This window comes from Rutidosis leptorrhynchoides, chromosome 3, assembly GCF_046630445.1.
Source record: "Rutidosis leptorrhynchoides isolate AG116_Rl617_1_P2 chromosome 3, CSIRO_AGI_Rlap_v1, whole genome shotgun sequence".
NCBI classification, from domain to species: domain Eukaryota; kingdom Viridiplantae; phylum Streptophyta; class Magnoliopsida; order Asterales; family Asteraceae; genus Rutidosis; species Rutidosis leptorrhynchoides.
Window position 1 is genome coordinate 66,467,374 of NC_092335.1, and position 72,089 is coordinate 66,539,462.

General features: G+C 34.5%; 4 protein-coding genes across 11 annotated transcripts; 1 reads left to right on the forward strand and 3 right to left on the reverse strand.

Annotated features, from left to right (window-relative positions):
* Window positions 1–9,184: 9,184 nt before the first annotated feature.
* LOC139896250 (sulfite oxidase-like) lies at window positions 9,185–13,344 on the forward strand. Of its 6 annotated transcripts, none has more exons than XM_071878840.1 (11): window positions 9,185–9,302; window positions 9,412–9,472; window positions 9,576–9,612; window positions 9,736–9,816; window positions 10,266–10,385; window positions 10,467–10,562; window positions 10,677–10,787; window positions 10,873–10,974; window positions 11,173–11,220; window positions 11,993–12,208; window positions 12,866–13,344. In XM_071878840.1, the coding sequence occupies exons 2-11, from the start codon at window positions 9,429–9,431 to the stop codon at window positions 12,980–12,982; spliced, it is 972 nt and encodes a 323-aa protein (XP_071734941.1). In that variant the 5' UTR covers window positions 9,185–9,302; window positions 9,412–9,428; the 3' UTR covers window positions 12,983–13,344. The 6 variants fall into 6 exon arrangements, with proteins under 6 accessions (XP_071734941.1, XP_071734942.1, XP_071734946.1 ...); XM_071878845.1 differs by lacking the exon at window positions 9,185–9,302 and adding an exon at window positions 9,960–10,049 and having other exon boundaries at window positions 9,419–9,472; window positions 9,576–9,639; window positions 9,736–9,844; window positions 10,267–10,385; XM_071878842.1 differs by lacking the exon at window positions 9,185–9,302 and adding an exon at window positions 9,960–10,164 and having other exon boundaries at window positions 9,420–9,472; window positions 9,576–9,639; window positions 9,736–9,844; window positions 10,267–10,385.
* Window positions 13,345–14,253: 909 nt separating this feature from the next.
* Window positions 14,254–15,789, reverse strand: LOC139900054 (pentatricopeptide repeat-containing protein At5g56310-like). The gene has a single exon (XM_071882863.1). The coding sequence runs from the start codon at window positions 15,787–15,789 to the stop codon at window positions 14,308–14,310; it is 1,482 nt and encodes a 493-aa protein (XP_071738964.1). The 3' UTR covers window positions 14,254–14,307.
* A 2,030-nt stretch (window positions 15,790–17,819) lies between these two features.
* Window positions 17,820–20,441, reverse strand: LOC139896252 (SWI/SNF complex component SNF12 homolog). The gene is made up of 3 exons (XM_071878847.1): window positions 20,402–20,441; window positions 18,646–20,174; window positions 17,820–18,069 (listed from the first exon to the last, which is right to left on the reverse strand). Exons 2-3 carry the CDS (start codon window positions 20,112–20,114, stop codon window positions 18,003–18,005), a joined length of 1,536 nt encoding a protein of 511 aa, XP_071734948.1. The 5' UTR covers window positions 20,115–20,174; window positions 20,402–20,441; the 3' UTR covers window positions 17,820–18,002.
* Window positions 20,442–21,387: 946 nt separating this feature from the next.
* LOC139896253 (F-box/kelch-repeat protein At3g27150-like) lies at window positions 21,388–23,616 on the reverse strand. 3 transcript variants are annotated; one of them, XM_071878850.1, is made up of 2 exons: window positions 23,539–23,616; window positions 21,388–22,766 (listed from the first exon to the last, which is right to left on the reverse strand). In XM_071878850.1, the coding sequence occupies exon 2, from the start codon at window positions 22,745–22,747 to the stop codon at window positions 21,533–21,535; it is 1,215 nt and encodes a 404-aa protein (XP_071734951.1). In that variant the 5' UTR covers window positions 22,748–22,766; window positions 23,539–23,616; the 3' UTR covers window positions 21,388–21,532. The 3 variants fall into 3 exon arrangements, with proteins under 3 accessions (XP_071734951.1, XP_071734950.1, XP_071734949.1); XM_071878849.1 differs by lacking the exon at window positions 23,539–23,616 and adding an exon at window positions 23,378–23,424; XM_071878848.1 differs by lacking the exon at window positions 23,539–23,616 and adding an exon at window positions 23,126–23,273.
* Window positions 23,617–72,089: the final 48,473 nt, after the last annotated feature.

Consider the following 72,089-nt stretch of genomic DNA (forward strand, 5'->3'; position numbering starts at 1 on the left):
TCAAAGACTGCATTCATTTTTAAAACAAACCATAACCTTTATTTCATAAATAAAGGTTTAAAAAGCTTTACGTAGATTATCAAATAATGATAATCTAAAATATCCTGTTTACACACGACCATTACATAATGGTTTACAATACAAATATGTTACATCGAAATCAGTTTCTTGAATGCAGTTTTTACACAATATCATACAAACATGGACTCCAAATCTTGTCCTTATTTTAGTATGCAACAGCGGAAGCTCTTAGTATTCACCTGAGAATAAACATGCTTTAAACGTCAACAAAAATGTTGGTGAGTTATAGGTTTAACCTATATATATCAAATCGTAACAATAGACCACAAGATTTCATATTTCATTACACATCCCATACATAGAGATAAAAATCATTCATATGGTGAACACCTGGTAACCGACATTAACAAGATGCATATATAAGAATATCCCCATCATTCCGGGACACCCTTCGAATATGATATAAATTTCGAAGTACTAAAGCATCCGGTACTTTGGATGGGGTTTGTTAGGCCCAATAGATCTATCTTTAGGATTCGCGTCAATTAGGGTGTCTGTTCCCTAATTCTTAGATTACCATACTTAATAAAAAGGGGCATATTCGATTTCGATAATTCAACCATAGAATGTAGTTTCACGTACTTGTGTCTATTTTGTAAATCATTTATCAAACCTGCATGTATTCTCATCCCAAAAATATTAGATTTTAAAAGTGGGACTATAACTCACTTTCACATATTTTTACTTCGTCGGGAAGTAAGACTTGGCCACTGGTTGATTCACGAACCTATAACAATATATACATATATATCAAAGTATGTTCAAAATATATTTACAACACTTTTAATATATTTTGATGTTTTAAGTTTATTAAGTCAGCTGTCCTCGTTAGTAACCTACAACTAGTTGTCCACAGTTAGATGTACAGAAATAAATCGATAAATATTATCTTGAATCAATCCACGACCCAGTGTATACGTATCTCAGTATTGATCACAACTCAAACTATATATATTTTGGAATCAACCTCAACCCTGTATAGCTAACTCCAACATTCACATATAGAGTGTCTATGGTTGTTCCGAAATATATATAGATGTGTCGACATGATAGGTCGAAATATTGTATACGTGTCTATGGTATCTCAAGATTACATAATATACAATACAAGTTGATTAAGTTATGGTTGGAATAGATTTGTTACCAATTTTCACGTAGCTAAAATGAGAAAAATTATCCAATCTTGTTTTACCCATAACTTCTTCATTTTAAATCCGTTTTGAGTGAATCAAATTGCTATGGTTTCATATAGAACTCTATTTTATGAATCTAAACAGAAAAAGTATAGGTTTATAGTCGGAAAAATAAGTTACAAGTCGTTTTTGTAAAGGTAGTTATTTCAGTCGAAAGAACGACGTCTAGATGACCATTTTAGAAAACATACTTCCACTTTGAGTTTAACCATAGTTTTTGGATATAGTTTCATGTTCATAATAAAAATCATTTTCCCAGAATAAGAACTTTTAAATCAAAGTTTATCATAGTTTTTAATTAACTAACCCAAAACAGCCCGCGGTGTTACTACGACGGCGTAAATCCGATTTTACGGTGTTTTTCGTGTTTCCAGGTTTTAAATCATTAAGTTAGCATATCATATAGATATAGAACATGTGTTTAGTTGATTTTAAAAGTCAAGTTAGAAGGATTAACTTTTATTTGCGAACAAGTTTAGAATTAACTAAACTATGTTCTAGTGATTACAAGTTTAAACCTTCGAATAAGATAGCTTTATATGTATGAATCGAATGATGTTATGAACATCATTACTACCTCAAGTTCCTTGGATAAACCTACTGGAAATGAGAAAAATAGATCTAGCTTCAAAGGATCCTTGGATGGCTTGAAAGTTCTTGAAGCAGAATCATGACACGAAAACAATTTCAAGTAAGATTTCCACTCGAAATAAGATTGTTATAGTTATAGAAATTGAATTAAAGCTTGAATATGATTATTACCTTGTATTAGAAAGATAACCTACTGTAAGTAACAAAGGTTTCTTGATCTTGGATGATTACTTGGAATGGATTTAGAAAACTTGAAAGTAAACTTGCAATCTTGGAAGTATTCTTGATTTTATTAAACTATAACTTTTGGAATTTATGAAGAACACTTAGAACTTGAAGATAGAATTTGAGAGAGATCAATTAGATGAAGAAAATTGAAGAATGAAAGTGTTTGTAGGTGTTTTTGGTCGTTGGTGTATGGATTAGATATAAAGGATATGTAATTTTGTTTTCATGTAAATAAGTCATGAATGATTACTCATATTTTTGTAATTTTATGAGATATTTCATGCTAGTTGCCAAATGATAGCTCCCACATGTGTTAGGTGACTCACATGGGCTGCTAAGAGCTGATCATTGGAGTGTATATACCAATAGTACATACATCTAAAAGCTGTGTATTGTACGAGTACGAATACGGGTGCATACGAGTAGAATTGTTGATGAAACTGAACGAGGATGTAATTGTAAGCCTTTTTGTTAAGTAGAAGTATTTTGATAAGTGTCTTGAAGTCTTTCAAAAGTGTATGAATACATATTAAAACACTACATGTATATACATTTTAACTGAGTCGTTAAGTCATCGTTAGTCGTTACATGTAAATGTTGTTTTAAAACCTTTAGGTTAACGATCTTGTTGAATGTTGTTAACCCATTATTTATTATAACAAATGAGATGTTAAATTGTTATATTATCATGATATTATGATATATAATATATCTTAGTATGATATATATACAGTTAAATGTCGTTACAACGATAATCGTTACATATATGTCTCGTTTGAAAATCATTAAGTTAGTAGTCTTATTTTTACATATGTATTTCATTGTTAATACACTTAATAATATATTTACTTATCATTTAACATAATTAACCAAGTGTATCAATATCTTAATATGATTCATATGTACCTAGTAAGACGTTGTTATAACGATAATCGTTATATATATCGTTTTCGAGTTTCTTAAATTAATAGTCTCATTTTTATGTATATAACTCATTGTTAAAATACCTAATGAGATACATACTTATAATCAAATCATGTTAACTATATATATAACCATATATATGTCATCGTATAGTTTTTACAAGTTTTAACGTTCGTGAATCACCGGTCAACTTGGGTGGTCAATTGTCTAAATGAAACCTATTTCAATTAATCAAGTCTTAACAAGTTTGATTGCTTAACATGTTGGAAATACTTAATCATGTAAATAACAATTTCATTTAATATATATATAAACATGGAAAAGTTCGGGTCACTACAGACGGAAGGATGACAAGTGTTATTTTTTGAAAGTTTAGTGACGATGCAAACAAAAAAAAAGTTCAAGGACGACGTCAGTGATTTGGATACAAGTTCAAGGACAATCGGAGTAATTTTGTCCTAAGTTAATCAATTTCTCCATTGCTAGTGAGATATGTCTTTCATTTCTTACATATTTTGGATTAGTGTCACCCATGTAATACGTGTGTTCTACATAGGTGTACAACTAAAGTAACATATTTATTCGTTATTATTGTTAGAGTCTGTTATGACAACTTGCCTAGCACACCCATACCAGCGGAAGCTAGGATATAATTTGTTTGAGACAAGCTTGCGAGAAATAATAGAAAGCAAATAAAGTAACTGATAACACGACGATTTAGCGTGGTTCGGCAAAACTCTGCCTACGTCCACCCCAAGAGTCTCCTTTATTCTTATAATATAAAAGAACTCGGTACAAGAAAAAGTACACTATGAGTTAAACCCAAACCCAAGCCCCTTAGATTTTAGTATAAAATCTAAGTTTATCGTACACTCTTTTACACTCCTTACAAGAATAAAACTCTCAACCTCACAAATACACACTCTCCATTGATATTATCGATCAACTGTGTTTTTCTTTTGTGATACTTTGATCCTCCCTTGGATCACTTGATCCCTTTCTCTGGATGATTTTCCTTCTTTGCATGGCCTTCATATTTATACATAAAACCTCACATGCAAAAGCCTTCCAACTACATGTGAAAACAGAAAGCCACAAGAGCACCTTTTATGACTTCACACTTGCATTAATAAATTCTCACCCATCATGTGAAATGCCTTTCCTATCTTTGACTTGAATTTACGTGTATACACAACCATTTGTTCAACAAAGTTAGGCAACCACTATTTATGCACTAGTGTATTAAAATAGGCCATGCAAAAAACATTTCAATTTAATATTTGTCACTTTTTTGGACATCACCGTCCAACAATCTCCACCTTGACAAACATTAAACTTCTCCGTTACCGAAAATACTAACACCTAGTACTTTCACCATTGGCCTCCTTATCCCCGCTACACACACCTTGAATCACCTCGGTCCTGAACCCGATTCAAATTAACTGGCCAATAAGCATGTGCAGCTAACCCTGTCAACTTACCTAGTCGATGCCGGAGAGGAGTCTCGAATCACCTCTTCCACCACAGTAGGATTTTCCTTCTCACCATCGTCTACCTTGGTCAAACATGTCCCCACATGTTCCCGACCTATTTCCCGCGTGCACGCTTTCAAAACCTTCGAGACACGAGTACATTTTGTACTCGCCACCAGACGATATAAACCCTCATACTTCTCTCGCTTCATCAGAACCTTCACGCCACGTGTGATTTTCATAACTCCACCTACGGCCTTAATAACCGTATCCTTGATAATCCAACACGCATAAGGAAATTAGATTCTTGCACATCCTTGGTGTGTACGCCACACCACCAAGAGCGTAAACAGCTCCGTGAAACAATTTTATTTTCACCATGCAAACACCCTCAACATCACATGTTGAACCATCACCTAAAGTCAGCACCCCGCTTTCTTTAACATTAGCTTATCAAAATAAGCTTCCTTGGAACACACATGCATCGTACAATCAGAATCTAAAATCCATTCATCTTGAGCAGAAATAGAACTTTTGGAGATTGTTAGAACATCTCCCACCGGTACATTAACTGCTACCGCAGCCGATGAACCCCCAGATTTATCTCCATCATTCTTCCAGAGTGGACAACCTTTCCTTAGTGACCCCACTCATGACATTTGAAGCACTGGATACCCTTCACGTCGTCTCCTGATCTAGACCTACTGTTATCACTAGATCTCTTCTCGGCAAACCTTCCCCTTTCATGACCAACCATAGCAAACCCATGCTCAAAACGGTCACTGGATCTTCATCTCTTATCTTCTAATAAGATTGCCAATACTACATCCTCCATCTTTACAGTAGCCTTACTATAAAGAACAGTAGTAACCACAATATCATACGAACTGGGAAGAGAGGCAAGAAGAATAAGGGTCTTATCTTCTTCCTCAACATAAACCTCAACTTTTGCAAGTTGATTAACCAGACCATTAAACACATTTAAGTGTTCAAAAAATATTCCAATCGTCATCCGCCATCTGAAAAGGCTCCACCTTAAATTGCATACCGCCGTTTCCAGCCATCTCCAAACAAAAACTATCTGATAAACCTGGATACGCTCTGATACCACTTGTTATGACAATTTGCCTAGCACACCCATACCAGCGGAAGCTAGGATATAACTTGTTTGAGACAAACTTGCGAGAAATAATAGAAAGCAAATAAATTAACTGATAACACGACGATTTAACGTGGTTCGGCAAAACCCTGCATACGTCCACCCCAAGAGTCTCCTTTATTCTTATAATATAAAAGAACCCGGTACAAGAAAAAGTACACTATGAGTTAAACCCAAACCCCTTAGATTTTAGTATAAAATATAAGTTTCTCGTACACTCTTTTACACTCTTTACAATAATAAAACTCTCAACCTCACAAATACACACTCTCCGTTGATATTATCGATCAAATGTGTTTTTTCTTTTGTGATACTTTGATCCTCCATTGGATCACTTGATCCCTTTCTCTGGATGATTTTCCTTCTTTGCATGGCCTTCATATTTATACATAAAACCTCACATGCAAAAGCCTTCCAAGTACATGTGAAAACAGAAAACCACAAGAGCACCTTTTATGACTTCACACTTGCATTAATAAATTCTCACCCATCATGTGAAATGCCTTTCCTATCTTTGACTTGAATTTACGTGTATACACAACCATTTGTTCAACAAAGTTAGGCAACCACTATTTATGCACTAGTGTATTAAAATAGGCCATGCAAAAAACATTTCAATTTAATATTTGTTACTTTTTGGACATCACCGTCCAACAGAGTCGGAGTTTATGAATCCTTAGCAACATATGGATTATCGATAGTTCATTATATACACAACTAGCAAACACTTAGTTATTGAACAACCTTGTTTTCACTATAGTGTATCCCTCTGTGACATTGGCGTCTCAGGCAAATTAGCTATGTTCGTTAGCATTGAAGGCAAATTAGTATATCCGGCCCTTTATGGTTGCTAATTTCCTTTTCAGTTTTGTTGTACATTTGATTTTGTTGTTGTTTTAGGTTTGTTTTAGCCGGGTTTTTTTTCTCTTTTTTTTGGCTTTCTTATGTATGTTTGTAATTGTTTGGTCTTTTTAATCTATGATGAAAGAATGTTTGTTAATATATTCGGTTTTTGCCAAAATCATTTTTAAGTGTTTTTATTTTACTTTAATAAAAAAAAACGGAAACAGTTGACCACTTGCGTCCAAACGCGTCCCATACACGAGCATACAGAATGCACAAGCTGCCATACTTTTTTCTCCGTGGCTACCAAAGTGCAAGAACCTCATCCCAGATCTAAACTAACATGACTGTCACCACAGCTATCTGAAAGTAACTTATCTGACTGTCCAATATTTTAAACATATCTGGACCGTCAAATCACCTATTCGAATCTCGCGAGATTCCATATTCAATTGGTGACTGTAAGATCGATTGTAACGGGGGGTTGCTCACGCCGTGGGGGCATACGTGGCAACCGGCCACGCCATCGTCGGAGCCGTAACAGTGCGTGGGTGAGGGGCGGGACCAGGGGCGTGAGGCTGAACCGTGGGCTGGCGACGGGGAAGCTCACGGGTGTGAGTGATTCTGGTTGGGCCACGTGAAGGAAGAAGAAGAAGATAGAAGAAGAAGATATAGATATATGGAAGTAGTGTATATATTTATATTATTTATATAAATAATATATATAATAAATATGGAAGAAGAAGATACACATATATAGAAGAAAAGATGGAAGTAGAGAGAGACAGAAATTAGGAAGTAGGTATTATATTTATATTTTATATTTATAAATTTATAGTTTACTCCGTATATATTTATATTTTATATTTATAATATATTACTCCGTATATATTTATATTTTATATTTATAACTTACAATATTTATGTATATTATATGAAAAAATATCACAAAAAATAAATATAAAATGCCACATCACCATTCCACTAACCCACACCACAAACCCACATCACCACTACTTCACTCAAACCACCCACACGTCCTAGCCATCAAAAAGTAACCCACTCCCCCTACCGTTACGAATGGTCTAACACACTTCGTCTGCCCATTGTCTTTTTTTTTTTTTGGTAAGCGAGAAACAACGAACACATTGGCTCTCCATAGAAGGTAAAATCTCGGGTAATCAAGCTTTCGAGCGCGAGACCTGGTACCGGGTGAATTGCGCAGCGCACCCTCTAGTCACACTCCCTTCTGAACAATTTGACATAGCCATGAATTGAACACGGATGGTGTGCTTCATTGGGCAACTCAGTGGCCACCGACGCAAGCCTTAATGGTTGTCTGCCCATTGTCTTTTAACTAGTTTTCGAACCCTCGCTTCGCGGCGGGGGTTCGATTTTTAATGTATTTTATTATGTTTAGTTACGGAGCCTGCGAGTGAAAAATCAACATATATGAAAAGTACCTTAAATATTTAGCGTTTTTTTAAAAGTGTCCGTTTTGCGTATAATTAGTGACATTGTGTTCATAAAATTATTTCGAGTTTAAGGATGGTGTCGGAAAAATTTAACTCGTTGCGAGCGAGAAGATATGACCTGTTGAATATTTGAGTGGAGTTTATTTAAGATATTTTATAAAAATTTTGATTTGACGCTTTAACCCCCTGTGTTGGGGGCCGATTTTAATTTTTAAACAAAGTGTGTGGGGCTTTTGTGGTGTTACTTGAAAGAAAAAAGGGGAAAAAAAGTAAAAAGACGAAAATAACCATGATACTATTCCTAAGTTGTTTTGTCTTGTTAATTAGTCATAACCATATTTCATATCCTCACATGTTCAGTCCTCACACAATTGAACGAAAACTTAAAAAATGCCCGGAATCAGAGCACCATCTAACTACACTGAAGAACCGCCACGTCATCCTGCTCTCAAAATCAACGCTAAGGCAAGCTCTGCTATCTATATGATTTGTCAATTGCTTTAATTCTTATTCATAATCATAAGCACAAAATTACAATTCAAAACTCTATGATTATAGTCTATTATTACTGTACTTCTATAGTTCTAAGGTATCAATTATGTAATACCATACTCGTTCTGTATAATTCGTTATGCTTTTGCTGTATATCAGTATATATGATATATGATCATTATCATAATTGGACAGAAAACGAATAACAGATCATAATGTATGTCCTCTTATACACTCGCGTCTGATATAATTCATTTATTTGATTGTAGTTATAAGGAAAATAACAGACTTTCAAATTTAGGTAAGTTATAGTAGTACTGAGAGAACTTTGATAGCTACACTAGAATTTGCCATACATGCTAGTAGAATTCAAAATTATGCCGTAGTAACTCCTTACGATCCGAATAAGTTTGAGTTTGAAAATTAACTTCAGACGATACCTAATTTATCCTGGAACAGAAAGAGTGTCCGACTTTGTTGTTTCGTATAGGTATATGGTTGCACATGTGAGTTTATTTGCAATTGTGACCTAACTTTATTAATTTCAAAATCATAGTAGTATTAGGACAGTGGGATATGGTTTTTGAAATGCATAGTTATATCAATCTGATAGTCTACTTTTGAATTTATCTTGAGCTGCATTAACCGATACTGCGTTGGATTTTAATGTTATTCATCTGCACTTTTAATCTGATAAGTACTTGTTGGATTGGTCGTATTTGATATAGCAACCCTTCAATGCTGAGCCGCCACGTCAAGCCTTGGTTTCATCTTATGTGACTCCTACTGATTTTTTCTACAAGAGAAGCCACGGGCCAATACCTGTTGTTGATGACATAGAGAGGTCCTGAAGCATGTTACGATTAATCTTGAGACGTTTAATTGTTCATTACAAGATAAGTTAATATACTTAACTGACTGACTGACTGCTGTCATCTATTTTCCATAAACAGATATAGTGTGTCTTTTAATGGGCTCATTGAGAATCGAAAGAGCTATCTTGAAAGATATTATGTGAGTAACGATCTCTTTTTATGTTTGGTTTATATTTATGATATGGTTTAATGTTTGTCACAGATTGTACTTTCGAAAACTCATTTTGTTCTTTGAACTGCAGGAGTCTTCCAAAGTATACTGTAACTGCTAGTTTACAGGTGTGACCTTCATTTCTGCTTAAAAAGGTCTTGTATGATTGACCTGAAAATCCTTAAGTAACTGAGTTTTTGTATCACGAACCATCTTTAATTATATTTAACAGACTACATTGCCTTATGCAGTGTGCTGGTAATAGAAGAACTGCAATGAGCAAAACCAGGACTGTAAGAGGAGTTGGGTGGGATTGTGCCGCCTTAGGAAATGTTCTGTCTTTAGTCCCACAAATTTAAGGTTAATTTTTTGTTTGTTCAGAGTTGTTCACACTATCAACATCCACTAGTCTATAATATTTCCCGAACATTCTGTTGTTAGAACCAACTTAATTTTTAGCATTGTTTGTTTGTAGGATGAGTTTATTTGGGAAGAAGTACATAGTAAAACAACTTGTAAGGACAAGTCGATGCCATCGTACACCTTTTCAGTGGTTAAAACTTAGGTCTCGTGCCTTGGATTATTACGACTTAAAATACTCTGCAAACTTCTTATTCAGCTGCCAACATATACAATGTTTTATACATATGTAAAGTAATATCAAATATCTACCAGAATCAGTGAGTAACAGAAATTCGATCTTGCAATTGTTGTTTGTAATTGCATATTCATGCTTAGGAGTTAGGACATACTGATTGTGCCATCTGCTGTGATCATGCCAGCAATTTGGGGTGGAGCGAAACTTGCAGATGTTCTTGAACTAGTTGGTATACCCAAATTAACAAGTGCCACGCCAATGGGTGGAAAACATGTTGAATTTGTGAGCGTTGACAGGTGTAAGGTTTGTATTCGTTTGTCCAATCTAATGTTATTATTGGTTGATTACATCTTACATTAATCACTATTTCCTGGTTGACTGTAGGAGGAGAATGGTGGTCCCTACAAGGCATCGATTCCATTAAGTCAGGCAACAAATCCCGATGCTGATGTTTTGCTTGCTTATGAAATGAATGGAGAGGTATGTATTCAACTTTTTACATGAGAAATTTATGGAATTTTTAATGCAAATCTATGTTTATTTCTAACCTAATAGATGTGTTTTTTTACTTATTGGTTTGTGAAACTGTTAAAGACTCTCAACAGGGATCACGGGTATCCATTGAGAGTAGTTGTCCCAGGGGTTATTGGAGCTCGTTCTGTGAAATGGTTGGATAGCATAAATATCAACTCCCAAGTTTGCCAGGTTATTTTAAGAATTCTTGTTAACTGTAGAAGTTATAGGTTCAAATTCTTTATTTATAAAACTGTAGTGTATTGGTACTTGTTAGGGTTTTTTCATGCAAAAAGACTACAAAATGTTTCCACCTTCAGTAAATTGGGACAACACCGATTGGTCTACCAGAAGACAACAAATGGATTTCCCCGTCCAGGTAGTACTAACTTCCCTGATTACAGCAATTTTGATAGTATGTCGTCTTGGTTCCAGTGTTTGAACTTTTCTTTCTGATTTAGAGGATATCAAAAATCTTGAATATTATTACTATTACTACTAATTATATAAGTGATAGCAATCAGGAGTTCAAAGTCGAATTAATATTATCAAACTATTATGGTGTGCTTATTGGCAGAGTGCAATATGCTCCTTGGAGGACGTGAATGTTGGAATGAATGGAAAGGTCGGTAAATCTTCTACGATTTCAGTTTTTACATTTTACTCTTTTATGATACAGAGTGAAGAGAAGAGTTACGCGAGGCACTAGTTTATCTGGCATCCTGTACTTAGCATGGAAAGAAACATTGTCACCTGCTTCTGCGAATTTCAGTATATTTCATAATATATTTTTATCTGTTAACTATCCTTTTTAACTCGTATAAACAAATAATATAACACTTTTTGTAACCTTTTAATCTGATGTGATAAAACAGTTTGATTTCTTAAATCTATTTGTCATCCTCCCTAACATTATCAATTGGGTTGTTTGGTAGAACTTGATATCTGAACAAATAGGCTGTAGTAACTGCATGCAAAAGATAATATATATGGGTCAATGTGGCAGCGCTGACCCATATGGGTCATTCAGGCAATGTTTCATATCTAATGGGTCACTTCCTTAAATTAGATGGAAATGGGTCAAAGAGGTCTAAAGTTGTAGTGTCTTTTTCATGCATACTACCTCCTTAAGGCTAAATCACATTAACGGCTAAATCACTTTAATGTCAAAATCATAGAAATAAAATACCTTATCATTGGTTTTGAAATGATATTTGAGGCATTAATTATGTGTACCAAATTTAATAAATGGATGGGTTTAGGGCCAACCCAACTCGACCCGTTTAATCCCATACTGCAAACTTACCTACTTCGACGCATACATAATTTGACATGTTAACCAACCCACCATTGTTCCACCTTTATATCGAGCTTAAATTTTAAAACATTTTCTGCAGATAACTATAAAAGGATATGCAGTTTCAGGAGGTGGGCGTGGAATTGAGCGAGTTGATATATCAACTAACGGGGGTAAAACCTGGAAAGAGGCATCTAGATACCAAAAGCCAGGCAGTCCATACATAGCCGATGAAGAAACAAGCGATAAATGGGCTTGGGTACTTTTTAAAGCTGAGGCTGATATACATTCAAATGCAGAGATAGTTGCCAAAGCAGTAAGCCATCTTTGTCTATTTGTTTGATCAACTCTTTTCGAGTCAGATTGATTTGGTGAGTTATATACTCTAATTTATTTCCTTTTCAAATTGTAGAAGAGCAAGCATCAAACTGGTCTTTCTAGGACCATTATATGGTATACTGGTCTTTTATTTTCTATATAGCGAGTTGATATGAGCATGTTAGAAGATCAACATGTCACATGGGTCAAATTAGAAACTTAACAAAAAATAAAAACGCCGGAAGTAACAAGTTGCAAGTCATCCAAAGTTTTACGAGTATTTAATTTCTGTGAACCTCTTATATCGATTTACTTAACCAAGTTTCATAATTTTGTATCAATAAATATTTAATAAGATTTGTTAGATAAAAAGATGGTCAAAAGCCTGTTGGTCACAAGCTGACCGCACCTTTTCACCCATGTCAAGAATTCCCCTTGCCCAACCTGTTTGACCCGCCTATTTTTCCACCTTCGATGAGTACAAATAGAAGCAGGAATATAGTTAGTTATTCACTCCAGTCCAACATCAATTTCTCACTTTTCTGAAGAGCACTGTACTATATTTTCTAATAGTTCACCATGTAGAAATGCATGTTCTGGACATTTATTTTGTAACTTGTTTCAAATAACTTTTTGTTTTGATATTGACGAGCAGATAGACACAGCTGCGAATGTCCAACCTGAAAAGGTTGAAGACATCTGGAACTTGAGAGGAATTCTAAACACATCATGGCATCGTGTTCATGTGCAAGCTAGGCATTCCAACATGTAACAAAATATCACATGATGACGCAGAAGCATACAATAATATGTTCAGGGGGGTAAAATACCCGATAAACCCTGCACCATTTATGCAATCATGTGTTACAAACTATACGAGTGGTCCCCATTTTACATTTTTCTGCTTCTTGGTGGTTTTCGTAACATAATTTTATTAGTATGCGTGTATAAGCTTAGACATTCCACCATTTAAGGTTTCTTTGCTAATATATCACTGATCTGGCTGTGATTGTAAATTAAATTTATGTTAAAATTATTAAGAACCATGATGTCATTTGTTGTTTTATGGTGACATAGACTTGGGCTGAGAATCTGAGATATGAAGTGATATTCGTTCTGATGCAAAGCGATTTCTCTGCCTTGTTCTCTTAACATTCCTTTTGTCCCTCCACAGATGGCATAGGACATATAATCTGTTTAAAACATACAAGAAACACAACTTATAATTCTCATATTTTATCTATTTACTACCGGAATTCAGACAGAGGGGCTTTGATACGACAACATGAACTGAGTATACGCAAACATTAAAAATCAAGAACGTGATACATACTTGTGCATTCAGCCACCATCTTTTCCAATACTGCTTACAGACTCTTAGTTGCCACATTCACCTTTTGTTTCTCCCATAAAGTATCACCCACTCTTAGTTGTCATAGTCAAAACACACATTCAAACGTTGTCACAAGATAGCTCTTTAGCCACATACATTCAAAAAGTGATTTAGTCAATTTATTATTTATGTGCTCCTAAACATTTGATTTATAAACAGCCATAACATACATGATAGCGCGGAATGATCATATGCAAGCTCACCCATACGCTAAACTAAAAACATCTGTTAATAGTAACATCAAATATCAAGCTTTCTGATTTAGTATCTAACATATCATTTAGTTGAAACTTTACAAACATTAGAAAGCAATATACCTTTGCAGCCACTTTAAATGATTTGTGATGAAGTTCATCCATTGGATCCTGCAAAACATACAAATGACCCCTCAAAATGCTAAAAATGATTAGAAAGGGAAACATAAACATAACTCTTAAATTAACAATAGAAGTAAAAACTTGCCTTATCAACTGCTTGCTAAAAGTAAGTATAAGCATAATCAAACTAGCTTTACCTTCATCTTAACTTGGATTAAAAAATGTATAAGTACAAGCATTAACCATGCACCACAATGCTTCATCCAAAATAGATATAAAACATGTATAAAAAATGAATCAAGGCATTTTGTTTTATCCTACATCTATCTACCAAATCTTTAAATTGTAAGTTATACGCATATACTTAGAGCAGTAGCTCTTTATAATTTAACTCTTTAAGGTTACATATTCATCATCATTTGAAATCCAATGAATCTTATTATTATCACTATCAGCAAGACTCCACCCAGGAGTTTTCTTCAAACTCCCATCTTTCATTATCTTTCTTAACCTCGAAACATCCTCCCATCGCCCAGCATCTGCATACATATTTGACAAAACAACATAAACTCCATGATTATCCGGCTCCAATAAAACCATCTCCTTCACAACTCTTTCTGCAACCTCAATATTACAATGACTACCACAAGCACTCAACAATGCTCCCAAAATTTTAAAATCAGCTTTCCATGGCATCCCATTTAACAATTCTTCAGCTTCCAATACTCTCCCACCTCGACCCAAAAGGTCAACCATACATCCGTAATGCTGTATTTTCGGCTCAATTTTATAAACAGTCTTCATTGAGTTGAATATCTTACGACCAAAATCAAGCATTCCAGCGTGGCAGCAAGCCGATAAAACTCCAACAAACGTACTATCGTTTGGAATCACATCATGTTTATTTAGCTCTCGAAATAATTCAATTGCTTCTTTCGCATGACCATGAACTGCTAATCCTGATATCATTGCATTCCATGTTATAATATTCTTCTGCGCCATGTTATCGAAGCAACTTCTAGCCAATAAAAGTGCTCCATTTTTCGCGTACATATTCACCAAAGCAGTTCCAAGAATAACACCAATATCAAATCCTTTATCTTTTATGTATCTATGTATCTTCTCTCCCATATCCAAACGCCCTGTTTGTGCACAAGCTGACAACACAGACGAAAGACACGGTCCACTTGGTTCAAACCCTTCATCAACCATTCGGTTAAACAGCACCAACGCATCTTCTGCACGATCATTTTGCTCGTAACCACAGACCATCGTGGTCCAAACATTAACATTTCGTTCAGGAAATTCATCAAACACTTGGCGTGCATGCTCCAAACCCGAACAAACAGAGTACGCTCTCATCAGATTATTCACAACATGCAAATCAATATCCAACCCTACTTTAACAACTTGTGTATGTACTTGTTTGCATAACCTAACTGAATGTAAGTTCGTGCACGCCTTCAAAATAAACGGAAACGTATGTTTCCCCGGTGTAACGCCTAAATTACGCATCTTTATATACAACAAAACTGCTTTATGTGGTTTCAGGCTAATCGCTAGGCCTCTAATGAGTGTGTTCCACATAAACATGTTTGGTTGATGTATACTGTGTAGCAATTTGGAAGCATAAATGAGGTCGCCGTGTACGGAAAGAGCTGAGAAAGATAGTAAACGGCTAGCAGCAAAGTTGTCGTGGATGGTGGCAGATACGAGCATTTGAGCGTGAATTTGTTGGAGTTCACGCATGGAGGTGCATTTGTCAGCGAGTAGAGATAAGTGTGGTCGTCCTGGTTGTGTGTGGTTACGTCTAACGGTGGATTGTGCCGACGGTGGTAGGCATTTTCCGATGAACGATCGCCGGAACATATTGGATGATTTGAAATTGCACTCCGTACTTAGTGCAAAGATCTGTAGAACTACATAGATCAAAGTTGCACCTGGGAAAGGAAGTTGAATATAAAGTAGTAAATGCCGTTACACCAATCTAGAGGTTGAGTATTGTTGTTGTATGTTTAGTGTGTATAGAGTACAAAATTCATGAAGAATACTCTGGGAAATATTTAATCATCTGCAGATTCCTATCAATCATTATCATATTTTATTTTATTTTTATATAGAAAACAACATTTTAACCCATTTATATTTCAACGGGTCACATTATTTTAGTTTTTCGAGTTCTAAATGAATACCACGACTTGGAAGTGAACATTAGGAGTAAACGGATAAAAATTTTAATGTTGAGAAAAGGATATTTTTACTCATATGTATCCGACATGACTAGAATATTTCATGACCGGTTCTGACCATTTTCTCCGACCTAATCGTGATATGCGCTAGTGACCTTAACATCCGAGAGTTCTTGTGAGAATACCAAGACCGCACCACTAAATTATCTTGGGATGGTTGAACGTTCAAGAGTGCATTGTGTAAAATATATAAATAAATTATAGCATGAAAAAGGAAGTACAAAAGTCACAAAAATGTACTTTGGGTTTTTATAACCCTTCATATTGCTTTACTACAAAGGTTAGATCAGAACTTTGGTAGTAGTTATTGTAACTGTTGGATACGAAACAGCAAATGCCTTCGCATCAACCTAATCCAAAATACTACTACAACAACAACAACACTCGATCTAACGAAAGTGATGTATGGGATAGGTAAGATGTAGTCGGTTCTTTCTCTACCAAAACTTATTACCCAAATTTCCAACTTACTCATTTAGCCACTTGGACTCCCATGTTAATTTAACCTTCCAAACACTTTATATGTAAGAATATAATGGGGAAGTTGTACCTAATCCTAAGGATTATAATATGATCAAAGCATAAATGAATATCCTTAGAGCACGAGGTGCCCGTAGTCGTGTTCAGTGTCCATTTTCAGTGTCGATTTTAGACACTGAAATTGACCGGCTGAATGTTGGGTGAGGGTGTCCACAGTGTCCATTTTCAGTGTCCATTTTTTTTAATTAAAATTAAACAAAATTAAATTAAATAAAATTAAACAAAATAAAACACAAGATTTTTATTAAAACATTACGATTACACATAGATAAAACGGAAACACACGATTACATTAAGATTAGACGGATACGAACCGATTACATTTATATAAAAACGTCCTAATAAATCGAATCCTGACTCACGTAACCAGATTCAGCGCTACTAGATTCAGCGCTACTCGAATCAGAGTACTCCGGATTAATCCGAGAAACGCCCCATGTTTACAAGATACAACACAATTCGAGTAGGTCGTGTTCGGGCTGTGTCCTTTAGCGCATCCCATTGCTCATCCGTAAACAGAAACTTCAACTCTTGCGATTCTTCGGAGTAAAACACAATTTGCGTAAACACGTACGGGGTTTCTTTTTGAAGAAACTTGCTCAACTTTGTCCAATCTTCAACCTACGAAAGTTCGATATCTTCAAACGATTTTTTTTTACCGTTAACGTACGTCTTCCAGTCGTACGCCGCTTCGCCTCCGTATGTACGCCGCTTCGCCCCCGTAGTGTACGTCGAGAGAAACTTTGGTGGAAGACATTTTTTTTGTGGTTTGAGAATGTATAGTTTTAGAATATTTAAGATTTGTTTGTAGAATATTGTGTGAGAAAATGAATGAGAAATGTGTGGTTTATATAGGGAAAAAATAAATAAATAAATAAATAAACGTTCAAATTTCAAACGGTTATATATATCGAAAATCAATGCCAAACGGTCCAATTTTACACCGTCTATGGCCCGAAACTGTAATTCGACGCCGAGATTCGACGGCGACGACGGTGACGCGGTGTCCGCGACGGTGGCTGGTCGGCGTCGATTTGTGGGTGACGGCGAAATCGACCCCGGGCACCCTGTGCTCTTAGCACCAAGGATACTTAGCTTCAGAAACTTACATATGGTGAAACAAAAGATACAATTCATTTCTAAGCTAGAAAGCCAGATAAAAGTGAATTACAGATGTCTGAACTAGGAACTGCACTTCTGCTTTTTCTTCTTGCAGATACCAAAAAGAAAAAAAAAAAAAAAAATCGAAAACATGTTTAATACCCTTGTTCCATCAACATATCTCCAAACTAATTATGTGCTTGCATTCGCGTTTCTAGCTGGTCTGTGGTTTATATAACGGATAACTGCATCTTCAACCCTACATATTACCAAAACATAATTACATAAGAATTGAAGCAGTTAAAAACGAATATGGTAACATGCATGATAAATGAGAGGAAAAAAATGTGGGTTCTTGTTCAAACAAAAAATTAGCATCAACTGTATAACACATTAATATAATTGTATAAACATAGAAATATTGTTTAGCCCACACATGTTTCCATCAATTGCACTATTTCATTAGTTTTGAACTACTGATATTCAAAATTGACAAATAGGCACTGGCAGACATAGCTACCATTCGATAACAGACTATTTTTCTATTTAGTTAGTATTTCTCATTTTTAACTCCAATATCAGTTGGGTGTTAATGTACCACTACAAGGACCCTGAATGAAATATAAGATTCTACGATGAGTAAACTTAGTTCCCCTTTCATTGATTGATTTACAATTAAACCTAATATTAACGGACGAATCATGCAGAGGCAAATAAAAGGGAACTCAAGATTAGCATCTATCTAACATTCATATAAGGCGTCAAATAAAGCATGGGTAATGTATTAAATACACATATAACTGTGAAACATTATGACCAAAAAAGGCGAGATTACCAGGGTTGGTTATAGAATTCAGCCTGGCTCTCTTTTTCAGCGTTACGAACTGCATCTCCTGTCAGCAGCTTCAGATCTCTGCCTTGAGATTCAATCAAAGCATCGATAAACTCAACAGGTGACTCACTAAATCCAAGAAAAAACGCCCGTCTTTTACGATGCTCGTTTATTTTTCTTATTGTTGCACATATTGCTTCATCACATGCTTCAATCTCTTTATTTTTCTCAGTTTTTGCCAATAAAACATTCAATTCCTTTTGTACTAAAAGTGGCACATCCACAAGCACATCATAACAAGCACTGCCAGCTGGATTATTTCCCGAAAGCTTGATCTTATGCTCCAAATGTATAGGTTGTGGTGGAGATAAATGGTTCGAAATCTTCTGAGACACCATTGAAAATTTCACTTTTTCTTCACCAAATAGTTTTTTTAAAGGTGGATCACAATTGAAATAAGAAGGATCATCTGCATTCTGCAATTTCCTAGCTTTTATGTATTGCCAGATGCTTGAAATAATTCTAGCACGAGTATCAACTTCAACTCCAAGAACTTCCATTAATGGAGTCGAAAGCTTAAATTTTTCAGGCGAATAATTCATTTCCAACCGTATATTCACATTAAATTCCTTATCACCTTTCCTTTTCACCTCAAACCCTTCATGAGCTGTTGGTGTTCTAGAACTATCCCACACAATCATATGGTTATCGGGATACAATCTTTGATCCAACGATATAGTAACTCTATTGAAAAAGGACGAAAACTTCGGGTACATAGGGTTTGGTTTCGACATCAATGCAGCCTGGTCAACGTCCATTCCATCTTCCAATATTCTCCCTATTATTTTCATTGTCCAAGTAGGCACCTCAGCATTAGGCTTTTTTGGAATTGTTTGAACTTGATTCACAAACGTATTAAAAACATATATTCTTAGAGTTTTCTGCACGAAAGGCGGTTTTTTAATAGCTTCTTGGATATCTATCTTTTTTCTCATTATTGCAGTATCAACACGCGACTCAAACTCTAGAAGTTGTGTGTATAAAGCAGACGATGGCAGAATTGCAGCCACTCGTTCTTGTAACAACTTTTCCGGAAGCTTCTGCTTCTTTTTATGGGACATGGTATTAGAATTCAGCACTCCAGGTGGCCGTCCAACCGGTTTTGGAGCTGCACGTTTGGCACTCGCATTGCCCGAAAAAGAGGATGAATTAGCAGTAACTAACGGTCCATGTGATTGGTTAATAACAAGTCCTTGAGCCTGAAGCTGTGCTTGAAATTGTGCATGGTTAGCTTGAGCATGAGCTGCAGCTTTCGCTTGCACTTTCGATTGGGCTTGCGCGATCGCTTGAGCATGCGCGTGAGATGCTGCAAACTGTGAGAGCTGAAACTGGCCTGATATCGATTGTTGAGGGTGGGACTGTGACTGGGGATGGTCACTAGGGTTTGACATTTTATTGTTGTTTACAGACATTAATCACATTATTCTATGCAAATTGTAACCCTAATGCTGGTTCAAATTCCATATAAAACCCTAAATCAAATGACAACAACAAACTTTCAGAATGCAATTAAGTCACTAGATCATACAAATGCCCTAATATAACAGAAATTATGGAAATCAAATTATGCGCTGTGTACGGATTGTAGATTACAAAACTAATAAAATTGAGCAAATGTGTATGGTATCACGTAAAAATGGAAGTAAATTTGTGAAATCGAAAGCGCGAATAAGAAATAAAAGATCCGTAATTCGCTTACGTAATGTGAGTGCAGATCCCTTTGAAAGCTCCTGTAGTAGTCCGTACTTTGATTTCAAGTTAGAAACTGATATACAGCATCCGGGTCAATATACAGTAATACAGGGCCGGTCCATTTTCTAGGTGGATCCTATTATTATATTAATAAAACCATTTGTAACGTGGTGGCGTGGCCTTTTTGCAATTTTTTTTCTTTTTGCACTTTTTGATGATCAGTACATATTTATTTTTTTGGTGGAGTAGTGGTGGTGTTTTTTTTGGTGTTTTTTTTTTAGTATTGTTATGATATGTTAAAATATAATTGGGTTAATTATTAAAAGGAGGTAAAAATAATATTTTTAAAATAATATAAAAACAAGAAACGGTGTTACTTGCTGTGTTGCTTTCTCCGGGACACCTAAGACCCGCCACCAAGTGCCGCACTGTTACCGCTTGTTTTGGCGTCTCTTGCTAGCCACATAGGCAAGTAACGGGGTCTCTTCGACCCCTTACAAATAGTCTAACATTTGTAACATTTTTTATTGGATGATAATTTTTTTGGAACACACGAGTAATAAATAATAAGGAATAAAGAAGTAAAGGTGGCGTCGAGTTGGAATGATTAAATTATTCTGAGACTTAAATAATAAAAAAAGGAATTATCACTTAAATGTTCATTTTTTCTAAAAAAAAAAATTCTCGAAATACATAAAAAAAAATTGACAATTGACAATTTACTAACATAAGAAGCCTAACCGTTGACCGCATTTTGATACGAGGCTACAAACTCCGACCAATGGGCCTACTACAACGGAAAATGACCCGTAAAAACAGATTTGGATCTTGGAAACCGTATTAATCGTATTGCTCATAAAACTCGTAACTTACATATCTATATGTGTTAAATAGGAAGTAAGAACACAATTGTTGAGAGTATGACAAAAAGTATTAAGAACAAAAATAAGGACTACCAGAGCCTTAACACATAGGGTAAAAAGAACACGTATGTACACTAAAACGTTAATCCCTATAAAAGGGAAACAACAAAGTATACCAAAGTACAATCACGTTTGACTATAAAAAGTCAACTATTACTTCTTATTTCTTTACTGTAAAAGGTTAACTGTCAACAAATAAATAACACACTTCTTTGTCAAGCTACCATAACAGAGCAATTCATTATAAAATGACTCAAACAAATCTTGCCATTGTCAACTAACTCCCATTCCGGCAAGTTATCAGATCCCGGATTCGGGCTACACGTATAAATAGCCATCGAGCTTCTAGAAGACAAGCTTGTCGACGCCCCTATAACTAGCAACTTATCACCAAACGACTTAAATGCAACCCCCCAACCTCTATTGTAATCCGCCCTCACAGGAACCGAACCCATCTGCTTCCAACTATTGCTGTTTTTTAAGTAAACTTTTAACGTATTCGAAGTCGCTTCAATTGAATAAAGCTCGTTATTAACCACAGCGATTAATGGTGGCGAGTAACAATTAAGTACAGGATTATCTTTCAACATCTCCGGAATCAAACTCCATTGCCTTTTTTCTTCATCGAAAAACTCTCCACACGTCAACTCGCCGTCATTATTTCTTCCACCAATTACATAAAACCTATTGTCAATGTAACACCCGGAACACAGCTTACGTGGCTTAATCATTCTCGGAAGTGGGGTCCACGTCCGCGAATCTGGGTCATATTTCTCAACACTACTAAGCACGGGTTGCGTCCCACTTACAGGGCCACCAACCACGTGAACCCCACCCGCCACATAAGCGAAGCTCCCACAAGTTGCGGAAGCAAACAAGCATCTAGGGTAAAGCATTTCAGGGCCTTTGTACCATTTATTCATTGCTAATTCAAATCTCCAAATAGTATGACCAAAGATTTCTCGACCCGATACGAGTAAATGGGTCCCAGCACAAAATGATTCTTTATCTCCTGAGGCGAAACAAATATCAGAAGGAAGAACCGGAAGTCGTCTAAGTGACCCGAACCCTTTATCGAAAGCCCACCAACAATTTTCACCGCTCGCGAGCATTAAAACCGAAGGCTCATTGAACCCGATATCACGTCTTATTTTAAAAATCTCACTAGATTTCACTAAGCCCGCGAACCGTCTATTAACAAATGATATTTTCCAATATTCTGATCTAGGAAATCTAGCTAAGATTAAATTCTCCAACTCATAATCGAGTGAAGGAATGTAAGTACTAGTAGAGCGCTCTGCATCTTCAAGTTTGACTTTTGTTGACTTTGGCCTATCTAAATCGACCAAATATCCATTTGCAGTCACATTTTTACCATCATCATCCTGTTTGTCTGATTCTTCGGTCAGCCTCTCCTTACCTTTCGACATGATTCGATTTATTTATTTCCTGAAAAACAAATGTTCCATGATTAAATGGCAATATAATAGATGAATCGATTGATAATAGAAACAATATAGTTCTTATCTTATTTTTATTTTTATATATAGCAACAAATTATTTATTCCAGAAAAGGGATGATTAATTATGTTGATCAAGGTACATAGAACTCAGTTTTGTATGATAAATAAAACACATAGCTAAAAATCAACCGGATTTTGTAACAGATGATAAACAAATATCAAAAGCTGTAGCCTTTAAAAAAAAAAAATAATAATTTTTTTTTTTTTTTTTTTTTTTTTTTTTATCAAAAGCTGTATAATCAGATGCAAAAAATTGATTATATATAAAAACAGAATAAGTACAACCTGTTGATTTTCATAGAATCAGCGTTCCCAGTTATCAAAGTTTGTGAATTTACACACAACTGTATGCTAAAAAATATATTTGGGGCCAAAAAAAAATATTATCATGAAGCTGGATGCAAAATACTAAACTACAGGAAGACAAATTTATAGAAAAAAATATATAAACCAATAGAAACAATGAATGATTAATATGTATAGAAATTTACGTAAATCAAGACAAATTAAGAATAAGAAAAAATTTGACCCAAATACCTATCGTTGAAACTTGTTGAGTAAAAGAAAGAGAAACCTTAATTTTCCATGATTGAAAAATAAAAATGTTGGATAAAAAACCTTAAATAAAATTGAAAACGCAAGTCAACATATGCCAACATGAAAAAGACAGACTCTACAAAAAGAGAGAGAAATCGTACCTTAAAGTCAATAAAGAAGGTTAAGATTGAACGCGCTAACTATTGGGCAGCAGTGACTATATCACCGATAGAAAATAGATTAAGATCGATCACTTGGTATGTGATTGATTGAAATTTGGGAATATTATAGTTTGGGGTTTATCAATGGAGTTTAGAGAGATTAGAAGAAAGAGTGTATTAATGGGGTTTAATTGGTGGATAAAGTAATAAGGAATTAAGAAGTAAGAGGTGTTTGTCTTGACTCTTGAGGTGTCCAATTGGAATGCTTAAATTAGTCACTATGCATATTAAATTATTAAAAAAACTATTCTAACAAATTAACAATATCTTCAACTAGTTTTTCTATTTTGTTTTAGTAAGAAACAACATCCTATTATACTAATGCTTACATCAGCTGCTTACATCCAAAATGAATAGATTGTTTTCCTTAAAGAAACATTGTTTTTCAAAACAATATGAACGTTCTCAACGGTTTGTACGTGCTCGCGGCCGGCATCGCCCAAGTGGGCGTCAATAGATCCTTCGACGTTAAGCTCACCATCGCCACCACCGCCGGCTTCATTTCTTTTTAGACATTATTGAGCACGGGACGTTTGTGTATAAAAACTAGGAGTTAGAACTGAATGTTAAACATCGTATAATGATATTATTGATTGATATATTATGTGAGTTGTCCCTTACAGCCAAGACCCCATTGGGTATATAAACAATAGGATAATAAACCTAATGGGCTAGAAGCAACTAATGGGCCCTTATAGTATCGGGCTTACAATGCATATATGAAGTACATTAGTATAAATCTATCTAACATTCCCCCGCAGTTGAAGCGGGAGTAGTGCGGACGCTCAAACTGGATCTAAACTCATCAAACAATGCATACGGAAGACCTTTAGTGAAGATGTCTGCAAACTGATATCTGGATGGCACGTGAAGAACCCGTACCTGACCCTGAGCAACGAGATCGCGAACAAAGTGAATGTCGATCTCAATGTGTTTGGTCCGCTGATGATAAACCGGGTTATTAGACAAGTAGACCGAGCTGACGTTATCACAGTATACCAAAGTAGCGGAGGTGAGGGGACAATGCAGCTCGCGAAGAAGGTTACGGATCCTGCAAGTCTCTGCAACGGCATTGGCAACCCCAAGGTACTCCGCTTCAGCAATGGAGCGAGAGGGCCTGAGTTGCCGCTTTGACGACCATGAGAGAAGGTTGTTACCGAGAAAAACACAGTTGCCAGAGGTAGAGCGTCTAGTAGTTGGGCAACCTGCCTAATCAGCGTCAGAGTATGCAACCAAAGTAGTGGGAGATGATGCATATAGATGTAAACCGAGATCAGTAGTACCCTGTATATAGCGAATGACCCGTTTGAGAGCATGCATATGTTGTTCCCGAGGATCGTGCATGAAAAGGCAGATCTGCTGAACAATGTATGAGATGTCTGGGCAAGTGAATGTAAGGTATTGTAATGCACCCGCAAGGATCCAATAGAGAGTCGGGTCCTTAATAGGAGGTCCGTGACTAGTAAGCTTGGCACCGGGTTCAACCGGGGTCCTGCAAGGATGACAAGTGGGCATGCTGGCCCGCTCATTGATTTCGGTAGCATATTGCCTCTGAGAGAGGAACATGCCAGATGTGGTACGGGTGGCGTGAATCCCAAGAAAGTAGTTCAAGGGACCCAAATCAGTCATAGCAAATTCCTTATGTAAGGAATAAATAATCTGCTGAAGTAAACCTGTATAAGAAGCAGTCAACACAATATCATCAACATACAAAAGCAGGTAGGCTGTGTCGGATCCCTGGCGCAAAATAAAAAGTGATGTATCACATCGGCTTTGGTGAAAACCAATCTGTTGTGCATATCCCGAAAAGCGCTGAAACCAGGCACGGGGGGACTGTTTAAGACGATATAGAGATTTATGCAATGAGCAGACATGATCCGGGTATCTGGGATTCCGAAACCCTGGTGGCCGGTGCATATAAACTGTCTCTGAAAGCTGTCTATGAAGAAAGGCGTTCTTGACATCCAGCTGATGAACCGGCCAGTGTCGAGAAACAGCAAAATTGAGGACAGTACGTATCGATGCCGGTTTGACAACCAGGCTAAAGGTCTCATCACAATCAATGCCAACCTGCTGGCTTCGACCGTTAGCAACAAGTCGAGCCTTATACCTGCTCAAATTACCATCTGCATTATACTTGTGCTTGAATAGCCACATGGAGCGAACAATGTCCGTGTCCGATGGGTGAGGCACAAGTTTCCAAGTACTGTTGTTAATTAAAGCATTATATTCATCAGTCATAACTTGTTTCTAGTTAGGGCCGTGAAGAGCTTCAGGATAAGAGTAGGGAATAGGAGATATGCTGGTTGTGTGAAGGTTGAGATGTTGAACCGGCTTGGTGGTACCAAGGCGGGCGCGGGTGTGACGCCCCGTACAAAACCATCGTGTACGATTCGTCAATAACAGGATCTTTACACGGTTGAATACTACATGCTGTTTGAAAACCAGTTTGCATTTATAAAAACATAGCATTTTACAAAAGATAACGTGACACAGAGGTCATTACAAAGCCAAAATAACATAAGTTGCGAATGCAAATTAAAAGTTTCATGATTGAGACATCTCTAAGTTATGCAGCGGTTATCTAACATATGAGGTCCTTAACAACAAGTCTAAACAGTATGACAGCAAGTCTAACAGCGGAAGCAACAAACCTCTAAGCACCTGAGAAAACATGCTTAAAAACGTCAACAATAATGTTGGTGAGCTATAGTATAAATTGTAACAGTAATATAAGAATGACCACGAGATTTCAATATTTCAAAACAGTATGAAAAGTATATGTATAACCGTGGGCACATGGTAACTAGACTTAACGTAAATATAAATATCACCCCCTAAAAGTACACCTGGCGAGTGCGTATATCCTCGAAGTATTAAACACCCGTTAAATGCTAGCGCGACTAGCCCGAGTGGGGATGTCAAACCCTATGGATCCATATCTAATATTCGAGTCTACCGGTTCAAAAACCAATAGTTAAACGTTACCGTGCTAAGAGGAATCTTTATGCCGTTGTATAACCCGCACATATGTAAAGTTTAAGTACTCGTGTCAAGTAGGTAAAACATAAAAAGCGCATATATTCTCAGTCCCAAAAATAGTATAAGTAAAAAGGGATGCTATAACTCACAGTGATGAAAGCGGTAAAGACGGTAATGAAAGTATGCAAGTAGTAAGTTGGTCCGAAAGGTCGTCAACCTAAATCAAAGGTTACTAGGTCAGTGTGTTGTCCTTATAAGTTCTAATAGAACATAAAATAAGTTTAAGTGTCATCATCATCATCATCAATCATTGTAAAAGCTAAGTAAGTTTAACAAGTATAGAGATCGAAACAATAGGCTGACTTGGATCAGCTGCTACGACCTCTACGTAAATCGAAAAGATGTGTAGTCAGTGGATATGGCTCCGTATGTGAGTACTCTAACCGCTGACCAATTTTCAGAACCTAACTCGTCTTCGTTTGACCGTGGCGACGGTTTAAGTGCGAGTAGGTCAGAAATTTTAGCACAACGTTACAAGGGCGTAGTGACTTTCGGAGGGCCATAAATCCTAAACCGTAACTCGGATTAAGACGAGGCCTAAACGGAAAATCATCTACTCGAACCGAACTAACTGAAAATCAGCTTTAAAGTAGCCCAGGTTACTGATTAGATCCCGAAAAACAGTAAACAAGTGCTCCGGTGGGGTTCTTGGTGCTTGATGCTCATCACGGTTCTCATCGTTGATGCTTGTAGCTTCAAGTGTACAACTCGTTGATGGGTTAGCATCACCTTGAACAAGATTCCACCATCAATACACAATATGTTTAGACCAAGTAAGAACACAACTCATTCAAGAGTCTTAGATGGATGATGAACCAAGGTTACATCATATCCTTAGTCTTAACACAATTACAAGTTCCATTTACAAACAAAGTTACAAACTTTACTTCAATCAAACAAGTATTAACACAATCTAAATCAAATGAAGTGATGGAACCCTAAACTAGAGAGCTTGGATCCTTTTTACACAAGTTATAAGGTCACAAAGCTAGAAAGCTTGAACCTTTAGTGTTCTTGAAGACCTTGAAGCATAAAGTTTAGATCTTTAAGTTACATGAAGACCATAAACATAAGTTTTGATCTTTATAACAAAATAATGAGATCATAAGTTAGAAAACTTAGATCCAACAAAAGATATGAAGATTCAAGCTAGAAAGCTTGCATCTTGGTTGTTCTTGAAGATCTTGAAGCGTAAAGCTTGGATCTTTAAGATACATGAAGATTGCAAACACAAGTTTGAATCTTTATAAAAAAATAACAAGATTAAAGTAAAAAGATTTAGATCTACAAAGTAGGTGAAGATTCAAAGCTAGAAAGCTTGAATCTTCCATGTTCTTGAAGGATTCAAATCAAAGTTTGAATCTACAAGATGTAATCAAGATCAAAGCTAAAAAGCTAGATCTTTAAATGATGATGATGAATTCGTGTAAGGTAAGGGAAGAAGAAGAAGAAAAATCAATTACTTACATTTTTTAGAGAGAGAAAGACTAGAGAAAGAATTAGAGAGTAAGTGTGTGTGAAATACAAATGAGAGCAAGTGTAAAATGGATGGAATAAAGCTTGTATTTATAGATGGTGAGGAGGTGGTGGTGGTGTTAAAAACGTGGGAACATGGTGGGAACAAGGGGGACAACTTTTTGCTTTATGGTTAATGGTTGTCTAAAGTTGGTGCTTATGTTAGGATCCCATGCAACATTAAGGATAATACTTGACAAAAATGCTAGCATGTTCCCTCTAATAAATGGGCATTTGTCATACTTATTAATGGGTCACTAGCTATTAATAATTGGGCTAATTAAATAGTCCACTAACTAGTGTAGGGTGGGCTAAGGCCCAACAAGGTAGAAAGTCCAACAAGACTAACTAGTAAGCATAAGTAAATTACTACGCGTAATTAAGCATTCAAAAACCCAAGTAATTATTATTATAAAATAATGATTAAGATTTCGTAGTCATAATATTCCGATTATGACAAAAGTTAAACGTGTACGCAGTACGCAGTTTGTTCGAAACGTCAAGTGACACTAACGGTCATAAAGGCTTCCGGTGATCAAGTTAAGTATCCTACGTACTTAAAGGCATGTTCTAACATATAAATGAAAGTAAACCACGTGTATTAAGATTTCAGAGTATAATATAGCACAGTACGCACAAATACGCAGTTTCGCGAAAGCACAAAGCACAAAAGCAAGTCGAAAAAGCCGGATCGTTACATTACCCACCGGTTAAAGAAAATTTCGTCCCGAAATTTTGAGGAGTGACCAACAACGGTACCGTTTTTGAATAAGAAGAAGCGTATCGAAGTTCCGAGAGACTCGAGGACTCAGAAGTGAGTTAATTGCCTTGAAAGGTACTTCGGTGTATAACAGTAAGAATAGGTATATGCCATTAATTAAGTCTCTTGTCCTAAGAGATCAACAAGTTGATTTCGTTTTTGGTTAACATGAATATGTCATCTGAATATATACCCACAAAAGGAAATATGCTGTTTTTAGCCTTACAGGCATCTTCAGTAAGCTGGATGCATGAAATGCATCTTGAATGTTACCAAACTCATCTAAAACATTAAGCTCTTATGTCGCAATACAAAGCTGATAGGTAGGATGGAAAACATGGTGATCATAACCATGCGATTTGATGTCTGGATAATGTTAGCCACGGATTTTACTAACCCCTTGATTTCGGAAGGAGACCATAGGCATAAAGAACTCGATATTTAAGAACGTTTCATTTGACTATATGAATTGAAACTTTTTGCTGAAAGTGACTAATCAGACTTATATGCAATGCAAGCCATAATTATTTATAGTGCCTTCAGGACGGTCTGAACGAACAACGAAGGATATCACCCAGTTTACCATACTACAGGTGAACTTATCCTTAGATGGAATGAAAGCACAGTTCCATAATGTAACTTTATCCTTTCAGTTACATGCTGAATTTAGGGTTAACATTAACTAGAACAACATATAGTTGCAACCAGCGAAGGAAGGAATGTGTAGAGTAACCATATCCGTGTTACAGAAGTTTTAAGCAGTCCCTTCCAAGAGGATAACAAGATTCATAGATTCCTAAAGTATATTACTTTACATTTCCGAAAGAGAATTGCACGAAAGGTGTGATCTTTGAACCAGGGTGAACTCTTTGAGCGATTTGTTCTGAATTTGTCCTTATACTTAAGGGGAGGCGCGGATGAGAAGATATGTGAACCCTAGGTCATAAAGAATGGTTTTCTCCGAGTGAAAAGAATTTCAAAAATGATTCTTGTACCTCAACATACTGATTCATAGAGATGATGTTTACGAGAGTGTTGCGATTAGCCGTGAAATATTGAGAGTAGAAACCCGCCTAATGCCTTTCCTACGATAGGGTGACCACTGAGTGTACCTCGGAAAACTGATTTATCGGCCCGCATTTTTGCCATGTTTAACCTTAAAGGGAACATTTCATGAGCGCAAAGACTTCTTAACAAATTTTATAAAACTGCCATCCAAAGTGGCTCAAGAGTTTTTAACAAAGATCTTAATCGTAAGCTTTATCCCTAACAGAGGGCGAGAAGAAGTGTGGTCCACACTTGGTGTAGTCTAATACGAAAACCTTTAATAAAATCAACCAAGAAAGTTTTGAAAAACCTTTAAACGTTTGATGTGACAACATAAACGGAACGAAGTTCTTAGTAAATTTAGAAGTATGTACAACGTGTGCCATTTTGCACAAAACTATTTGACTTAAGTTAAACAGCTCAATAAAGGAGCGATTTTTAAATAAATTTGAAGGTATAACTTAGTATGTACTAACCGAAATAAGTAAGGGTAAATTGTTAACTTAATTATATACATACATATATGATTTTATAAATCGCATAAGTGACCGAAAAGTTTTTAGTACTTTCATTTGTCCATAAATCTTGTGAGGACCGCACAAATAAGCAACGTGTAAAATCAATGTGTAAAAATTTTGATAACGTAGTTTTTCGTATTTCAGAGGTTAGGAGTTGAAAAAGGTCGAGTGAAAAATCTTTGAATCATCGGTTGACATGTTACTAGGTAATGAAAACTAATGAATTAAATGTAGTTTTGATGATTATCAGGGACTTAAGTCTTTGGCCCAAAAATGTTCACGTGCGAAGCCGTTGCTAAAAAGTGAGGTATGAAGGATAGAGCATGAGGATGAGAAGTTAATCTCTTATTGACTTTGCAAGATGCCAAACAGGTTATGACTAACATTAAAGTCGGAATACTGATGGTGTTAATATCGCTAGATGAGAATCTCTTGGAATAAGTCAGGACTTCGAGTTATGTAAGAAAGAGCATCGTTCCAACAGACGTGGCAAATAAGATCCTTAGGTTAACGCAGTAATTTTGAATGGTTTAAGTGTTAGTGTATGCCCGGAGGCTCTGCATGGATTGGTAGTAAGTGCCTTCATCACATACACACACACATGAATTTCTCAATTTCGACTGTTGTCAGTCTTCATGATGACTTGGATACGAATAAGCAACGAAAAAAAAAATTATATAATAAGCAGCGAAAATTTTATAGAAATCGTTTAATGTGACAATGTAAGAAAAGAAACGAATTTCTTAGTAAACTGAGGTTATGTACAACGCGTAGCATTCAAAGTAAGATATCTTTTGAATAAAAGATTTGATTTGTGAAAGTGAAAGTAAAATTTCATATGTCTTAGTCAAAAATAAGTAATTATTTACTTTATTTTATATAACATATACGATTTCAAAAATTTGCACGAATGGTAAATAAAATAAATTTATTTTTATAAAACTTTGAGAGGATCGCACAGTGAAATAGTGTGTGAAAATTTTTGGCAGACAAAAATTTTCACATTCCGAAGGTTACAAGTTGGAAAAAGATTGATGAGGATTGAGTAAAAGATTTTTAAAAATTTCAAGTGATATTTGAGGTAACTAAAACTATTGGATTTAAATGTGGTTGATGGTTATTAGTAGGGCATAAGTCCTTTGACCAAAAATGCTTAAGTGTAAAGTCGTTGCTTATAAGTGAGATACGAATGAGAGAGTATGAGGATGAGAATTAACTACCCGTTGATTTTGGAAATTTCGAACTGGTATGACTAATATTGATGTAAGAAGAGTGATGGTGTGATTATCATCGATTACGAATTCTCTCGGAATAAGTTAGGATTCAGAGTTGCGTAAGAATGAGCATCGAATAAGATTCTTGTGTAGTATAGAATTTGAATTGCTGAAGTGCCGGGATACAATTTCCTTTATGTATCGTTGTCCATTGTATCGGTTTCTTTCATGGTTAGAAAGTGAGCAGATTTGGTGAGGCGGTCAACGATAATCCAGATAGTGTCATAACTGCCTATTGTTTTCAGTAGCTTCGGGATGAAATCCATCGTCATCCCTTCCCATTTCCATTGTGGGATCTCGGGTTGTTGAAGTAACCCAGATGGCTTTTGGTTCACCATTCTCGCGAGATATGCGAATAATCTTCTTACTATAAATAACTTACGCTTTCATCCTTGAAAGCCAGTCCGTTCCAACTATTTCATCAAAGCTTCCTAACTTGATGAGTATTAGGTTAATCTTAAAGTCCATTCCAACTAAATCTTATTATACTATCGCAAAAAATTCTATCAACCTTCTCAAATAACATCTGCTTGTGCGTAGATAACTAATCCTTTCCAACTACTACTTTAAAACTTCCAAGTTTTGTTGGCATGAGATCATCTTCAATAACCCACCTGTTAATTTTAAGGTACTACCTTAAATTATTCCTCTATCTCTGCCAGCTTACCATTAGTTTGTCCTATAGAATACTTAACTCTCATGGTTGTTAATGGCTTACTAGTCATAACACTAAGGTTCTTAGATGTAAGGTTTCTATCACTCTAGTATTAAACAACTTCGAGACAATAAACATTGTGAAGAAATGTACCCTGACTAAAATCAGGATCCATGCGAGTCTCTATAACGGAGATAATGATTGCTCTACCGCAAGTAAGTCCAAAGTTTTTCCTGTTTGAGAACTTTTTCCTTAAGTATCCAGGGTGTCTATATCCATAACAAATTTTCGGTTTATCAATTCTGCAATCAAGGCCCTTCTAGTACCGTATCTGGGCTAAGTGGTTATTCTTTCCCTACCTCTAACAGACCATAATGCGTATACTCAAGTGGTTCCTATCAAAAGTTTCCTTTGAATCGCTTCATATTCCTTATATAGTAACATTGGGACTTCTACATGATTTACTTCAATATAACCACGCTGGCCTGACGTCATTATATTGTACTAAATCGTACGTTCATTCCAATATCACTCTATATGGTCAATGTAACGTGTTCACTTCAAGTCATACTCAATTTCACCTAACGGTGCTTTATCTATGCTATCTCAAAACAAAATCTACATAATTAATCTCACGGTTTCTCGGAGCGGGTGCGTAGGTTTCGCAGGTCATGCATCAATGCCTAAATGTCCCGAAATTTCTTCAAAATGTTCGGGTTCAGGTAATGTCGTTAGATTCCTTTCTAGAAATTTAATCTGGGTCTCGCGTCGCGTTATACGTGTAGCAAGTAGTAATACGACACGTCTAGCGGCAATTCCCAAGTCTCTGGGTATGGCTGAGCATCAGTGGAAAACACTATGACCTTGTGAAAGGAGATGTCCTCCCGACTTCTCCAATGTCTAAGAGTGTTAGGGACCTAAGTTCAGAAGTGTCGTTGATTCGTCGAGTAGTGGTGATGAATGAAAGAGATAAGTGACGGTCATGAAAGTGTAGGGGATACGAGTCATCTTGCAGAAACTGAACAACCTTCTAATGTTCATACGTCGTACGTGGCTAATTAGGGTGAGCTCGGGGTGCGGTTACTCCGACAAGTCCTCGCATATCTCCTCCTCCGAGGATCAACCTTAGTGGGCGTGTAATCCGATGGGTGCTCTTCGTAGATTGCGTGAAGTAATGTTTCGATCTCTGGATTGGTGGAACGGTAGTAACAGGTGGATTATAATACTAATCCTTAGGGTTAGACGAGTGGGAAAAGGGTTCAGAAAAACATCTGAACTATGAAGGATAAATTCTCCAATTCGGTACAGCGAAAAGCAGACGGGTAGCAAGCACGTAATCTGGCACTACAGCAACCTAGGTCGTCTATAGCAGTGCATAGCATGGCAACGAAAGCAGTTCTAAATAGAAGTAACATGCAAAAGTAGGTAGTAGTATGCGGTAACGAGAATAAGTATCAGAATGCAGTAAGTTCACATAGCAGTAAGAGTAAGCATGCAGCAAGATTATATGGCAGTATAAGTAAGCAGTAGCATGCAGCAGTAGTAACAGTGACATGTAGTAATACAACATAGTAGCATGCAGTAGTAAACAGTAACAGGTAAATGAGCAAGTTGTAGATTAGTCCTATCAGTGAATCCTACTCGGCCTAGTCTAGACTCACTAATGCAACCTAATTCCCTACAACCAATGCTCTGATACCAAATGTGATGCCCCGTACAAAACCATCGTGTACGATTCGTCAATAACAGGATCTTTACACGGTTGAATACTACATGCTGTTTGAAAACCAGTTTGCATTCATAAAAACATAGCGTTTTACAAAAGATAACGTGACACAGAGGTCATTACAAAGCCAAAATAACATAAGTTGCGAATGCAAATTAAAAGTTTCATGATTGAGACATCTCTAAGTTATGCAGCGGTTATCTAACACAGCAGGTCCTTAACAGCAAGTCTAAACAACATGACAGCAAGTCTAACAGCGGAAGCAACAAACCTCTAAGCACCTGAGAAAACATGCTTAAAAACGTCAACAATAATGTTGGTGAGCTATAGTTTAAATTGTAACAGTAATATAAGATTGATCACGAGATTTCAATGTTTCAAAATAGTATGAAAAGTATATGTATAACCGTGGGCACATGGTAACTAGACTTAACGTAAATATAAATATCACCCCCTAAAAGTACACCTGGCGAGTGCGTATGTCCTCGAAGTATTAAACACCCGTTAAATGCTAGCACGACTAGCCCGAGTGGGGATGTCAAACCCTATGGATCCATATCTAATATTCGCGTCTACCGGTTCAAAAACCAATAGTTAAACGTTACCGTGCTAAGGGGAATCTTTATGCCGTTGTATAACCCACACATATGTAAATTTTAAGTACTCGTGTCAAGTAGGTAAAACATAAAAAGCGCATATATTCTCAGTCCCAAAAATAGTATAAGTAAAAAGGGATGCTATAACTCACAGTGATGAAAGCGGTAAAGTCGGTAATGAAAGTATGCAAGTAGTAAGTTGGTCCGAAAGGTCGTCAACCTAAATCAAAGGTTACTAGGTCAGTGTGTTGTCCTTATAAGTTCTAATAGTGCATAAAATAATTTTAAGTGTCATCATCATCATCATCATCATCAATCATTGTAAAAGCTAAGTAAGTTTAACAAGTATAGAGATCGAAACAATAGTCTGACTTGTATCAGATGCTACGATCTCTACGTAAATCGAAAAGATACGTAGTCAGTGGCTATGGCCCCGTATGTGAGTACTCTAACCGCTGACCAATTTTCAGAACCTAACTCGTCTTCGTTTGACCGTGGCGACGGTTTAAGTGCGAGTAGGTCAGAAATTTCAGCACAACGTTACAAGGGCGTAGTGACTTTCGAAGGGCCATAAATCCTAAACCGTAACTCGGATTAAGACGAGGCCTAAATGGAAAATCATCTACTCGAACCGAAATAACTGAAAATCAACTTTACAGCAGCCCAGGTTACTGATCATATCCTGAAATTCAGTAAACAAGTGCTCCGGTGGGGTTCTTGGTGCTTGATGCTCATCACGGTTCTCATCCTTGATGCTTGTAGCTTCAAGTGTACTACTCGTTGATGGGTTAGCATCACCTTGAACAAGATTCCACCATCAATACACAATATGTTTACACCAAGTAAGAACACAACTCATTCAAGAGTCTTAGATGGATGATGAACCAAGGTTACATCATATCCTTAGTCTTAACACAATTACAAGTTCCATTTACAAACAAAGTTAGAAACTTTACTTCAATCAAACAAGTATTAACACAATCTAAATCAAATGAAGTGATGGAACCCTAAGCTAGAGAGCTTGGATCCTTTTCACACAAGTTATAAGGTCACAAAGCTAGAAAGCTTGAACCTTTAGTGTTCTTGAAGACCTTGAAGCATAAAGCTTAGATCTTTAAGTTACATGAAGACCATAAACACAAGTTTTGATCTTTATAACAAAATAATGAGATCATAAGTTAGAAAACTTAGATCCAACAAAAGATATGAAGATTCAAGCTAGAAAGTTTGCATATTGGTTGTTCTTGAAGATCTTGAAGCATAAAGCTTGGATCTTTAAGATACATGAAGATTGCAAACACAAGTTTGAATCTTTATAACAAAATAACAAGATTAAAGTAAAAAGATTTAGATCTACAAAGTAGGTGAAGATTCAAAGCTAGAAAGCTTGAATCTTCCATGTTCTTGAAGGATTCAAATCCAAGTTTGAATCTATAAGATGTAATCAAGATCAAAGCTAAAAAGATAGATCTTTAAATGTTGATGATGAATTCGTGTAAGGTAAGGGAAGAAGAATAAAAAAAATCAATTACTTACATTTTTTAGAGAGAGAAAGACTAGAGAAAGAATTAGAGAGTAAGCGTGTGTGAAATACAAATGAGAGCAAATGTAAAATGGATGGAATAAGGCTTGTATTTATAGATGGTGAGGAGGTGGTGGTGGTGTTAAAAATGTGGGAACATGGGGGGAACAAAGGGGACAGCTTTTTGCTTTATGGTTAATGGTTGTCTAAAGTTGGTGCTTATATTAGGATCTCATGCAATATTAAGGATAATATTTGACAAAAATACTAGCATGTTCCCTCTAATAAATGGGCATTTGTCTTACTTATTAATGGGTCACTAGCTATTAATAATTGGGCTAATTAAATAGTCCACTAACTAGTGTAGGGTGGGCTAAGGCCCGACAAGGTAGAAAGTCCAACAAGACTAACTAGTAAGCATAAGTAAATTACTACGCGTAATTAAGCATCCAAAAACCCAAGTAATTATTATTATAAAATAATAATTAAGATTTCGTAGTCATAATATTCCGATTACGACAAAAGTTAAACGTGTACGCAGTACGCAGTTTGTTCGAAACGTCAAGTGACACTAACGGTCATAAAGGCTTCCGGTGATCAAGTTAAGTATCCTACGTACTTAAAGGCACGTTCTAACATATAAATGAAAGTAAACCACGTGTATTAAGATTTCAGAGTATAATATAGCACAGTACGCACAAATACGCAGTTTCGCAAAAGCACAAAGCACAAAAGCAAGTCAAAAAAGCCGGGTCGTTACAGCGGGTGATCATGGGGTGAGTGGAGAGAGAAGTGGAGGAAAAACAAAAATGAAGATTTGATTTTCTGTATTGGGTTTTCTGGCTCGATTCCATGTTGAATATCGTATAATGAAATTATTGATTGATATATTATGTGAGTTGTCCCTTACATCCAAGATCCCAACGGGTATATAAACAATAGGATGATAAACCTAATGGGCTGGAAGCAACTAATGGGCCCTTATAGTATCGGGCTTACAATAAAAATATGAAGTACATGAGTATAAATATAAATCCTTCTAACACTAAAATGGTTAGTTATGATTTTCTCTCTCTTTAAAATCCTAATATTTATTAATCTATAAATTTATTCGCATTTCAATCATCTTTACACACACAATCTACATTTCTCCATATCTTTCTCTCTAATTTCATTTTTTTTGGAACAATGTGAGTTGCAATCGCAATCTTAACGTCGAAGCGGAATAAATTAACGCATTAACGAATAGTTATAATTATATGGGTGCACATTACATGATTGATGATTTGGATCAATGAAGTGATGATGAAGTCAAAAATTCCATACAAATACCAAGAGCACCAAAAATGTACATTCCGATAGATTGACAAGGTATAGCGAAAAGGTTGTAGGATCATTTTCTAACACACCAGTTTTTTTTTCAGGGATGTCTTTCGTAGAAGATTTAAAATGAGCAAGTCACTAGTTATCCGCATTTGTAAAGGTCTAATTAATTACTCTCACAGTCTCACGTACCCGTTCCTTATTATTTTACTTATTTTCATCGAAAACATAATGCTATCGTTTTACTTGGATTCAATGTTTTTTAAAAATGTACGTCGACTCTACGACAATTAACGTAAGGTACTGCACCCGATTCATTTGACGAGTATTTACATATGGGTGAACAAACTTCATATGATGGTTTGTAAATTTTTGCAAATGTGTGTTTGTATTTTATGTGCCGGTTTATTCGCGAAAACCAAATGCACAAGATGTACAATGCTTGCTATCTAAACTCAAGAACTACATGATTTTCCCAGAATGCTAGGAAACCTTTATTGTATGCATTGTGGTTGAAAAAATTGTCCTAGTGCTTGGCAAGTACATTATACACGAGGTGATAAATGTTACCCTAGTATTATGCTAGAAGCGGTGGCCTCATACGATTTGTGGATTTTGCATACTTTTTTTGGCCCCATATGTTCAAACAACGACGTCAATGTACTTAATATATTCGATTTATTTGACGGTTAGAAACAAGATAGAGCTTCACCTTGTAGTTAGTGGTTAATTCTTCAGCAAAGGTTACTATTTGGGCGAGAGAATTTACCAGAGTGAACAACTATTAAATCGTTTAAAAGTGTGATCGACCCAAAGAGCGTGAAATTCAAATAATATCTGTAAGTAACTAGGGGGTGAATAGTTACTTGATACGTTTTTAACACCTTTTCAATTGATCACTAATTTGATTAACTTTGATCAACCAATTCAACTCAAACTTGATGTGTGTAGTGTATATGTTCAAAATGATAAGTGAAATAATGTAAATAACATAGACACAAGGATTTATAGTGGTTCGGGTGGATGTTAACTAATCCACCTTAATCCACTCCCCGATTACACTAATCGAGATTTGTTGCTTCACTAAGCACTTTTCTCCAAACCCGGTGGAGATCCGATTTACAAGTCTTCAACTTCTTTGGCAGACAACAAACCTAATTTTTCTATCCCTTTGAAAGATCAACTCTAACCTAGATCAACTTGTCTTTACCTTGGACAAGTATTAATCTCCAAATAAGATTAATCAACTTCCTAAGTCCCTTTAAGGAAGTAGATCACTAAGCTAGCCTATGCTTCTACTAATTGAAGTTACAAGACTTATACACTTTTCAATGATGATCCTAACACAATACTAGGACATACATCACAATAAGTAAACTCACAAGATTAATGATTTTGATTAGTAAGTTTACAACAACCAAATTATATATCTCTAAGATTATAGAATCTTCTCTTGCTTGATCACATTTGAGTAGTAATTAGAGCCCTTGTGATCTCTGGAAATAAGCCTTTGAAATATGCAAGAGGGTCAGCTTCAAATGCTCTTAAATGTTTGCCTTTTATAGTGGGATTCAAAAAATAGCCGTTGACACACGGTTGCCTGCGCGGTCAATCGTGGTGCGACCATGCGTGCTCCAGTCCAAATTTGGTATCCATTATATAGCCGTTTGACTCAAATTTGAACACCACATTTTGGCACCTTTACTCCTTCTAGCACCTGCAAAAGAAACTAAACATCCTATACAAGTACTATATGCATTAAGTGTGTGAGATTTGGTCTTATTGCATGAAAGTGACTAATCATTCCAAAAGTGGCAAACCAAACATTCTTGAAGAAGTGTCTTGATTGATATTTTGGGAAATCTCAGTTTGGTCAAGACTTAGTTAGTCACTTTAATGCCCTTGGTTCAATTCTAAAGACTAGTCACTATGTCATTAACTTCCTAGTTTCAATTAATCACAAGTCATGTTCTTTTTAAGTTTAGTTAGAGATTAATTGAACAATGTCTCTATAAGATAATCATGAAGTATGTGGAGACATTAAAGTTAATTCATTCTTGAATAAGCAATCACACTTAGTTACTTAGACTAGATCAAATAGACATTTGACTATGATTTCATTATGAACCAGTTTGTACTTAATCTATTGGAGTAGGTTAGTTACTTGAATCCTAACTAGTGAGCACATAGCAAACGTATTAATCAAGTTGACAAGTTTATGAGTATTAAGCATATTGACAAGTAGCAAGTAATACTCACATAGCAAGAGATTATTATTCTAGGATCAATCATATAAATACTTGCACAACTTATAATTCAAGCTCTTAACAAGTTTAATTGCAATATAACATATTGCTTGATTAATGTGTAAGCACACATTAATGTCTAACACATGCACAAGGGAAGAGCAATCTCTAGTTGGGACTTGGTGACCATCCTAAATATATCTAAGTGTGTTTTAAGATTACAAGTCATTTCTAGATTAACCTTGAGAGCATTGTTCCTCATTTAGCCTTAATTAATCACTAAGTCATTTCTAATAACAATTATTATTCTAGTGACATTGGATTAAGTATGTTGATACTTGATGATCATACTAAGGATATCTAGATAAGAATTAAGATCACAAGTTGTGGATTAACATTTATGTGTTATGCCTAATCTTGGTTAATTTGTCATTAAGATGTCATTAGGCGTAATTAATCACAATTAGTGTTTTTATGACCAAAACTCAATTGAGTATGGAGAAGGCATCTATTCTAAGCATGTTGAGAAAGGTTTCATGAATTATAGATGTCGGGAACTAGTTAAACTTTATTTGGTCAAAAACGGTAACAGATAAAACTGCGGTAGCATTGCGATTGACCGTGGTGGCGACCGTGCAACTTGTTTTCATAAAACTGCGTTGCAATTCAGTTTGGGGTTTCACGGTTGACTATGCGGTCGACCGTACCTCAACCGTGTGTTTATCTGAACTTTTTAATTTCATTCTTTAACCTATGTTTGACTTGGTCATTTGCAAGATAAAGTATGGATTAGTGACCTTGCGTGTTATATGTTAAGATGTCAGTCATCACTTATGCATATGTATGTGTCATCATCAAAACATATTCTTTGGTTAATTATTATTTTTAAGTTTGTCGTTTAGTTTATTAACCAACATTCAACCAACAATATCAATAATCGAAAAGAAATGATATAGAACGAGCATTTAGTGTCTTAGAGCCTAAAGTAAATTTCAGGCAGGATTTAAAACCCATGAAAATTTGATTTACCATTTTCACGGCGTCTCAATTTTATTTTTAATTTAATTTAATTTTTTTTTAAATTCCTACTTATTGGCCGAAGGTCCACTTAGAAGCAATTTCTCTATCCGTCAAATAGAGAGAGGGATGACTTTCTCTACTTTTGAGAGTGTTTTACTTTGGGTGGAGACATGACTTTTCTTTATTCTCGGATAAGGGAAAGATTTTCTACATCTCACCTCCCCTATACACCACTTATGTGGTATTTTGTTATATTTGGTGTTCTACAATGTCGTTTTGCAATCACTAAAAACCCGATGAGACCGTCTTACATCAACAAAATTTGCCATATTATATACACTTTTGTCGTTCTACACTGTAAGACCTTAATCTCAAAAGTGTATAATGATTAAAGTTGGAGGATTCGGGTTTTAAAGTCTTTATAGCGCAAATTGTGTTATTTTCCTATATTTTGAAGCTCGTATGTTATCGTGGGTTATAAAGGTTGTGGGTATAAGTTCGATCGGTTAAAAGTGCAAGAAAATGTCCATAAATTGAAGTTTGAAAGTTGTGAGGCGCGCTAGTTTGGTGTGAGGCTTGCACGTATGAAGAAAATGCAACCAGTCAAAATTTGCACTTTGTGTGAGGGGCGCGCTTTTATGTGCGCGGCTCACAAACGCATTTGTGAGGGGCGCTCTTTTATGTGCGCGGCTCACACAAATTACACTTGGTGCGCGGGGCGCGTATTAAGTGTGTGCGGCGCGCACACCCCCTGATTCAGAATACTTATGATTTTTGTAATTTAAAAGAAGGGTAGTTTGGTCTTTTCACTTCAAGGCCGAGTTTTTGGCTACAAAACTGGTTCTAAGCTTATCTTATCCTCATTTCTTTCTCTCTTCACCCTCAAACCCTAGTGAGAGAGAGTAAAGAGTTTAGAGTGAGAATTGGTGATTTGAAGAGGAAGAAGCTTGATTCGGTCTTTAGTGCAAGAACAAACGTTGTCCTCCTCGTTAACGGCTACGTTGTGGTAGTGTTGGTAAGTCCTAACTCCCAATTTCGTTGTTTATGATTCTTGTTCATGTTTGGGATTTGAGCTAGTTAGGGTTATAAACCCCATTTCTCATGAAATTGGGGGGTTTTGTTGTATTGTTAGTGTAAGTGAACCCAATTATTGTGGGTTTAGGGTTTGATGACGAATTTGGGGATATTTGTCATGGTTATGGGTGTTAGTCACTAGATTGGAAGTGTATTGGTGATTTTGGATGCTCATAAGAACTTGTGTACTAGTCAAATGTGACGATCGCTCCAAATCCATATGGACGAACACGTCATTCATCGATTTCATTGCGAGGTATTTGACCTCTATATGATACGTTTTGTAAATATTGCATTCTTTTGAAAAGGCACACCATAAATGAATATTTCAATCAAAGGTTTTCGATATCTGATGATTTCTACATATAGACAATCACCGTAATATAATAGTTTACAATAGTACTTCCGTTGACAATGCAGTCAAAATAAGATACATGGTGATGATTTGGTGAATGCAACGTTTCCTTGAAAAATATGCCATGTAAGACTCCATGCACATAGCTTGTCTAACATATAAGCAAACAGTGGAAGACTTCTAGGGAACCTGAGAATAAACATGCTAACAAGTGTCAACACAAAGGTTGGTGAGTTCATAGTTTTAATGTTTTGCATAATCTGTACATAAAGGTGGATCACAAGATTTCAGTTGTTTCATCCAGAAACGTTTATCAAAATATTCTACGAAATTGAGCATCCTGGTAACTAAACTTAACGTATATATAATTTATACCCTTTGTATAATCATCTTAATAATACACGCAAACCAACGTGTACGCTTCTCAAATATCATACGTCCGTTAAAAGGCTAGTGCTCTAGCTCGAACGGGGATATCAAGCCCTATGGATCCATATACTACTACTCGCGCCCACCCGTTCTTATAACTGTCAGTTACTAGTTACCAAAGCTAAGGGATTTTCAGTTCAAACTCAGTGTAGAATTAAGTATGTACTTGTATCCCTTGCGTTTAAAATAAATTGCATGTATTCTCAGCCCAAAATATTTAAAGCATTTAAAAAGGGATCTATAAACTCACCTTAGCAGCACATAAAGTCGTTCACCGAAATGTGACCGAAACTTGGAATACCAAATAACCGTAGATCTCAACCTAGAGAACATATGTTGGTCAATAATTGTCTATCAAGCTAGGTCAGGTCATAGTGTATCACAATCCTAATGCTTGAGATCAACATACAAAAGTTATCAAAAGTCATTTCAAAAAGTCAATCTGACTCAATACAATAGTTGAATGATCATGGCAATTGAAACATTTTAACATCTCACATAGTTTCCTAATTTTTGTAAAATTAAACTATAGTTTTTATAAGGCTTTAAAATATGATAAAACAATCAATTTTGACAATTGTTCAACAAAACGAGACGTGCCTTATATAAGAATTCATTAACTCCGCTGGTAATATTTAAAAATTCAATTTATGAATCTTATAAACAAGTTGTTTAAATATTAATTGCAGATTCAAAAGCAATTTTAATTAACGTTAATCATAATTCAGTTGATCATATCTTTTAATTAGTTCATTGAAATCATACGATATCTAAAAGAAAAGTTATTGATTTTTCGCCAGCTTTCCAAAAATATGCATATCATATACCATTTATTAGTAATATATGTATTTAATTCATGATTTATCATAAACTGTTTAACGACGAAATTTAGCATACTAGCATGCATAAACATATATACTCGAGCACTAGACATGTATACACTATTAATATATAAAAGATAAGATATGAATGCTCACGTATCAATATTGTGATTCAATATTGCAGGAAAGTACGTAGACGCAACGGAGATGATAAACACTAGGTTAGACTTGCGAATAATACCCATGAACATTACTCATAATCTCCATAGCTATAACCCATAGTTTCCTTAGCTTAAACCCGTTTGAAAACTTGTTTTGAAAGTGACATGCTCATGACCTCGTCGTAGTATTTTATGTATAATACTAATTAATAATACTTCGGACTATAAGATTAATAATAATATTAATCTTAATAATAATAATAATAATAATAATAATAATAATAATAATAATAATAATAATAATAATAATAATAATAATAATAATAATAATAATAATAATAATAATAATAATAATAATTATATAACATAGGGAGTAAGAAATAGAATATGGGTGTGTGTGTACGTTGAGCAAACTGGCCAATTTATAGAATGTTTCTGAATCCTGACTGCCATGCGATCGTATGGGTTTTATGCCTATTTCTCATGTGATCGCATGACCCCAAAATCCAGCTCACAATTTTTTGTTGTTTTGTTTGTCGACATATTTTTATAATATATATAATTTATATTAATTAATTATATATTTTATTATATTCACGTGCATAGTTGACTTTTAATTTTTGGTCCGATGACTCGTACGTTTACGCTCGACTAATGTCTCAGTTCCGGTTTCTCGAATGCATTTTCGCATGCTTAGAAAACTTGTACTTTACATTTCGTGATTCGTACCTTTTTCAAAATATAATCTTAAATTATCAATAATCTATATTACTCAAAGTATAACTTATACATTTTAGTAATTTGGTCATTTGCTTCTATAAATCAACTCCTCGTTGTTTATTAAAATATATTTAATAATATCGAAACGTTTTATATCTAATTCAATTCTATGTATTATCACATTGTAAAATATATATTTTCGTTTAGAAAAATTTAAATTTATACATAATATTTATTTATCAAACGGAACAATAAATGGGTGTTACTATTGTTTACAAAAATAATTTCGAACCTTAATATATATATATATATATATATATATATATATATATATATATATATATATATATATATATATATATATATATATATATATACTTTTTCTATACATGTTGCAAGTTATTTATATATCAAATACAGTTAAAAAGGAAAGATTTCTTAAATCAAGGTGGACCTCTCAACAAAGACTTATCACAATAATTACGGGATTTATAATTGTTGAAATATCTGCTAATCCAATCATTGGTATTATCTTCTAATTCCGTAGATGAATATATTAAGCATATATTGAGACAAATACGTTTAATCTAAAATATTATACATTTAATACTTTGTTAACATTTTCAAGTTATAATATATATATACATATATATATTCATATCCATTTACATATTCGTTCGTGAATCGTCGAGCATAGTCAAAAGGGTAATTGAATGTATGAACATAGTTCCAAAATTTTCGAGACTCAACATTACAAACTTTGCTTATCGTGTCAGAATCATATAAAGATTAAAGTTTAAATTTGGTCGAAAATTTTCGGGTTGTCACAGTACCTACCCGTTAAAGAAATTTCGTCCCGAAATTTGAGTGGGGTTGTCATGGTTGACAGTTAGAACATTTTTCATGCCGAATACGAGTTGATAAGTATAATTTTATTACCATTAGGTAATATGGATAAACAATTCGATTACTCGAGGCGTATGAAAGAAGTTATCGTAAAAGAGTGAAATGATGAAATTAAGGTTCGTCTTAACTCTTGACGTAGTCACGGTTGATTTCCGGAATTCAAGGAAACTTTCATAATCTATATAAGATTTGATTCTCTGGAAATTAAGGAGATTAAGATTTTCTTTGATTAAATGCGTAATCTGCCTCGATTGCTATGTGTGATATTTCGTTATAAATTGTCCTCTTCCATTCCATTATTTTCACCATTCCTATAATCTCTTCCTTAATTCTTATTTCCAAAAGGTTGTGAAAATGCTAAATCCAGTTCTAATTCTTGATATTTTCTTGGCTATCGTATCCTTCATTCTTCTGTTTCATCTGCCACCGGAGGAATTTATTTTCTTCTACTATTACCTTGGTGTTATAGTGTTTTTCATTATCCCGTGTCTTTATATTGCTATACGCATTGATATACATGGTTTGTAATTTCAGTATTGCTATCGAGCTTTATATTCTCCATTATATTTCGAAGCTTCATGCTTTCATTTTCTCTTCCCGACCTTAAGTCAAGCGGATAATGGTCCAGAATTAGTAGATATGAATTTCGGAATGAACATAGTTAATGTTCTAAGAAGGAAATTGTAATGGCACGGTCTTGATTTGTCAAATTACCAGAATATCTGAAAAGGACTGAATCATCAAGAAAATATTTTCTTGATATGTTTAGAGGTTAAATATAATGAAAGAGTTATGTAACATGGTTCATGATGAGGGTATGATCTATGAAACTTTATCATGTTCCATTAGAAACTCAGCATGACTTACTGTAATATAATCACGTTGATCAAGTGTCATTATATTATACTAACTCATGCTTCAGTTCCCAACACTACTTCAAACACATTCATATTTTAAACTCGAAGGTTTCAGAATTTAGAAACTAAAATAGTGATGTCGAACGAGGTGTATATAAAATAGCTTATATTTTACTAGGAAAAACTATTAAATACGATACAATTTTACACAAGATATTTATTTATTTATAGAATGGATATACTTAAACCTTGCTACAACACTTATAGGCAGTGTACCTAATCGTACAGTAGTGTAGTTTTTAGTAAGTCCGGTTCGTTCCACAGGGAAATCTTTAAACAAAGCTCAACGCTATATTAGTTTACTTTTATAAAAATACAAATATATATATAAGTAATATTATTATTATAAAGGGGGGTTTTTACCGTTTAATGACCGGTTTGTCGATTTTAAAACTTTAGTCGCAGTTAAAACCTAATGTAAAATATAAAATAAATACAAGACTTTAAATTAAAGCGTAAATTAATTAACGATAATGAAATTGCGAATAATAAAAGTGCGATAAAATTAAATTGCGATAATTAAAAGTACGATAATTAAAAGTGCGATTAAATAACAATAAAAGTGCGATAATTAGAAGTGCAATTAAATATAAAATAAAGGAAATAAAATATGAAATAAAAGAATTATGCTTATTTAAACTTCCGTAATCATGATGTTTGACGTGTTGATTTTAGTTTTATGCCCATGGGTTAATTGTCCTTTGTCCTGGATTATTCAATATGTCCGTCTGGTTTTTGTCCATAACAGTCCATCAGTCATAAATATAAATTGCAAGTGTCCTTGTCAAATTATTATTATACCCGAAGTTAAATATTCCAACTAATTGGGGATTCGAATTGTAACAAGGTTTTAATACTTTGTTTAATGAATACACCAGGTTATCGACTGCGTGTAAACCAAGGTTTTACTACTTTGTTAACAATTACACCAATTACCCTTGAATGTAATTTCACCCCTGTTTTAATTATTCTAGTGGCTATTAATCCATTCCCGTGTCCGGTTAAATGAACGATTATTCGTACATATAAATACCCCGCCCATCGTGTCCGATCGAGTGTATATGGTAATTTATAGGGACGCCCAATTGTAAATCTTTATATTAACATTAACAAACTTTCATTTAGTTAAACAAATATAAAGCCCATTAATAGCCCATAGTCTAGTTTCCACAAGTGTCGTTCTTTTGTCCAAACCCCAATTATGGTACAAAGCCCAATTACCCAATTTTAGTAATTAGCCCAACATCATGATTACTTCGTTTTAAATAAGCATAATAATAACTTAGCTACGAGACATTAATATAAAAAGGTTGAACATAACTTACAATGATTAAAAATAGCGTAGCGTTACACGGACAGAATTTCGACTTACACCCTTACAACATTCGCTAACATACCCTTATTATTAGAATTATAATTAAAATTAAAATATAAATTATAAATATAAATATATTTACGTATGAAGAGGAAGAGAAAAAAGATGATGAAATTTGATCAGAATTCGGTTGGCTTTATAGCCAGACTTTATTTTTGGGGCTCCGCGACTCGCGGCAAAATGCCCTTAAAACTCCGCGAGTCGCGGAGAGGTATTTACAGCTCACACCCTTGGAGTTTCTTGCTGCCGACGGTTTTTAATATATATATATAATATATATATAATTAATATAATTAATTATATATTATATTATATTTATATACATAGTTAACTTGTAATTTTTAGTCCGTTGCGTCGAGCGTTAAGAGTTGACTCTGGTCCCGGTTCCGGATTTTCGAACGTCCTCGCGTACAATTTAATATCTTGTACTTTGCGTTTTGAATCTTGTACTCTTGTGATTTCGAGACGTTTCTTATCAATAATTGGAACCTTTTTGATTGTCTTTTGTTCTTTTGAGCTTTTTGGTCGTTTGCGTCTTCAATTCGTCGAATCTGTCTTTTGTCTTCACCTTTTATTATTTAAACGAATATCTCTTGTAAATAGAACAATTGCAACTAAAAGCTTGTCTTTCTTGAGGAATAATGCTATGAAATATATGTTCGTTTTTAGCATTATCAAATATTCCCACACTTGAGCGTTGCTTGTCCTCAAGCAATATCGTCTTGAAATACTAGAATCACTTCTTTATTCTTCACACTTTGTACATCAGTGATTTCTATACGGCGGTATAAACAATGGTAGTAACGATATGGTTTACAGTCCCACATGACTATAAAAATTTAGATCCATTAAGGAAATTGGATCTTTATGAAAACATTTGATCTTTTGAAAATTAAATCTAGTTTTTACCCTAGATAAGTTTTCCGGAATAACCCTTTACCGGTGTTTGCAAAATATTTGTGGGTTTGGTGGGTTTCAGATTTGAAAATTTTAGCTCAAAACTTGCGGTTTTGTGTCACCCACTTGCTAACCTTGTATTTGGAAAGCAATACGTCCAGTTTACTTGTTCCGTATATTACCTTTCGGTAAACTACCGTCCGGTTGTAAAGGAAAGCGTTGAACAAGCAACTGTTAAGGCAATGTCCCGTGACATGCTTTTGATTATGGTCTATAACGTGTCGGACGCAATTACTATCCTTGGTAGGAGCAATAGTAAAGCTCACCCTTATAATTTTTCGGTCTGGCACAAGGTCCTGTCTTTGACCATGCTATGCAACCACCGTTCTTACGGTTGACACCCGATTTGGTTCAGGTGACCTAATGAATTCCAGGTGAATTCCTAGGATTTTACGTTCAATGGTAATGAACGCATTGAAAATAGGGTTTTCAGAAAACAAATCGGTTTGTAATTTTGATCAAAATATTTTCTCGTTCAAGCTCGAGTTTAGATATCATTGAATTCCATGAGTTTGAATTCTCAATCTTTAAGGTCAATCTCTAGGATTGAGTAATATCAGTCTTAAAAGCTGATTTTTAATCTTTAAGGAGATTATCCTTTCTGGGGATCTGATTCATTAGTCTTATCCAGCTAATTTGCATGGTGCCCCCCCATTGTACGAGATAAATCCTTCTCATGGTTAGGATAAATCTGACCACTTGGCGACCCTGTTTAATGCTGAGGTCCGTGGATTTCCTGCTGATTTTAGTGATGACTTTTCTAGATTTTTCGTCAACCTACAGCTGGTCTGGACGACAACTTCATGACCTAAATCAAGAAGCGCGTGTCTTTTTCGGAAGACTTTACTTCCTTTTAATGATGGAATTGATTCATCGTGTAGATCCATCTCTTCTTTTCTTTCATCGGGTAAAACAGTTTAGTTTAGTCCAAAGCAAAAGTATTTTCAGTTATTTGTTACAAATATATGTGACATATGTTTAAAATAATTTGGTAAATTTTCCCACACTTGGCTTTTATTTTCCTTTTTATCGTCCTCTATTCCATTTTAAATGAATTTTAACATTTTAGTTTGTTTCTCAATTTATGTCCTTTCCGAGGTAACAATAATTTCGGTGTTAAAACCTAGTTTTATCGTTCATAAATATGTATAAACATGATTTTGAATTCATTTAATTGAAAAATTTTGAAAAATTTACTAGAATTGGGTAGTTAGTATATAAGACTAGGGCTGTTCTTGTTTTATCAGAGAGCACTAGATTCTAATACAACTACTGTTTTACTAGTATTTTTAATGGTAACCAAGTGTTTAATATAAACATTTTAAAATCCGAAAGAATTTAATCCCTTCCCACACTTAAGATCTTGCAATGCCCTCATTTGCAAGAAATCAGTAACAATTTAAATTATTGAGGGTGATTTGTGTGAAAATGATTAAATTTTTACCAAAGTTTCCAAATATATTGGCGTTTGTTTGCTGAATGATAAATGGTGCACATCATTTGTTCATTCCGTCTTGTTGTTATTTCACATATATTTTGCATCTTGTCGTCAAAATTAGTTGCTTTTGCTGAACTTAATGCCAGTCTTTGAAAATGCGTTGTTTTACCCTGTTGTGTACATAAGATAAACTGCAAACATATATACATATTTTTGAAGTTTGGTTTATTACCCCACATTCAAAAATTATTAAAATCTAAGAATAAAAGTTAGATAATTATAAAAATGATTACAATATTAACAAAAATATTAAATGCATCAATAATTACAATTTACAAAATAAAAAAAAAAATATAAAGTAAACTAAGGATGATATTGGTACCAATAGGGGTTCCACGCATAACCATAAGTGCTATAGAATGCTTCGGCAGGGTCATACGTAGGATATGGTGGCTGCATCTCTATCGACCAAGGAGGGAAGACGGGTTTCGGTGTAGGAATATAGTTTCTACCTATATGTTGGCAATGCGCTATGATCTGGTTCTGATGTACTTGCCAATCTTCAAATGCTCTCTGTCTAGCATTTTCGTATTCCTGAGAAGCTATAAACCTATGCATTTCTTGCATCTCATTCCCCCCTCCTACATTACCTTGTTCCTGGTTTCTCTCTACCTGTGGATGTCTACCATTGTATCGTACTGCGGCGTTATTTCGCCGCTTCAAAACTTTCGCACCATGGTATACATTTAAACCTATAGTGTCGCGGGGTTCCGGCTCTTCTACTAATAATCCCCCCCGACTTATATCCACACCGAGATATTCACCAATCAAAGTAATAAAAATACCACCTCCTATTATGCTATGTGGACGCATCCCTCGAACCATAGCTGATAAATAATAACCCACACAATATGGTATACTTACAGCGCTGTGTGGGTCTCGAATACACATATGGTAAAACAAATCTTGTTCATTTACCTTTTCTTTGTTTTTACCCCTTTGTGTAATCGAATTAGCTAAAAACCTATGTATTACTCTTAATTCGGCTCTATCTATATCCAAATAAGAGTAGTTTCCTCCTTTGAAACGGTGATGGCTTGTCATTTGACTCCACACACCGTGTGTATCAAAATTCTCATCTATCTTTCTACCGTTTAGTATCAATCCTCTACAATCGGCAGACGCTAACTCCTCAGGCGTATATATACGTAAAGCCTGAGCCATGTCCAGTAAAGACATGTGGCGCATCGAACCGCCTAACAAAAATCTAATAAAAGAACGATCGGTTAAACTAGCTACCCGATCATTCAACTCTATACTACATAGCAACTCTTCACACCATACTTTATATACAGGTCTGCGTATGGTGAATAAACATATCCAGTCATTAAAAGAAGAATTACCATACCTCTGTACCAGTAATTCCCTAATTGGCCCGGCCAATTCTACAGCTTCCAAGGATCCCCATTCTATGACCCTCGGTACCTCAACAACCTTGGAATGAAGAGTATGCAAACCCCGTTGATATTTTGGATAATCTATCCAAAGTCTGTCAAATCGCAGGTTCGGGTGCAACTGTTCCAAGTGCATATCTGAAAAGGTCATGACTGGATGAGGTACATCCTGCTTGTAGTAGTTATCTACCTCCTGTTGTTCCAAGTTCTCAGCAGGAGCATGGCGGGCTTGGGATGAAGATTCACCCCTTTCATTCTGCAAAACACATCAAACACAAATTTTGTGCATCCAAATATGCATTAGTGTCAGCAAAATCATCAATCAAAATAATTACAATGACATTATCAATTTATATCAAACTTAAGCTTATTTTCACATTTTTATCAAATCTACACTTTTTCAAATAAGCATATACGAAAATTTTCGCCAAGTTCATAAGCATTCAACTCAAATAACATGTCAAAATAATCATCACTAGCAAATAAACAAGTCTCAAATGGCATTATCTTTCAAAAATCAAGTTCATGAATTTTGGACTTGAAAAAGTCCACTTTAATTCTCAAAATCATGTTTAGGCTCAAAGTTTGGATCATTTAACTACCTAGACATGTTACACTACTCAATTTAGCAACAATTCATGACAAAAATCGGCCATAACCTGTTTATATCAAAAAGCCCCAAATTGCTCAAGAACACAAACCCTAGATTATTCAAAATTTGAAGTTTAAGGCTTCTAATCATGTTAAACAGCATCAATCTAGGTTATACAAGCATAATACATAAATAATTTAAGTCTAATTACACTAAAAAGCATCAAAATCAAATTGGGGAAAAAATAGCTCAAGAACACTAAAATTCGAATTAAATGGTGTTTAGGTGTAGAAATTTACCGTTTTTCTTGAGTAGTTCTTAGATATCATCCTTCTCAACATGATTTTAGCAAAAAATTTGGTGATTAACGGTTAAAAATTGAGATTTTTGGGGGTGATTTTCGGGTTTTTTCGCAGTTATTTTCGGGTTGTTTTTGTGTTGTGGGAGTGAACTGATCGTTTCAGCTGTTTTATTTTTTTTCTGTAATTTGGTCCCTCCGCGACTCGCGGAGGTTTTGCCTGCAAACTCCGCGAGTCGCGGAGTTTACCCTTTTTTTTTTTTTTTTTTTTTTTTTTTTTTTTTATAACCTTTAACTTATAAAACAATTAAGAAATTAATTTTAAAATTTTGTTTCCCTTGTTATTTAGGACGAGGTCGTTTCGGATCGATGTCCTAGTCCGTCCCTCGACAAAATTTTAAAATTTGTCTTTTTATAGCGATTGTTTTAAAAGCTAAGATTTTTGGGTTTTTTAATGTTTTTGGCATACTTTAAATCAATAAGATTAAAAATAATGATAATAAAAGTTCTCGTCCCTCCCTCGGGTAAAGCAATTTCGGTTCAAAGACCTAGTCTTCAACTTACGACGAATTTTAAAAATCATATTCTTAACTTAATGAGATAAAGTAAATTTTTGTTTTTAAATTCACACAACTTAAATATAAAATTCAAAATTAAAAATTAAAAATTAAAAATTCACACCAAACTTAAAATTTGAAATGCATAAAATTTAAATTTCATATTTTAAAAATTAAAAATTCACACCAAACTTAATTTAAAAATTCATAAATTCATACCACACTTATATTAATTTTTCAAATATTTACAATTTTAAATATATTGTTTTTACAAAGTTTACAATATTAATTTAAGATTTAAATATTAATTTTAAAAACATGGTAAAAATAAAATTAAAAATCTTTTTGTCTTTTTATCCCACTTTAATCAATCAAATATTATCAAAAATATGCGCCCCTCTTTTCGGTAAAGTAATTTCGGTTCCAAGACCTAATTTAACTCATGACGAATTTTTGAAATATTTTGGGTTGATTGATTAAAAATATTTATACCTTAAGAATAAACGTTAAATTTCGCAGTGATGTAATAAATTTTTGAACGATATCAATAATTTCGGTCGCCAAACCTAATTTTATTCAATACCAATTTAATACTTTTTAGCGAACAAATTAGCGTTTATTATCAAAAGGTTAAAAATAAAAATAAAAATAAAAACTATACAGACATACCTGTGAAATAGATTTCTTAGTTATATGATCTATTATATTCATAAGATAGTCGGTTTAATTGGTTTTCCATGGCTGCATAGGCGTAACCTCGAGCATTCATTGTCTTTTCTTCTAAACATATGAACGGTCCGTCTCTGCATAAAGTAACAAATTCGGTATTTGAATAGGTTTGATTATTTGAACATTTACCTCCATGTGACCATTTTCCGCATTTGTGACATCGTTCTAGGTGTCGTGCTCTTCTTTTCGCTGCGGATTTTGATTTTCCTTTACCAAATTGTAACTTATTATCTTCGCATCTGGATCCTTTTCTAACTCCGTCCATTCTTTCTCTGATTACTGATACTATTTCACTCGGTAGTATGTCATTATTACGTTTAGTGATCAAAGCGTGTAGCATTAGACCATGGTTTAGTTCACAGGCAGTCTTCATTTCGTAAAAACCTAAAAAAATAAAAATTCAGAATGGGGGGAGAAGACTAGTTCTTTAGGGTCTGCTAGGAAAAGACCATACGTGTTCCATTTTCGAGAACTACACGAAAACAGACAATCTAACTCTAACAGAAATACATATTATCCTTTAAAGACTTGATTCTCCCCACACTTAGTTAGCTGTGGTGTCGAAATTGTGATTAACTTCGTTGTCGACTTCCATCGGACCATGTATGTAATGTTTAACTCTGTGACCATTAACTTTAAATTCAATCCCATTTGAATTTATTAATTCTATCGTTCCGTATGGGAAAACTCTTTTGACTATGAATGGTCCAGACCATCTTGATTTCAATTTTCCAGGAAATAGCTTGAATCGTGAATTGAAAAGAAGAACTCTGTCTCCTTCTTTAAATTCTTTTGAACTTCTGATTCTTTTATCATGCCATTTCTTCGTTCTTTCTTTATAGATTAACGAATTTTCGTATGCTTCATGTCTTAATTCTTCTAATTCGTTTAGTTGACTTAATCGTAGACGTCCAGCTTCATGTAAATCAAGATTACATGTCTTCAAAGCCCAAAATGCTTTGTGTTCAATTTCTACTGGAAGATGACATGCTTTTCCATAAACAAGTCTAAAAGGTGTGGTTCCAATTGGAGTTTTGTAGGCTGTTCTAAAAGCCCAGAGTGCATCCTCCAATTTAATGGACCATTCCTTCGAATTTGATCCTACGGTTTTCTCTAGAATACGTTTTAAAGCTCGGTTGGTATTTTCAACTTGTCCACTTGTTTGTGGATGATATGCGGTGGAGATTTTATGAGTTACTCCATATCTTTTAAGAACTTTCTCAAGTTGATTATTACAGAAATGAGTACCCCGATCACTTATTAAAGCTTTCGGTGTTCCAAACCTTGCAAAAAGACGTTTTAAAAAGTTTACTACAACTCGTGCATCGTTAGTTGGGAGAGCTTGTGCTTCCGCCCATTTAGATACATAATCAATGGCTACGAGTATATATAGATTATTATGAGATTTTGGAAATGGACCCATAAAGTCAATACCCCAAATGTCAAATACTTCACATACTTGGATGACATTTTGTGGCATTTCATCACGTTGACTTATTTTTCCGGCCCTTTGACATGCATCACAGGATTTGCAAAGAAGGTGTGCGTCTTTGTAAATTGTAGGCCAATAGAATCCAGCTTCATAAACTTTTCTTGCTGTTAGTTGAGGCCCATAATGCCCTCCTGTTGGTCCTGTGTGACAATGGTTTAAAATTTTACTAGCTTCATCTCCAAATACACATCGGCGTATTATTCCATCGGGACAACTTTTAAACAGATGTGGATCTTCCCAGAAATAGTATTTTATATCACTGAAGAATTTCTTTCGTCTTTGGTACGATAATCCTTTTTCAAGGAATCCACAAACTAAGTAGTTTGCATAGTCTGCAAACCATGGGATTTCTTTATAATCTATCTTCAATAGATATTCATCAGGAAAGTTGTCTTGTATGGCCGATTCATTCAGAACTTCTAATTCGGGATTTTCAAGACGAGAAAGATGATCAGCGGCGAGATTTTCTGCTCCCTTTTTATCTCGGATTTCAATATCAAACTCTTGTAAGAGTAAGATCCAACGGATTAATCTTGGTTTAGCATCTTGTTTTGAAAATAGGTATCTAAGAGCAGAATGGTCGGTATAGACCACCGTTTTTGCTAGAACTAGATATGATCGAAATTTGTCAAAAGCAAAGACAATAGCAAGGAGTTCTTTTTCAGTAGTTGTATAGTTCGTTTGTGCTCCTTGTAATGTCTTACTAGCATAATATATAGGTTGAAATCGTTTTTCAATCCTTTGTCCTAAAACGGCTCCCATTGCAAAATCACTTGCATCGCACATTAGTTCAAATGGTAGATTCCAATTTGGTGTTATCATGATTGGTGCATTAGTGAGTTTTTCTTTAAGAATATTAAAAGATTTGATACATTCATCTGAAAAGATGAATGGCGCATCCTTTTCTAGGAGTTTATTCATAGGAGTGGCAATTTTAGAAAAATCTTTTATAAAACGTCGGTAAAAACCGGCATGCCCTAGAAAACTCCTAACTCCTCTAACATTGGTGGGATGTGGAAGTTTAGCAATTACATCTACTTTAGCTCTATCCACTTCAATTCCTTCTTTTGAAATTTTATGTCCAAGAACGATGCCTTCTTTAACCATGAAATGGCATTTCTCCCAATTAAGTACTAGATTTGATTTTTCGCATCTAATTAGCATTCGTTCCAGATTAACTAGACATGATTTAAATGTATCACCGAAGACTGAAAAGTCATCCATGAATACTTCCATGCATTCTTCTATCATGTCATGAAAAATCGCCATCATACACCTTTGAAAGGTTGCAGGGGCGTTACAAAGTCCAAATGGCATGCGTTTGTAAGCAAAAGTACCATAAGGGCACGTGAATGTGGTTTTCTCTTGATCTTCGGGTGCTATTGGAATTTGAAAATATCCGGAAAATCCATCTAGAAAACAATAGTAACTATTTCCGGCTAATCTTTCCAACATTTGATCTATGAAAGGTAAGGGAAAGTGATCTTTTCTGGTGGCGTCATTTAATTTTCTATAATCAATACATACACGCCATCCTGTTACAGTCCTAGTAGGAATAAGCTCATTTTTCTCATTTGTAATGACAGTCATGCCACCCTTCTTAGGTACGCATTGAACTGGGCTTACCCATGGACTATCAGAAATTGGATATATCAAACCTGCATCTAGCAGTTTAATAATCTCTTTCTTAACTACATCTTGCATATTAGGATTTAGTCTTCGTTGGCGTTGCACATACGTTTTATGACCTTCTTCCATAAGGATTTTATGTGTGCAATACGAAGGACTTATTCCTTTAATATCATGAATCTTCCATGCAATGGCTGGTTTATGAGCTTTCAACACAGAAATGAGTTGTGATTTCTCATTTTCAGTAAGAGAAGACGATATTATTACAGGTAATTCAGATTCACCATGTAAATAAGCGTATTCCAAATGGTTTGGAAGTGGCTTTAACTCTAATTTCGGAGGTTCTTCTATCGATGATTTATATCGGTATCTGTCTTCTTCTTTTAGCATTTGAATTTCTTCTGTTGTTGGTTCATATCCATTAGCTATAAGTGTAGCTAACATTTCAGCTTCATCAATTGGTTCATTTCCTTCTCCTAAAGAACATTCTCCTGTTCCTTGTAATTCTGGAAATTCTTCTAATAATTCTGCATGTGCATCTATAGTTTGAATATAATAACATGTATCATCTGCAGATTGTGGTTGTTGCATTGCTCTATCAACTGAAAAGGTAACACTCTCATCCTCTATACTTAGGGTCAGTTTCTTACCGAACACGTCTATCATTGCTTTAGCCGTGTTTAAGAATGGTCTTCCTAATATGAGAGGAACTTGAGAATCTTCTTCCATGTCCAAAACAACAAAATCTACTGGAAATACTAAAGTACCAACTTTAACTAGCATGTTCTCCATTATCCCTCTAGGATATTTTATTGATCTATCGGCTAGTTGTATGCTTATTCTGGTTGGTTTCAATTCTCCAAGGTCTAGTTTAGCGTATAGTGAATACGGCATTAGATTTATACTAGCACCTAAATCTGCTAATGCTTCTATTGAACTAAGACTACCCAGAAAACATGGGATTGTGAAACTTCCTGGATCAGATAGTTTTTCTGGTATCTTATTCAACAGCACTGCTGAACAATTAGCATTCATAGTAACAGCCGAGAGTTCTTCCATTTTCTTTCTATTCGTGATTAGATCTTTCAAGAATTTAGCATACCTTGGCATTCCTGAAATCACATCAATGAAAGGAAGATTTACATTTATCTGTTTAAACATATCCAAGAATTTGGATTGCTCGGCTTCAAGTTTTTCCTTCTTCATTTTACTCGGGTAAGGAAGTGGTGGTTGGTATGGTTTAACATAAGGTTTATCCTTAACTGTGTTATCTTCATTAACCTTTTCAACTACCGGTTCTTTTTCCTTTTCTTTATCAGGTTGTGGTTCTTGTGGAGTAGGAATAGTTTCATCAGAAGTTACAGGTATTTCAGGTGGTTTAAGTGTTGTACCACTTCTTGTGGTAATAGCTTTAGCTGTTTCATTCCGGGGGTTAGCATTTGTATCACTAGGTAAACTTTCCGGTTTTCTTTCACCTATTAACCTTGCTAGGTTACTTACTTCTTGTTCCAGATTTTGAATAGAAGCTTGTTGATTTCTAAATGCTTGAGCATTTTGTTCATTTGTTTGTTTTTGAGATGTGAAAAACTGCGTTTGAGTTTCAACTAGCTTCGTCATCATATCTTCTAAATTCGGCTTTTTATCATCGGTTTGTTGTGGTGGTTTGTTTTGAAAATTCGGTCTTTGCTGATTGTAAGTATTATTGGATACTTGTTGATTGCTAGGACCTTGTTGGTTATTGTATGGAATATTTCGGTTATAATTCTGGTTTTGATTGTAAATTGGTCTTGGCGGTTGATAATTATTCTGATAATTATTTCCAGGCCTTTGGTTTATGTATGAAATATTCTCTCTTTGTTCCATTGTTAATTCAATACTGAGACAATCTTTTGTCAAATGTGGTCCTCCACACTGCTCACAACTAATTCGTATTGAGTGAATATCTTTAGTCATCTTTTCCATTCGTCTCTCGAAAGCATCTATCTTTGCGGAAATGGAATCTAAGTCATGGCTAGAATCGGCTCTAGCTGCTTTAGATGATCTAATGATATCTTTTTCTTGGTGCCACTCATGTGAGTGGGAAGCAGTATTATCAATAATTTTGTAAGCATCAGTTTCGGTTTTCTTCATAATAGAACCACCAGCTGCTATATCTATGTCTTTCCTTGTAGTGATGTCGCATCCTCGGTAGAATATTTGTACTATTTGACAGGTGTCTAAACCATGTTGCGGACATCCTCTTAACAACTTTCCATATCTTGTCCACGCCTCATATAGAGTTTCATTTGGCTTCTGTGTGAACGTAACAATTTCTGCTTGAAGTCTTACGGCTTTAGATGCAGGAAAGAATTGTTTAAGAAATTTGTCAATTAAAACATCCCATGTATCAATCGCCCCTTCAGGTAACGATTCCAACCAATCTTTGGCTTCTCCCTTTAAAGTCCAGGGAAATAACATGAGATATATGTGTTCATCCTCCACTTCTCGGATTTTAAATAGTGTGCAGATCCTATTAAAGGTACGTAGATGTTCATTTGGATCTTCCTTCGGCGCACCACTAAATTGGCATTGATTAGTCACCATGTGTAGAATTTGTCCTTTGATTTCATAATCTGGCGCATTAATGTCTGGATGAGTAATTGCGTGACCTTGGCCAGTGCGTTTAGCTCTCATTCGGTCTTCCATACTTAAAGGTTCCAGATTCTCCATAATTGAATTTGTTGAATCGGTATCACTAGATGATTCTGATTTAATAGTTCGTTCCTCAACAATCTCTGTTTGAATGATTGGTGGTTCCGGAGGAAAGTTTAGTGGTTCAGGATCTATGAACCGTTCCTGAATATTCTCTGGATTCTCAATTGTGAGGTTGGGTTCAAAAAATGGATTATCGGAAATTTGAACTGAAGTACTTGGTCGACTGGATGACGATTCTAAAGAAAAATCAACGGCGGTTATATTTGTTAAACGATGTCTTGATCGAGTTACAGGTGGTGAACGTACAAAAGGTGATGAACGTCTTGCTCGGTGCATTCACAGAATATCCTATTAGTTTTTAAAAGGAAAGAAAAATTATAATAAGTTATCCAATCAATAGACTTTTCTGATTTTGCCCACGTTTCGAATAGCCAAAAGATGCAGCAGAGGGGCAGGATTCGTTTGGTCTCAATATAATTGAGGACTGTTTGGCTCCAATAACCCGGTCCACGTACAAATCCAACTATTACTACGAACCAGAAAATTTTGATGTCTATTAATTTAACCACTCAAAATAAATTTTCGTAATTTTAAGAAATTTAGATAAGAAGTAGAATAAAAATCTATGTCCTAAAAACTAGAATGGCGAGAAATAAGAAAGACAAAGAGTTCGTCGCAAAAGGTCGAAAAAGAAAAATGGTTGAAAAATAAAAGGTGACGGAAAAATAAAAGAAACTTATAAAAACTTAAAAATACTTAACTAACCTAACCTTATTACTACAACTAAGTTAAAATTATAATCACAAATTGAAATTACTAATTGGAATGATAATTGATACATAGTAAAAGGTCTAAAAATATTAAAGCTTACAGTAAAAACTAAATCCCAAATGGAAATAACTTAAAAAGAAACTAAAACTTAAAAAGGCGTCGCAAAATTTTAAAGCACCTAAATCTTAGTCTAAAGAAAAAGCACTTAAGGAATTCTACGGCAAAGCCTAAAAATCTAGGAGTAAAAATAACTATAGCTAAAACTAAGTTTAAAATTAAATATGAGCTAAAAAAATACAAATATTACGCTACAACGATTAAAAAGGTACAAAATATAAAAATATACAAAAAGTTGTAAAAAGTACAATTTTTATAAAAATATTATTTTTATATTATTTATTTTATGAAACTATTAATTTTACAATTTTATAAAACTAATTTAACTAAAATATATAAATAAAAAGTAAAAGTAAAATTAAAACTAATAATAATAATAATAATAAATATAATTAGGTTAAATAATAATAATAATTAAAAATAACCCGTAATCAATGCTTGATTAGGGTTTTGTCCGTGTGTCAGAAGGTCTCCGCGAGTCGCGGCAAATAAAGAAGAAATCCCCGCGAGTCGCGGGGTTCCAGAATTCAGTTGACAGCTTTGTGTTTTTACGCGTTTTTCTTTATTTTTTTTATTTTTTTTTATGTTTTATGTTTTTAATTTAAATAAACGATTTTAAAATAAAACTTATATTTTTATAAACTAAAATAGAAATAAAGAAACTTATAAAACTTAAATATTTACAAAATCTTAAAAATACATATATTTTTGTTTTTCTTTTTATATTTTTCGAATATTTAAAACGTATTTCTACAAAAGCGAATTTTTAATAAAAGTAACTAAAAAATCTTTTTTTTTTTTTATATTAGCGTTGCGCTTCCGGCGTTTAAGAGTTTTTCCCCGGCAGCGGCGCCAAAAATATACTTGATGTCGAACGAGGTGTATATAAAATAGCTTATATTTTACTAGGAAAAACTATTAAATACGATACAATTTTACACAAGATATTTATTTATTTATAGAATGGATATACTTAAACCTTGCTACAACACTTATAGGCAGTGTACCTAATCGTACAGTAGTGTAGTTTTTAGTAAGTCCGGTTCGTTCCACAGGGAAATCTTTAAACAAAGCTCAACGCTATATTAGTTTACTTTTATAAAAATACAAATATATATATAAGTAATATTATTATTATAAAGGGGGGTTTTTACCGTTTAATGACCGGTTTGTCGATTTTAAAACTTTAGTCGCAGTTAAAACCTAATGTAAAATATAAAATAAATACAAGACTTTAAATTAAAGCGTAAAGTAATTAACGATAATGAAATTGCGAATAATAAAAGTGCGATAAAATTAAATTGCGATAATTAAAAGTACGATAATTAAAAGTGCGATTAAATAACAATAAAAGTGCGATAATTAGAAGTGCAATTAAATATAAAATAAAGGAAATAAAATATGAAATAAAAGAATTATGCTTATTTAAACTTCCGTAATCATGATGTTTGACGTGTTGATTTTAGTTTTATGCCCATGGGTTAATTGTCCTTTGTCCTGGATTATTCAATATGTCCGTCTGGTTTTTGTCCATAACAGTCCATCAGTCATAAATATAAATTGCAAGTGTCCTTGTCAAATTATTATTATACCCGAAGTTAAATATTCCAACTAATTGGGAATTCGAATTGTAACAAGGTTTTAATACTTTGTTTAATGAATACACCAGGTTATCGACTGCGTGTAAACCAAGGTTTTACTACTTTGTTAACAATTACACCAATTACCCTTGAATGTAATTTCACCCCTGTTTTAATTATTCTAGTGGCTATTAATCCATTCCCGTGTCCGGTTAAATGAACGATTATTCGTACATATAAATACCCCGCCCATCGTGTCCGATCGAGTGTATATGGTAATTTATAGGGACGCCCAATTGTAAATCTTTATATTAACATTAACAAACTTTCATTTAGTTAAACAAATATAAAGCCCATTAATAGCCCATAGTCTAGTTTCCACAAGTGTCGTTCTTTTGTCCAAACCCCAATTATGGTACAAAGCCCAATTACCCAATTTTAGTAATTAGCCCAACATCATGATTACTTCGTTTTAAATAAGCATAATAATAACTTAGCTACGAGACATTAATATAAAAAGGTTGAACATAACTTACAATGATTAAAAATAGCGTAGCGTTACACGGACAGAATTTCGACTTACACCCTTACAACATTCGCTAACATACCCTTATTATTAGAATTATAATTAAAATTAAAATATAAATTATAAATATAAATATATTTACGTATGAAGAGGAAGAGAAAAAAGATGATGAAATTTGATCAGAATTCGGTTGGCTTTATAGCCAGACTTTATTTTTGGGGCTCCGCGACTCGCGGCAAAATGCCCTTAAAACTCCGCGAGTCGCGGAGAGGTATTTACAGCTCACACCCTTGGAGTTTCTTGCTGCCGACGGTTTTTAATATATATATATAATATATATATAATTAATATAATTAATTATATATTATATTATATTTATATACATAGTTAACTTGTAATTTTTAGTCCGTTGCGTCGAGCGTTAAGAGTTGACTCTGGTCCCGGTTCCGGATTTTCGAACGTCCTCGCGTACAATTTAATATCTTGTACTTTGCGTTTTGAATCTTGTACTCTTGTGATTTCGAGACGTTTCTTATCAATAATTGGAACCTTTTTGATTGTCTTTTGTTCTTTTGAGCTTTTTGGTCGTTTGCGTCTTCAATTCGTCGAATCTGTCTTTTGTCTTCACCTTTTATTATTTAAACGAATATCTCTTGTAAATAGAACAATTGCAACTAAAAGCTTGTCTTTCTTGAGGAATAATGCTATGAAATATATGTTCGTTTTTAGCATTATCAAATAGTTTCTTTTATGATTTTACACAGATTGCGTGAAGAAGTAAATGATTTCGGATAACAATAGTTGTGAAGATATCTTCAGAAACATCGAAGATATTTATAATGAAAGATATGATAATATCTTAGAACATTTAAGATCGGAGGATGATGAAGAATATTGTCTGCAAGAGTTTTAGAGTAAGGAACAAGGTATTTGCTAAGGATTTCTGCAGACACTGAATCATTTGGATTCTTTGAAGGCAGGTTTAGTATTTGTGATTTGTCCACAGCCTCCTTCATACTTTGCTCAATTCGTTTTTCAGTTTCAAACCTTCTCTTTTTCTGAGCTTTGCCAACACACTATTCTTTATCATCAAACTTTTTATTGTTAAGGTCGTTTACAGTTTTTGCTGCTTCATCAGCATCTTTTGAAATTTCGAGAATTAGTTCGCAGTTTAGGGTGTTTTTCAGAAACTTCACATTCAAAGTACGTAAGTATAGGAGATAGATGTTATATATACACATATAACTGTTGGTATATACATGCTATGAGATTGCAAAATACGAATTGCTGATTCCCAGTAATTGGCAAGACAATTCTTATTACAAGATGCAGATGAGTAAATGATGGGGTTTCAATAAATATAATGATTTTTCGGAAAGTCAAAGATCAATGAAGTTGTTGGTAAATTTACTGCTAATGTGGTGGAACATGAAAGGTTCCCCAGTAAAAAGAACGTATATGTCAAAGTTATAATAAGGCTAATCTGAAAAGTCAAAGTTGACTGGTTGAAAGTGTGGTAAAACTGGATACTTTGAAAAGGGATTGCAAGGTTATTTTCGATAAAAATAACGCTAAAGGATCTTGCATAGTGTTGAAGTCAAAGTATAGGTTTGAAAGATATAAAGATCTAAGAATGATGTCGCCGGTTCAGAGTTATGACTTGGATTCTGATCCGTCAATATCAGAATATGTAATTGAATTTGTATGAAAACGATTGTATATCATTGTGAGTATTGTTAATAATTTTTGAATCAAAGTTGAAGAATGTACAGTGTAACATATTAATTGCGAACTTAAATATTTCCCGGGTATTACCTACCCGTTAAAGATTTCACAATTAATATTTTGTACAAAAGAATTTTTATTACCGTCTTTATGAAAATATATGTATGTATATTTTCTTCAGTTGTAATACAGATTTAATGAGTTAATATCATATTAAGCTCATTTGATTTTCGGCTTGACTTAGAAATGATTAATCTTTAAAATATTAAAGATTACATAATCTTTGCGGAGTATTTTGCTAATGTAATCGATACTTCATTATTTATTCTTATTCCTCGATGAAGGATGTTGATGTTCGTGGAATTTTTGTGAACCTTACAAGGCACAGATGATGTTTTCTGTAAAGTTTCGAGTACATCGAAAATGAAAATGTAAAATCAATTATGTAATTGAATAATACACTTGGTTTATTATGAAATGGAATTCATTAAGTTGAAACATAGATTGTAGTTAACAATGGTTAAGTTGTTAAGGAAGGATGTACATCATTGCATATTAGTAATATGAACTAACCGAGTAGTACCTACCAGTTAAGATTCACGCGTAACAGCTTAGTACGAAAAGATTTATTTTTATTTCAAAATTCATATATATTAAATATACATAAAATTTCTTCAGGGAAAATGAGTTAATACTTCATCGGTTATTGTTGCTGGTATTTCTTGGTAACTACGGTGCGTATGACGTTGATGCTTGTGGAACAGTTTGTGATGTTGAGGTGTGGGATGCGGATGTTGTTGTTGGTGGTGGTGATGGTACTGTTGGTGTTGTTGATGGTGGTACTGTTGCTGCCGATGCTGCTGTTGGTGCTTGTAACCTTTGCACCACATTCTCCAAAGCCACTACCCGAGCGCGAAACTCGTTGACTTCTTCTATTACACCGGGGTGATTTCCGATTCGGATGAGTGGACGAATAAGATCTAGAATTTGAGATAATATATAATTGTAATGACCCGAAAATTTGCGACTAAATTTAAACTTAATCTTTAAAGGATTAATGATTTCGACACGATAAACAAAGTCTGTAAAACTGAATCTCAAAATTTTTGAACTATTCAAGTACCCTTCGATTTTCTCAACGATTCGCGAACAATTATATGTAAATAGATACATATATATACTATAACTTGAAAACGTAACAAAGTTTTAATTGCATAATACCGTACATTAAACTTATTGGTTTATATATCTAATTAAATATATATGATTTCAAGTTATTTAGTAAACGATAGTAACATTCGATTATTGATTTGATTGATATTTAGATAAGTTAACTAAAACGTTTAAGATGAACCAGTAAAACACTAATTTGATAAAGTATTTTCAAATTGCTACAGTACCCAAAATGCTACAGTGTTTTCGAAAATCACTATTTGCTACAGTAAAATTGACTTTGCTACAGTGAATTGCTACAGTAAAAATTGACTTTGCTACAGTAACTTTGCTACAGTAAAACACTATTTTAAAAATGTATTTTAACAAATAGTGAGACGATGATTTATAGAAGTAAATGACCAAAATACTCGAAAGTTTAAGATATACTTTGAGTGGTATAGTTTAGGAATAATTTAAGGCTATATTTTAACAAAGGTACGAGTCACGAAATGTAAAATGCAAGTTTTCTCAGCGTACGAAAGGACATTCGAGAAACCGGAACCGGGACATAAGTCAAGTAACAACGTACGACTTATCGGAACAAAAATTACAAATCAACTATGCACGGGAATAAAATATAATATATAATTAATTAATTTAAATTATATATTATATATATATTATTTAATTATGTCGACAAGCTAGGAGCCAAAACAATGTGAGCTGTCCCTGGTCCTCATGCGAGTCGCATGGCCAGAAGGCCATTTCCATGCGAGTCGCATGACTCCAGATTTCAGGCCAGGTTCTATAAATTGCAACATTTTCTGCCGAGTAAAGAAAAGAAAAAAAAAACACACACACATATATTACACCGTATTTATTATTATTATTATTATTATTATTATTATTATTATTATTATTATTATTATTATTATTATTATTGTTATTATTAAGATTAATATTATTATTAATCTTATTATTATTATTAGTAGTATTAATATTATACATAAAATACTACGACGAGGTCTTGAGCGTGTCACTTTCAAAATGAGTTTCCGAGCGAGCTAGAGCTAAGGAAAATATGGGTTATTACCAAGGAGGTTATGGGTAATGTTCGGGGGTATTTTTGTGAAGCAAACCTCGTGTTTATCATCTCCGATGCGTCTACGTGCTTTCCTACAATATTGTATATCAATATTAAACAGTGAGTTTCATATGATCCCTTTTACTCAATATATTTTTGGGCTGAGAATACATGCGACTGTTTATAAATACTGAAAATACAATATTTATATGTGTGAGTTTCATTTGCTCCCTTTTTAATTGCTTTTGCAATATATATTTTTGGGCTGAGAATACATGCACTTTATTTTAAACACAATGGATACAAGTACATACTAAATTCTACACTGAGTTTGAACCGAAAATCCCTTAGCTTTGGTAACTAGTAACTGCCAGTTATAAGAACTGGTGGGCGCGAGTAGTAGTATATGGATCCATAGGGCTTGATATCCCCGTCCGAGCTAGAGCACTAGCCTTTTAACGGACGTATGCTATTTGAGAAGCGTACACGTTGGTTTGCGTGTATTATTAAGATGATTATACAAAGGGTACAAATTATATAAGCATTAAAGTTTAGTTACCAGGGTGCTCAATTTTGTAGAACCGATTGATAAACGTTTCGGATGAAACAACTGAAATCTTGTGATCCACCTTTTATGTAAAACCTATTGATAAACATTTTGAATAAAACAACTGAACTTTTGTAATCCACATTGATATACGGATTATGTGTAATATTAAAACTATGAACTCACCAACCTTTGTGTTGACACTTGAAGCATGTTTATTCTCAGGTTTCTAGAAGTCTTCCGCTGTTTGCTTATATGTTAGACAAGCTATGTGCATGGAGTCATACATGGCATATTTATCAAGGAAACGTTGCATTCACCAAATCATCACCATGTATCTTATTTTGACTGTACTGTCAACGGAAGTACTATTGTAAACTATTATTTACAGTGATTGTCTATATGTAGAAATCATCAGATGTTGAAAACCTTTGATTTAAATATTCATTTATGGTGTGCCTTTTCAAAAGAATGCAATGTTTACAAAACGTATCATATAGAGGTCAAATACCTCGCAATGAAATCAATGAATGACGTATTGTCCATATGGATTTGGAGCGATCGTCACAGTTGGTATCAGAGCGTTGGTCCTAGCGAACCAGGTCTTGCATGAATGTGTCTAACTGATAGTTGTTAAGATGCATTAGTAAGTCTGGACTTCGACCGTGTCTGCATGTTAAAAGTTTTGCTTATTACTTCTTGTCAAAAATTACATGCTTATCATTCTTAAGTCTAGACACGTTTTACTGCATTGATTGCATAAATAGTGTATAGACAAAAATTCATATCTTAGCGTATCTGTTACTGTAAACGTTTCCTGACATCTTCCGAAAATTTCTCCGTGATTTATGGAATTTGGTATTATATATACATATGTAAATTATGTATTGAAGAGTACCAATCTAAATTCTATAATCTATTTCATATCAAAAATCATCTCTCTAATTATACTAGATGGATCTCGTATCTAGTTCAAATTCCTTAAATTCCGACAGCTATTCCGATATGGATATTCACCTGAACTCCGAAGACAGTGTAACCGGAATGGATCAACCAATTAGCCATCATCTATTCTGGATGAATTGGGGATGGGTTCGTAGCTTACTTAGTCATTGGAGACAAGAAGAAGGCGATCCCTTCCATCCACCACATTGCCCTCTTGGCGAAGAACCTGAAGCACTTACCGGCGAACCTGTTCGTAATACCATTTTCTCTCTCATTTCCAGAGTATCTAGTCATGATTATATACTATCTCACATTCTAAATCTTATTCGTCCGCTCGTCCGAACCACCGATCATCCCGGTATAATAGAAGAAGTCAACGAGCTCCGCGCTCGGGTAGTGGCTTTGGAGAATATGGTGCGAAGGTTACAAATACCAGCAGCAGCACCAGCAGCATAACCAGTACCACCATCATCAACAACAACAGTACCATTACCACCATCAACAACCACATCCGCATCCCACACCTCAATATCACATCTAAAAACTGTACTTCGGATATCACCATCATACGCAACGTAGATACCAAGGAGTACCAACAACAATAAATGATGAAGTATTGATTCATAACTTCATCGAAAAAATATTCTAAGGCAATTATGTAATCTCTAAAATCTTAGAGATTATTTATCCCAATTCTAACCGTAAATCAGATGAATAGAAGGAAGAATAGAAACCCTGACAAGAATGATGCGTAAGGTACAAGCTAGACTTGTTTTACCAACAACATCAATAGTACCCTTAGCCTCACCAGCACAGTCAGTGCTGTCAGCATCATTAGAATCATCAGCACCTCTAACATCACAAGCTCCGCCAGTTCAAGAAAACACCGTGGATATTATTACAAGTCAACAACGCGTATATTAGTATCAACGAGTTATGAAATATTAACTCATTCCCTCTGAAGAATTTATATGTATATCTTATATATATTTTAAAACCATCATAAATCTTTTCGTACTAAGCTATTGAGTATGAATTGAAAAAAAAGGTAAATACTACTCGGTTAAATTCATATTACTAATATGCTATGATGTACATCCTTCGTTAACAACTTAACCTTCGTTAACTACAATCTCTGTTTCAACCCAACGAATTCCATTTCATAATAAACCAAGTGTATTAATCAATTACATGATTGATTTTACATTTTCAATTTCGATATACTTGAAACTTTCCAGAAAACATCATTTGTGTCTTGTAAGGTTAACGAAAATTCCACGAGCACCAACATCCTTCACCGAGGAATATCAATAAGAATAAATAATGAAGTGTTGATTTCATTAGTGAAAAACTCCGCAAAGATTATGTAATCTTTAATGTTTTAGAGATTAATCATTTCTAAGTCAAGCTGAAAATCAAATGAGCTTAATATGATATTAACTCATTAAATCCGTATTACATCTGAAGAAATATACATACATATATTTTCATAAAGACTGTAATGAAAATTCTTTTGTACAAAATATTACTTGTGAAATCTTTAACAGGTAGGTAATTCTCGGGAAATATTTAAGTTCACAATTAATATGTTACACTGTACATTCTTCAACTTTGATTCAAAAATTATTAACTATGCTCACAGCGATATAGAATCGTTTCCATACAAATTCAATTACATATTCTGATATTGACGGATCAGAATCCAAGTCAAGATTTAACGGGTGACATCATTTTTAGATCTCTACATCTTTCAAAGCTATACTTTGACTTCAAAAATGCGAAAGATCCTTTAGCATTGTTATTACTGAAAATAACCATGCAATTTCTTTTCAAAGTATCCAGTATTATCAACCGTTCAACCAGTCAACGACGACCTTTCAGACTTGTAACTTTGGCATATACATTTTTGTTATCGGGGAATCTTTCATGTTCCACCACATTAGCAGTAAATTTACCAACAACTTCATTGATCTTTGACCTTCCGAAAAATCCTTATACTCATTGAAACTGTATCATGTACTCATCCACATCTTGTAACGGCAATTGCCATACCAACTATCGGGAATTAGCAATCAGTATCTTGAAATCTTGTAGCACGTCTACGCCAACAGTTATATGTGTACATATAACGTCTACCTCCTGGACTTACATACTTCGAATGTGAAGTTTCCGAAAAACACCCCAAACTACGAAACTAGTTCTCCGAATTTTGGAAAAATGTTGATGAAGCAGCAAAAACTGTAAACGACCTTAACAGTCAAAAGTTTGATGATAAAGAATAGTATGGTGGTAAAGCTGAGAAAAAAAGAGAAAGTTTGGAACTGGAAAACGGATTGAGCAAAGTATGAAAGAGGCTGTGGATAAATCACAAGGACGAAATCTGCCTTCAAAGAATTCAAATGATTCAGTATCTGCTGAAGCCATTAACGAATACCTTGCTTCCGAATCTAAACCCTTGCAGACAATATTTTTCATCATCCTCTGATATTAGAAATTCTAAGATATCATCGTATCTTTCATTATAAATATCCTCCATATTTCTGGAGATAATTTCATAATCATTCTTATCGAAAATCAATTTTCTCTTTACGATATCTGTGTTACACCATAAAAGAAACTATTTTAGTTTCTAATTTCTGAAAATTTCAAAAAAATAGATGTTTTTGAAGTAGTGTTGGGAACTGAAGCATGAGTTAGTATAATATAATGACACTTGATCAACGTGATTATATTACAGTAAGTCATGCTGAGTTTCTAATGGAACGTGATAAAGGTTCACAGATCATACCCTCATCATGAACCATGTTACATAACTCTTTTATTCTATTTAAACTCTAAACATATCAAGAAAATATTTTTCTTGATGATTCGGTCTTTTCCGAATATTCTGGTAATTTGACAAATCAAGATCGTGCCATTACGATTACCTTCTCAGAACATTAACTATGTTCATCCAAAACTCCATACCTACGAATTCTGGACCATTATTCGCTTGACTTGAGGTCGGGAAGAGAAAACAAAAACCTGGAACTTCAGAATATGAACAGGAGTATACATCACAGCAAAAAAAAAAAGAAAGATCATAAACCATGTATGTCTATGCGAATAGCAAGATAAAGACACGGGAGAATGATAAATACAACAATCCCTAGAGCATAATAGAAATAAACAGATTCTTCTGGTGGGAGCTGGAAAAGAAGGATGATTGTGGCAAACGTCAATATTAGGTCAAGAACCAGAACTGGATTGAGCATTTTCACAATCTTTTGAATGTATTAATTGGGGAAGAAAGTAGGGATGGTAAAAATAATGAGACGGAAGAGGTCAATTTATAGCGAAATATCAGACATAGCAATCGAGGCAGATTACACATTTAATCAAAGAAAATCCTAATTTCCGCAAATTCCGAAGAATAAAAATCTTATTTAGATTATGAAGATTTTCTATTCCCTAAATTCCGGAAATCAACTCTGACTACGTCAAACGATAAGACGAAGCTTTAATTACCTCATTTCACTATTTTGTGATAACTTCACTCATACTATCCGTGTAATCGAATTGTTTTATCCATATTTACACATAGGTGAAAAACTTGTTATTTATTTAACTCACGCTATTCATAAACGAAACTCGACTAATTTAAGGTATACAAAACATTTCATTCTATTATATCCTTTTGATGAGGATTTTATGAACAAACGAATTCATGATGAGAATTCAAACTATATCATATTCTTTGATACAAGAATATCCTGATCTACGTTATTAAACTTTCCTTCACCAAATTTCGGGACGAAATTTCTTTAACGGGTAGGTACTGTAATGACCCGAAAATTTGCGACTAAATTTAAACTTAATCTTTAAAGGATTAATGATTTCGACACGATAAACAAAGTCTGTAAAACTGAATCTCAAAATTTTTGAACTATTCAAGTACCCTTCGATTTTCTCAACGATTCGCGAACAATTATATGTAAATAGATACATATATATACTATAACTTGAAAACGTAACAAAGTTTTAATTGCATAATACCGTACATTAAACTTATTGGTTTATATATCTAATTAAATATATATGATTTCAAGTTATTTAGTAAACGATAGTAACATTCGATTATTGATTTGATTGATATTTAGATAAGTTAACTAAAACGTTTAAGATGAACCAGTAAAACACTAATTTGATAAAGTATTTTC

Coding starts and splice junctions, on each gene's coding strand:
- LOC139896253 (XM_071878850.1), bottom strand. CDS start 22,747: ATGTCGAAAGGTAAGGAGAGGCTGACCGAAGAATCAGACAAACAGGAT.
- LOC139896250 (XM_071878840.1), top strand. CDS start 9,429: ATGGGCTCATTGAGAATCGAAAGAGCTATCTTGAAAGATATTAT. Junction 10,386..10,466: donor TGAGCGTTGACAGGTGTAAG/GTTTGTATTCGT, acceptor GGTTGACTGTAG/GAGGAGAATGGTGGTCCCTA. Junction 11,221..11,992: donor ATGTTGGAATGAATGGAAAG/GTCGGTAAATCT, acceptor CATTTTCTGCAG/ATAACTATAAAAGGATATGC.
- LOC139896252 (XM_071878847.1), bottom strand. CDS start 20,114: ATGTCTGTAAACAACAATAAAATGTCAAACCCTAGTGACCATCCCCAG. Junction 18,070..18,645: donor GAATTCTATAACCAACCCTG/GTAATCTCGCCT, acceptor GGTAATATGTAG/GGTTGAAGATGCAGTTATCC.
- LOC139900054 (XM_071882863.1), bottom strand. CDS start 15,789: ATGTTCCGGCGATCGTTCATCGGAAAATGCCTACCACCGTCGGCACAA.